We start from the raw sequence: 72,089 nt of genomic DNA, 5'->3' as shown, positions 1-72,089 counted from the left end.
CTTAAATCTTGTGATTACTTTAATTTTATTAAAAATTATTTTGATTTAGTGATCCTCAGTGATATTGGAGTTATAATCTATGAAATGCAGTAGTGGGCTGCTACCTGTATGAAGTGCAGGAAGTGTTTGTGTCATTTGTTATATGACTTCCAAAATGTAAAATAGCTAATGGAATATGAAATAATCGACAGAGCCAGGAGACTATCTAGGAAAGATATATGTGATTCCCTTCCAACCTGAATTATCCTATGAACCTATGAGTCTAAGAATCATACCTCTTCTCCTTATATTTGTTTTAGCCAAGTTGAGTGATTTATTTTTATACATAAACTTGTCAGAAATAAAAAATAAAACCCAAAATGGCTCAAAGGGAGAAGCCATTAGATGAACCATTTTAATACAAGACATGGATTAAGGAAGTACATCAAAAACAGAGAAAAAAACACAATGTCTTGGATTAGAAGTGGTGAAACAGTATAAAAAAAGTTAAAAAACATTTCAAACTAATTAGATGCCGGGTGTGGCTTCAGCCTGTGCAGAGTTTTATTGTTCAGTAACATTTGTGAATAATCTGAGAAAACTTTTTGTGCTATGAATGTTTTCAGACAGCAGATTCCAGATCTGTAAGTCATGGTTTGGTCTCAAAATGTGTTCCAATAAACAGGGAACCAAAATTTGCTGTGGGTGGAGCAGCTGTGGAGCTTGGCTCTTCCAGTCAGGGAGCAGAACCAAAATCCTGTGGCATGGCACTTGGAGAGCAAATATCAAGGGCCTTACTCAAAGGATGTGTATGTGTACATAATGAAGTCCTAAGTTCAAACAGACCAGTAAAAGGACAACAATTGCTCCTTAATTTTGATTATATAACTTGTTTGTAATAATAATTTCTGGTTATTAATAAATTAATGTTAAATGCAGACAACATCGTTCTTATTTTTCTTTTCCCTTAACGCCCAGTCAATTCAACCCTGCCAAAAGCATAATGTAATCATTGACTAGAACTAGACTGGCTATCCTGTATACTAAAATCCATATGCCTGCACTTAGAAACGTATCTATTCTATTTCCCTTTAGAGGCTTTTGGGAACATCATCACAATACAGTTAACAATAACTGGAAAATTTAAACAAATTTGTTATTTAAACAAAACAGAACTGAAAAGCAATGTCAATGCATGTATGCAGGCATAAATGGATAAAACCATCTAAAATTTATAGAGTTAAATCTAAATTTAGATATTTAAATATATAACCTGTAACGCTGATCACACAATGCCTTTTGTAGCCCTGTAAACTAATGACTATCAAACAATTTCCTTAAATGGAAATATCACTTGGGAGATCTAGCACAATATTAGAACAATAATGTTCATATTAAAAGCAAACAAAGAACATGACCAAAAAAAAAAAATCCACTACATGTGGCACTTCAACTTGCAGGTAATTTAATCAATAGGGATTTTTAATCTCTCCTTCACCCTCAAGGTTGAAATTCTCTTGCAGTATACAGCAGAACTGCGGGGGGATGAAATGTGTGCCACAGTACTGGTCCCTAATGGGACTCAGGGCCAAAATTAAGATTGTCTGAGGAACTTAAATTGAGGATCTCTGTTTTGTAAATGCTCTATTAAACACAGGATTTTTCAATTCAAACCATTCAGCTGGCATGGGGAGGAGGGTTTCCTGCTCACTCTCCCTTTTGAAGTGCTTTCTGTTCCAATGTTTGTTCTTTTTTTGTTGCTTTTGATGTCTAGATTTGTGGCTCCCTCCATTTCTGAAAAAACAGACAGTATTTTTCTCCTGCTGGAGAACTTGGTGATTCAACTGGTCTGGCCAGGAAAATAGGTCTACCTCTATTCTGTCTTTCAGTGTGCTTGACCATGTCTGAAAAATCTATACTTTTAGACAAAAAAGCCACAATTTTGAAGACAAATCATGTGTAATTTGCAATATCATTGGCATCCATTATAGAAATATTTGAAAAACTAAAAAAAAAAAAAAAAGTCTTTTTTTGGCATTTATGGACATCAGTGTTCCTTTTCATAAAAGTCAACTTCCTGGACAAGACCCAATAAAATAATGGAACATCTGTTTCCAGGAAGAGAGGAACTTTCCTTTGTTAAGTGTGATTTAAAAACATCTTGAATTCTAAGTGGTCAGTGATTTGGTTCTTGAACTATGCCCCCCCCAAGAAAAAGGAAGTGGGAGTCAAACCAGAGAGAAGAAACAGACATGTGGTAATTGTCAAGAGACGTAAACCTACTAGGCAGCCTAACAACACCAGCTAACGCTCTGTGTTCAACGTCTGCACCAGGCATTCACTCTCCATAAATTATGAGATGTCAGAAATATTTCCCTGTAATTTATTTCTTCTTTTGGTAAGATTTATTCTGAACAGTACACAGGTATCTTCCTGAGTTATGTGGGATGATAAGATCTGTGTTTGAAGATGTGTGTAAGAGATGATTCAAAAAAGAATACCTTTAATTTCTAAAACCTGAGTTTTATGAAACATTGACTAGTCTAACTTGTGAAATGCACTTTTTCTGCCCTTCCCCCCCCCCCCCCCCAAATAGCAATTCAAGGGGTAAGGGGCAATGGAGACATGGTCATGATATCCATAGTCATGCTGTCATATAGATAGTTTGATGATAATTAGAGCAACAGAAGGAATTTTAGAAATGAGGGTGAAATGTGTGTATAAACCCAAATCTAGATGCAGTAATATGTGTTTTGGTGTCATATCACTGATGTGGCAAGTGACTCTATTAACAGAATAGAACTTTATAATAGGAGAAAACTCTTTGTTCAGATAGTGAGGTTCATAATAAGCCCCTTAATAAATAGAAGGATGTTGCAACACTAAATGAGAATATCTCATATATTTTACTTCTTTATCAATGTCATTCTGTAAATGTAAAGGTCACATTTTAGAACTCTGACTTACTGTGTAAATTGCTTCTTTAGGAAAAAGTAGAAGCAAGAAATACTTCATACAAATAATGGAAGATAAACATGGTGATGATTTAAAATTCATGTTGCAGTGTTTACATCTGTTGAGACTTTATTTGCTAAAACCGAGCCTGTGGCAACTTTTTCTGAGACAGAGTTATTAAGCCCTGAAAACAGGGCTGGAAATGCAGAACAGCTGGAAGCAAAAGGATCATAGCTTTAATAATGGAGGACAATGCACCAATGGAATATATTGTAAGTATGTAAAACCCATTGGGAACGACACCGTGTGTCATGGCTACACATGTAAAGCAACGATAGCGCCGTGGCAAGTGTGCAGCAGGCAGCTGCTGTAGGTGGTGGGTGCATACTCTGCAGCTTGTCTAAGGTGGAAGGGCTGTTGTTCACCTGAAAATAGGAGGAGGACTGTGTGCTTGGGGTCTTGTGACAAAGAAACTTCCAAGGATTGTAAAGTTTGCTTTGCATGACTATGTGTAGTATCCAGATGTCTTTTTTTTTTTTTTCTGCTGAAACTTGCCACCAGTAAAGTTTCTTTGAAAGACATCCATGCTTCCTGCCAGACCTGATTACTGCTAGAACAGCCTCTCCTACGATGTTTAATTCCCTGCCTCTTCATTTCACGCTTTAGTCCATCTATCAAAACACATCTTGCTTCAGACATCCTTGTATTGACTCTGGCTGACACTGCTGTGGTTGATATTGCCTCCTACAGATGGCAATACTTGGGTATGGCCCCAGCTAATTTTGGAACGAGAGAAAGGTTTTCTTAACCATTAGGCACAGAATTACAAAAGTTTCTTTTTCTGCTTACACAAAAAGGTGCAACAAGCCAAAGAAAAGATTAACAGGTAATTTATCTTAAACATATTACAAAAGTGTTCCTTTACATAGTACAGCTTCAAGGAGAGCCTACGTTCATATGTTTACCATACAGCTCTGCAGAAGACAAAGAAAGACCCTTGATAGACAACAGGAAAATTGTTCATACGAGATTAACCGATCTCATTTGATTAATAAAGTAGGTCTCTTTGCAGAGAGAGAGCTCTTAATACATAGCTATGAAAGTTTCGTGGTTAGGCTAGATTAACTAAGATTTCTCAGTTTCCTGTCTGAAGGGAGAAGGGAGGCACAGCTGGAGCCTTATCTTGGGTCGGATCCAACCTAATTCCCACAGGGAGCCTGGAAAAGGGGTTTTGATCTACTGCCTCGAACCATAGCTTCATTTTGGAATTCATTGTAGCTCACAAAAAGGCAAGGTCAGTTGAGCTAACTTGATTGGCATACCACACGCTCAAGATTTGCACCATGTCAGTTCAATGAACTGCTCATTCCTATATAAAACACACCCCCCCACCAAAAAAAAAAAAAAGGTCTCTCTTCTGTATTTCAGAGGAATATCATTTAATTGCTTTTTTCCATCCAGCTTGCAGAATTAGTCAATAGGTTGTAAAACGTTAGTACCTGACTTACAGAAAGAAAATGAGGTAATATTTCTGAGTATCAGGATTGCATGTGCACAGCTGAGACCAGAATTTGACTTACACCATATAAAGCTTTTCAAATCTTTAGCAGAGCATGGATGTCAACAAAGGAAATAATCAAGTATGAATCTACAATGCTTTTGGAGACAGGAATGGATAAAGTTGGTAAAAAATTATACAGACATTAAAACCAAATGTGCTTCCACAGGAAAGGAAAGAAATTAAAGTCTTTAAGCCCCAGGAGGTGTTAATCTAAATTTTGGTGGGATCGCCTTTGAGAGGCTTTTCTATCTCTCTCTCTTGCTCTCTCTCTTCTGTCTAACCCCAAACTGACAAATGTTTTTCTGCTACTCTTGGTTGGGAGGGAAGAGGCCTATTTTACATTTGGGTAAAATCTTCTCCTGCTCTGGGTGGCTCACCGAGCGCTAAAACTTTGCCAGCTGAAATCCACCAACCTATGGCCCTATAAAAGCGGTGGCAAGCCGGCTGGCTTGTTCTATGACAGCCAGTCCCCTGGTGAAGGCCAGAATATGGGGTGACTTCATTAGGTCTTGTGAGGGAAGCAGGGAATTGCCTGATTTACTGTACATACCAAACCTGTTACTCATGTCAAATGAAATTGTGTAATCACTGCATGATTTTTAAGGTAACCTATCAAATTCAAATATGTAAGGTGCTAATTAAATACACCTAGTAGAAAAGATACACATGCAGTAAGAAATTGATCCAATATATGCTGGAAACCGAGATCTGTAAAACATTTTGTCCAAAAGGTATAAATTATAAAAAAAGAGAGAGATTTATTTTTCTGTGTCCCAAAGCAAAACAAGGCTTCCATGACAGGAAAACCTGCAAAGCAATGTTGAGGGAAAAGTGGTTTATTTTATTGTCATCCTTCTATGATTTCTGATGATTGTTGAGTAGTTGGGTAAGTCAAATACTTTTTTAGATGCATAAATAAGGGCAGACGAGTTCACTTTTCTTTGTTTCACTATTTGAGACATGCAGACCTCCATGCACAAATGGATTTTATCCTGAACAGCAGAATTAAAGCCCTGTATGAGGTGACTAGGAACTCTGTATAATACAGAAATTTAAAGAACTCCCAAAGCCAGTAAGATAATCTTCCTAAAGTAACCAACAGATGCTGATGAAGGCAGCTGGGCTTTCTGAGTCTCACTCTAAATACGACACTTGGTTTTTTCCCTTATCTTCCCTCCCTCTGGGATTCATCATTTGCAGTCAGAGGCTTAAGCAGCGGAGGGGTATAACCTGCTGTCCCTCCTTACAAAACGCATAGAGGAAGGTATGAAATACTTCATCCAGTTCTCCCTCATTGCATTTCTACCCATACGTACCTTCTTCTGAGAAAGTGCACCAGCTCTGAAATAGAGCAGGGTCAAAACCAAAGGCACTGGGGCCAAAGACAGAGCAGCTTTTGAACAACATTCAGCAGAGCCGGCAGCTGGTAAATCACTGAGAGATGTTTGTGAGAGCCAGCTGTTTCCAGCTGCTGACTGCTGCTGTCTTACTTCTTGGGAGACATCTTCTGGTTCCCACAAGCACTGAGAGACAAAAATGAAAACCACTCTGGGAAGATTGTTGAATCAAGCCGGTATGTTTGAGGGGTAGGGAGAATATTCCTCTTCCCTTACAGTGAAGCCGGCCCTCCTTGCATGAATAGGCTTGGGCTTCCCAGTCTGTGCCCCCCTGCATCACCCACGGGTACAAACAGGATCCAGATCATGCTGTAAGCACATGCCAACATTTCTGTCCTGTCAAGTTAGGTAGAGTGCACGATACGGAGCTCAGGCTGGCCGTGTTCTTTTAGCCCAGCTTGGGTCTGGGTGTGCATGACCAGATGGTGCCTGATACAGCTTAAAGCCTCTTGAGTGAAAAGTTAGCCTGAACAAATCCAAACCTCCTGGACATCCTCACCATGATGTTAGCATAGAAGTTAGGATGTTTACTTCAGGGGACAGGGAAGGCAAAGCAAGATGGAAGTACTGTTGTGCAGTTCAAGCATCAGTCTGGCAAATATTTGCATAAGCAATATTCATAGGTATTTCTCTCCTGCACACAGAGTAGAGAGAATAGTAGAAGTTCATGTAATATCTGCTTTTGAAGTGGAAAGATGACAGTGTTTGTTGTGGTAAATGAATTGTCCATCCAAAGATGTTTTGTATGATGCAGTTTACAAGGTATACAGTTTGCAAGCAGTTTATTAGTTTGCTCTCTGCTTGGGGGCTGTGTACTACCTAGATGACAGAGATCCTGCAGCTCAGCACGTGGGTGAAGCCCTCTGGTTTCACTACAGCTATGTAATTAATTCCAAAACTATTGAGACAGCAGGACTGTCCAAAGGTAAAGGCTCAAATAACCAAATGGCCAGCATCCTGAGAGCAGGAAACATTGTCTTATATGTTCTTTTCCCAGTCTTCAAAGGTGACAACCAAGAGCAGCAGTGAGAGATTCTGAAGAATAAAGAGACAGCAAAAGGGACGGGATGCTGGTGCCGAGCATGTGTGAAAACCTTGTGAGCGACACTTGCATGTTTTGCCTCATTGGCAGAGCATATGGAATAAAGACATTTGAAAAACAAGACAGAATTGAAAGAAGTCTGGTGAACGAGATGGCCAGGAGGATTTGCAGACATCTTGTGAATGAGATGAGCAGGAGATTATGTTATCTGAACAAGCACATTGACATATGTAAGCATGGAACCATCAGGGCACAGGAACTCATGGTGGGGAACTGAGTGGCAGAAAAGATCTGGTACACTGGAGGATATAGAAAGGAAATTGAAGATGCAGAGGTGGAGCAGAAAAAAGGGCATCTACTGCCATGAGAAAGCAGGAAGGGCTCTGCATGAAGATACTAGAGACTGGACCCCAAGAGGAGAGAGGCTGGTATTTAGGATATCTTGAGCAAGAACAAGAGAAAGCATAATCTACAACTAGAAGCAAGAAGTGGAAGAGAGAAAGGATGTGAAATTTATGCCAAAGCCAGGAAAAGATTACTCACTTTATGGGAGCTACCTCCTTTTAAATAAAAAATTTCTGGGCTTTTGATGAAAGGATATTTATAGAAGAATCAAAGAGTAGATACTGTCTGAGATGCTTCAGGATATAAAACTAAAACCAGCAAAAGTAATAGTGTATGTTCAGTCTTTATTGAACATAAGTCCCAAGAGCTTCTCAAAAAAGACAAAAATGTAAAAAATTAAATTTATGTCATGACAGTCTCAAATGGGGATATTAAGAGATAACATGGAAAACTGAACTAATTAGCTGAAAGCTGTGTAAAAACAAAGCTTGATATGGGAATTTGCTTTGCATCCCCTGGGCCGGAAGTCAATGTAATTGTCAACGATAATTAGAGAAGTACTATTGAGAATTATGCAATTATGGAAAACACTCAGAAGCAAATGATACTAGTAATGGTAGGATATTTGTGAAGGAAATAATAAATATCTTCATCAGTTATACAGCTGGGAAGAAATGAAGCTATTTAAGGTTTATTGGAAAGTAGTGAAGACACTATATAGAAACGGTATATACAATGTAATTTTGGATGTGCCCTAGCAAGCCAATTGAATTTAAATAGAAAGAAAAAGCAGAAATAATTAAACAACCCAACCCCCTCCCCTCCAAATAAAAAAAAAAATCTAAGAGTCAATAGTCAATATTTAAATATTTACCATTCAATATTTAAAATAATTTAGTATAAATAATTTAACATTCAATGGTTTTTAAAAAAATACACCTTGGTAAACTGTGAGAACTAGTTAATGGAATCAACTAGAACATAAAGATCAAAGAGCTGTATGGGATAAGTCACAGCTTGTGTACCAGTGAATTAAAAAAGAAATAAACCCCAAGCTGTTCTATTTAAAGTTATATTTAAATAATAGCAAAACTTTGGTAGGGAAGAGCTCTTGACAGAACTGGCTTAAAAGCTAATGGAGAAAAGAATTTAGGAAAAAGAGAGGATCCTATTAAACTAAGAGGGGGGGACACCTATACTGCTCAGGAAAGAAAGCTTCTTTTTAGGGAAATAAAAGTTCAAGAAAAGAAAGCTGTGAAAAGTCAAGTTTAATTGTCCATTTGAAAGCCTCTTTCAGAGGAAAGATTTGGAGATGAACAAAGCTGCATTTTGTAATCATCCCTAAGAGGACTTGCCTAAAGGATAATCTTGTGAAGAGAAAATGATGTATAAACTGATGAAGAATACATATTAGGATAGATGTTAGCAGCCATCTAACCATCAGAGGATTGAGATGCTGAAACAACGTCCCCATAGGACAACAGGAGCAAAATCCAGTTGAAAACAGAGAGTGGTACAGGTTATAGGATATAGCACTTGGACCTGCTCTATCTGTGAGTCCATAAATAATTTGCTTGATTTGAAGTAGAGCAGCTAAAAGAGGGGCACAAAAAGTCATCTTTCCCTAGAAGACCTAGATTAGAGCACTTCCCTAGAAGACCTAAATTAGAGCACTTCTATAGTTTTAATCCCTTTCTGGAAGAGAGGGCAACTGAACCAAGCATCATATTTGAGAGATGGAGAAGTCCTTCCATGAAAATATTAATTACAGATGCTTTGATTGGGGAGTAGAAGGGAAAGGAGGGAAGACAGATGCACATATACCATGGTTATCCATCTTTCTCTTTTTCTTAAACTTTGTGTAGACATCAATGAATGAATATCAGTCCTCAGAGCAAGCATACTGAGCTTTATTTTGGGACTAGGATTTGGAGAGACTGTAACTGCACAGCATTGCTCAGGTTGAGTTTTCTCTGGCAGAATTTCAGTCAGCTAGGGAAAACTAGTTTCTCAAACATAAATCAGATATGGATTTTTGTATCAATTTTTTCATCCTCTCAGTTGCAGCCTAGCCCTGAAATAATGTAAAATATGAATCAGGACTTTGTGCTAATTCCTCATAGGTCTAGTTTTCAGTTTTGAGAATGTTTGCCTTTATAGTTAAAGCTATATCAGTTCATTAGGAATTAAGCTGCCTCTGATTTTGCCTGAGTTTACTTTAGATTTTTTTTTAATAAAAAATGTCTGATTTCCTTCACAAAAATCTGCTTTTTATTTTGGAGTGATAGGAAAGAAAGCTCAAAGAGATATTGCAGGCTTGTTAAAACTATTGGACTGATTGGTTGGTAAAATGGTAACAAAACCTGACACGAACCAAGCAAAAAAGTTCTGGGGAGTGCATTAGTTTTCCTGTGAGAGATTCACAGAGCTAAGCACCAAACAATTTGACTCTCTGCCAAGAAAAGATGGAAAGGGAAGGATTTTTTCCAAGTCAAGAAAGGATAGCTCAGGCTAGGAAGGCTATTGCATCTCAGTGTACTAAACACAGTCCTGGCAGATGACTTCAAAAATGCCTAAGGCCCAAATCCAGCAAAGCACTTAAGCGAGTGGGTATCTTCTTTGACAACGGTTGACTAGTCACCTACTTAAATTTATGAGTCAATAACTGGATTGTATATCCCAAGGACAATAACCTGAAGATTTTGCCCAGAATTAGACTGAAGGCAAAAGCACAGACAACTGTAGAAAGTGGCTGAAAAACATGTGTTCTAGTTATCATACTTTGTGGTAGCATTTTAAACCCTAGTATGTTTTTATATAATCCATTCTTGTTCTTAGCAGAGGAAAACATATCAATGACTATACTCATTAAAAAAATTTCCTATATTGTGAAAGGACTGTCGTGATTTAACCCCACCCAGCAACTAGGCACCACAAAGCTGCTCACTCGCTTCCCCCCGGCCGGAAGCGGGAGAGAATCGAAGAGTAAGAGCGAGAAAATTCATGTGTTGAGATAAAGACAGTTTAACAGGCAAAGCAAAAGCTGCGCACACAAGCAAAGCAAGACAAGGAATTCATTCACCACTTCCCATGGGCAGGCAGGTGTTCAGCCATCCCCAGGAAAGCAGGGCTGCATCATGCGTAACGGGTACCTGGGAAGACAAATGCCATCACTCCAAACGTCCCCCCCTTCCTCCTTCTTCCCCAAGCCCCTTATAGGCTGAGCATGACATCATATGGTATGGGATATCCCTTTGCTCAGTTGAGCTCAGCTGTCCTGGCTGTGTCCCTTCCCAACTCCTTGTGCACCCCCAGCCCACTCGCTGGTGGGGTGGTGTGAGAAGCAGCAAAGGCCTTGGCTCTGTGTGAGCACTGCTCAGCAGTAACGAAAACATCCCTGTGTTAGCAATGCTGTGTCCAGCACAAATCCAAACCATAGCCCCATACTAGCTACTATGAAGAAAATGAATTCTACATCTCAGCCAAAACCAGGACAAAGGAGAAAAAAGTTTTGTAAAAAATACATCAATCCCCTTGACATATAATGTCAGGGATATTTTCATAGCAGTAAACAAAAACACTGGCTACTGAATGTGACACCAGTTTCAGCAGATACAGTAGAAGAAATCAAAACAAGTTTAAATGCAAGCTGCAAAGATTCTTTCAACTGAAAATAAATGGAGGATGAGCACAGATTAGTCCACAGTGTATAAAATAACAAATACTTCAAAACTGCTGACAGCAGGGCTGGACTGCTAAGGTGAAGAATGCTCAGGAAGCTATACCGTATAAACAAACACATGTTTTAAGTATCCAAGTGACACCACACTTTGAGAGCAATGTCATGTCATTTCAACCTCTGACTCCCTGTGTCTGGTGTCATCTCAGTGGTGGCAATCTGGTTGATTACATTCAAATCCCAAAAAACCTAAGACCTCAAAGGAAAATACAAGTGGCCTGTGTTAAGACCTTGTTCAGCAATATTTATTTTATTGAGTATTCTTTTAAAATCAACTGGTGAGAATGCAAGCCCAAATTCAGTAATTACTAGCCCCATTTAGAAGATTATTACTGTGTGGCTAAGATATCAAACTGAAGATCTACATTAGAAATATTTCATAGAATTCCAGCAAGAGCATAACTTGACTGCCTGGGGAGACAGGAAATCCTAACTCCTAGAAATGCAAAGATTGAAGAAAGTAAGATTAGAAAGAGTCTCGTGTTGCAAGAAATATGTTAACACATTTTAAAAGTCACAGTAATTTTAAGAACTACTTAGGTTAACGTGATGAAGCATGGTAAAAATATCCCAAAGTGAAAAGAGAGAATAAACAACGAGGAGACACATGTAGGCACTCAGATTTCGACTGCATCAGTTGAAGAAAGAGTCCCTACAAGGTGAACACTAAGCAGCTCCATAGTGCTTGAGGTTATTTTTGTTTAAAAGAGGTAGCAAAATACCTTCCTAGCCATAAACAATAGTAATACAGAACTGAAAGAAATTCTGGTAATCAGGTCTTTAATTATTTACAATAGAGTCTGAAAAAGCCATACAGATTGAATCCAGTACGTAGTGAGTGGAATACAAGCTATCCCTAACATTTCTAATTCCTTCCAGTAATATACCACAAAAAGTATATTTCTTATGATCCTCATAAAGAGAGCATAAGGGAATCTTATCAGTCTTTCTCCCCCGCCTCCCCTTATATAGCGCATACTTTGAATTCAGGGGACTTCTTAGGCAAGTACAAATCCAGAGCCAAGACTGGCAACAGCAATGGTGGGACCAATGTGAATGATTGTCCTTAAACTGATGCCCTCTAGAGGAGTCTCAAATTGAGAAAAAGAGGGGGGTACTCAATGTCATTAATACAACTTCAAATCCTCTGTCCTGTGGAATTTAAAAAGAATATGACAGATTTACTGAGGTGAGTTTAATTTTTCCAATTTCTCCAGTTCTCCTCATATTAACTCAAAGTGCTTAAGGGAATGGTGTTGTAGGCATAAAGGCCTGTTGACAGACACAAGACAAGGTTAGGAGAAAGAGACAATACATTTTATAAGACCAACTAATATAGTCAGAACTACTAAAAGATACATTAAGCTCAAAAGCCTTTCCTGAGGTCATGATACATACCTTATATCCTGTATTCACTTTTGGGTACCCACATTCCTGAAGTAGAGTTTTGGAAATAGACAGCAAGCTGATCTAATGCCAGTCTTATGTCAGTATAAATCAGTGTAACATCTTGCCCATAATTACCACCTTGCAGAAGCAGATTTTGAAACATAAGGAAATGCAGTGTGGTGAGAAATAATAAACAGGAAGCACTAACAATACCACAACTAAATAAAAAGTCTGAATTAGAAAAAAAAAAAAAAAGGTAATCAAAGCAGTGATTACCTATGTATGCTGCTAATACACTCGTGAGTTATTTTCCAGCTTTATTCTCATTGATGGCAAATGCTAGTTTAGGGCTGCTTTATTTTGGTAAATAAATGTAATACATCTCTTATTCCAAAGAATCTTCAAAGTGAAATATGAAATCTTTTTTTGACATACAGAAGCATTTGCACTGACATCTCATTTCATTTTGATTCAATGCCACTTGGTAAAACACCAAAAGAATAAGGACACGATTATGTAATTATATTATTTTCAGTTTTTGTTCTCTGATGTGTCCACCTGCTTATTTAGATACTGATCTGGGCATACAATGCGCACCCATCTTTTACACTTTAGGTAAATGGTAGCTAAATTCCAGCTGGGTTTTATTGCAGACAATCCTGAAAGAAAGGAAATCAAATGTATAGCTACTGTTGTAGTCATCACCTAGTAAACTTAATCTTTCGAAGCAGATATCCTTCCTGCCCTATTGTGTTTGCCTGTCAGCCAAGCAGGCCCTATCTTCAATCAAGAAAGAGAAAAAAAAGAACCCGGAAAGTTTCTAAAGCAACAATATTTTCTTCTTAGTCTGACAATGAGCACATTTATTTATATTATTGAGCCCAGGAAGGGTTCCAAATTCCCAGTATCCTGTACTCATATCGAGGCAAGATATTGTCATGTCAGCCACCTTTGTGCTCCATATTAACGTTTTTTTTATAGAAAGGAGGCCTGGGCATGTGAGATTGCAGGGATCCCTGACGTGCTCCAACAGATGTCCGAACTGGGAGACTGGGAGACCAGGACCTTGTTTTTCACTGCAGTGAATCCCAGTAGGTAAGTCTAGACAATGTGCTTCTTTTTTAATTGCACGTTGTATTATAAAGCAGGAGGGATTTAATCACTCTAGCAGTTCTACTTCATTGCCAAACCCTCAGTCTCACTGGAAATCAAACTGGGCAGAGTGGGAAGATCTTGATTGCCATATATGTGGTTGCATTTTCCTGAAAGGAGACATAATGTAATTGAAAAGAGCTATTCTGCCAAGATAATTATTTCTCAAAAAAATTAGTAAGCTCTCTAGGCATATCATGCTTACTCAGAATTTTACAACATGGTAATATGAGTTTATGATTAATTAGCACACTATTTGGGGACCCAAGGCCTCTATTTCATCTTCTTGCTGTCCCAGGTTGAGATTCCCAGAAAAATTGTAAATAAAATTATTGAATGACATGTATCTTCATTCCCATGTAGACGTGGGACACTTTTTGGAAGGTTATGGTCCTCTGATATTTGCCTATCTTTATGTTTTATTTAGATATTTGATTTTTTTACATGGTGACCTCTTAACCAGCAATGTACTAGATGTTGATTTCAATATAACTATGTTCATCAAGGTCAAGTAATTTAAAAACTACATTCTTGTGGTATCGTGGATTCATCTTGATTTCCCATGTGGATTTTTTTGTTGTTGGTGGTTTTTATTTTCCTTTCCCTGTAATCTAGTTCAGCATTTTCAAAGTTTGCCATACTTTGTAAGCAGATCAAATCATTATTCAATTTAACTTGAGGTTTATTTGGGCACAGTGAAGAGGCCCAGCCTATTCTGAAAGATGCTGAACATCTGTACATGTGGCAACTTAATTTTAGGTTCTTGTTCCCCGAGTTGGAATCTGGAATCCTTACAGGATGTGGAGGCACCACTGAGAATTCAGTTCACAGCATTTTCTTACTGGGAGTCATATTAGCCAATGTGTTGTTCTTCCCTTATACACATCACTTGGGGTAAGAAGGAGCCAGCTGAGATTGGGATGTAAAACAGCACACACACACTCCCCTCTTTGATCCTAGAATTATGTTCTTGCAAACATCATAGTCTTCACCAAACGCTTCAATGAAATAGCTGGAAAATGTTTACAATATTGGCAAAATTTTTTTCCCTTAACTTCATTTTTGGAAACAACTGAGCCGTTTTCAGCAATATGCTTTAAGAATTACAAAGAAACAAAATAAAAACAAATCCTGAATCAGAAGCAAAGGACAAGCACGGAAAATTTAAATCCAAGCCATTAGTTTAGCAAAGTTCTAAATACCTGCAAACTGAGGCCTTCAGTGTTTCCATTGAATTAGTCAATCTTAATTTAGACATTACTGCTTGCTATGCCTATAACACAATCTCCCACCCCTGCCCCCCAAAAATGCAAAGGCTGCAGTTACTGGATTACTTAGTTGATGATTTCATACTTAAACTCTTTCAGAGTCTTTATGCAGCTAATGTAGAAATAAGACTCAGTGTCCGAGTGTTGTTCTAACCTAATGAACACATGGAATAAAATAATCAGACACTCGCAAGTTCAGGCAGTTTAGGCAGTTCACTTTTGAACTACTGTGCAAATAAATCTTTTAAAGTTTAACTTGACTTAAACAATCCAGTGGTTTCTGGTGCTATTGTTTGCCTTGTATGTTCAGTTCTCTTTTTCTTATAATTCTTTCCAACATTTTCAGTGCTTGTTTTTAATGTACTATTCTTACACAAAGATCTGCCAGCTACTGTCCTGTGATTTGAAAATGGGTGCCAAACATAATGACTGTTTTATATGTTTCCTGAACTGAAAACTAGGAGGATAGTCTCGATGCTATAATAATCATAATAAAAAATAACCTTAAAAAAAAAAAAAGTATCTTTCTACTTTAAATCTGAGAGTCCTTAGGTTTCTGCATCCTCTTCCTTTTTCTTCACTGAGGAGTCATTGTCAAAGTTTAAATGTGCCATGTTTATGCATCAGCTGAGACCACAGGCTGAAATCTTTCCTAATTTTCAACCATCTAATCTCATCAAAATCAATAGGATTACACCAACACAAAACAAAGCAATATTTATACACTCGCCTCTATTCTCTATCAGCCTGTTATAACAGCAATAATTCTTGTCATGACTTCTGCGTGTCTTGCCTGTTGTATCTTGTAATCTTGCTTATTATCTTTCTCAGCATGTCTGGCAGATTAGTACAAAAGTAGAGTGAAAGGTTAAATAGGAAGTGCTGTATAAATATCCACCATCAGCCAAGCATGCTTGAGTTCAACATAGGCTGTTTCTCCCTTGCTGTGCTAGATATAGATTTTGGCAGTCTTAAAAATGAGGGGCTTTGCATTTTTAAGAGAAATGTAGCAAGACACAGAAAACAATAAATTTAAAAAAATAATTTTAAAAATATTTATTTTTAAATGTACAGTGTGATCCTTCCCAGCTCATTTGTATTATTATTAGGCCAAGGAAAATCAATGTGGATTTTTAAAAAAATCTCTTTTTGTAGATTGTAAATCTCATTCAAGTAACATTAGCAGATGCTAGTTACTGCTAGCTACTGCTAGTGTCTTCTCTGGATCATGCTGGCAGAATATAAGATAAAAGACTTCCAGAGCTGAGAGTTTTCCTGAGCTGATCAAAGCATTGCAAAATTTGCTGTTTCACTGTTGCATCTGCAGCTGGGTCATCAATTTCTCAAGCATCTCATGCTGGCTGAGAAGAATAAAGAGAGGCTATTCAAAGATGTGCTGGAAGATATTCCTTTGCCAGGAAAAGCAATAACTGAGCCCCTGAGTGAGGTGGAATATCGAGGTACATCCAAAATAATCAGAAATGGTCCCTCAACTAGCCTGAGGCAAGTGGAGTATTCCAGCATGTCGGAGCACTGGCTGGTCTTCCTCAAATCTGAGATTTCATTCTGCAGGACTGCACAGTACTTCTTGCTTTGCAGTCAAGGAAAAGGACGTGGTTTTTCCTATCAGGCCAAATAAGTTTGGACAAACTTTATTTTAATTTCTTCACTGTATCTCTACAATTTATCTTCCTCATTTATCCATACAGAAAGGGCAGAGTGTACATAAACAAAAATGTTTGTATGCACAACTCTATATACATATATATGCAAAGAAAATGTATTTATAAAACCATATAAAATATACACATTCACAAAGACATACACGCATATCTATCTAAAGAAAGAGAGAGGGTCATACAAACACATGTACACGTACCAGGATCTGCACCTTTGGAGAAAATGGATATAAGTGCAGAATGTTACCCTTAATTTATAATTAGCCTGATACAATGGCTTAAACCTGGGGTTTCTATCCGGGTGTTTGGTCTGGGTGAAGACTGAAAGCAGATTACAATCCAGGCAGCCATGCTGAATAGCATGACATAGGATTACTTTGGGAGAAAGTCACTATGACCCAGGTTACTAGAAACCGGCCATAACCAACAGCTTCTCACCTCCTCCTTTTTTTTGCAAGGACACTTGGACTCACAGAACATCTATAACCATGGGGATGGCACAATCCATTTGGGTCTTGCTGAATGGGAGACAGACCTTAGCCACTTTGCTTTCCCATACCCAGGACCACATTTTCACATTTCAGTCTATACTCAGTAATACCATGCTGCATTTGCAAGTTTATCAACTTCAATTGAATTTTACAGAAAGGTCATAGCAAGGGTGGCAAAAGCTAGGATGTCGTCAGTACAACGCAGAATAATAAATTACTCTGAGCTACATTTTGCTCTCAGGGATGGTCTGACATCTCTAATTACTGCTAATTTCTGTTTTCCTCAGTTTGGTGGAAACCCATACAGTGTCAGGAAGCACAAGTCTAGTCTTCAGTAATTGAATTTGGCTGATGGGCTATGTCATCCCGTATGAAGAATTCTCTAATGAGGAAGGGCTCCAGCAAATCTTTGCTGAGTAAGTGTCCCATGATCAAGTAGTTTTGCTTCTTATATTTTTGTATGTTATGCATGCATGTGTTACCCTGTTTTACGTGAGGTTAATTAGAGAGAAAGAAAAGAAGTCTTCTGATCCCCTTAACTAACAAATATTAAATCTTTCAGCATTTGCTGTGTGTGATTATGCAAAAAGAGCCTGTTGTTCATTTGTTTTGGTTTTTTATGAGCTGGGAATCTCCCTCAGATTCACTGACATGTTGCATGAATCACCAAGACTGTTTTTATTCTAATAATAGTTCTTTTCAAAGTTGGACTGGATAAGCTGAAAACTCTTAAATGTTGTCCAGCAGTTTAAGAATGGAACTGAAGGATATAAGAGGAAACCATAACAGGATACATTTTGTTTTAAAGGCTTGGCACCACATAGCCCAAATGCATTCAAAATGAAGTCTGAAATACCAACAAAAGGTCACAATGAAGAAAACTCAAAACTCAGTCTCCCAAACCTTTAATTTCAGATAATTTTGATGCTGTGGGGTCATGTATCCAGAGTCTCACTTTGTGTCTCCTCTCCATTTAACCCTTTACATGCCTTTCTTTTCATACAGCAAGACACCATTTATATGTCAAAACACTATGACCGATGGAACAGTATGACATACAGCATAAGTTCATGGGGTCAAGCAGACCTTTGTTGTATGTGTGTGTCTTACAGTGCTTCCCAGGGTATGCCAAATGTTCATTAATGAGGGGAAAAGGAATTTTCCTGAGACACTTGCTTTTCTCATTATTGTTAGCTTCGTGGCTGTTGTTAAGCATAATTGTGTGTTCAGTGTGCCGAGGTGACTAGGGTATAGATTAATGTTTCTTTTGTTGTGCAAGGTTATGAGAAATGCTAGGGTATGGTCTGTTCGAGGGCAAGTCTTCAAGTCATCCAGAATACAGAGAAAAATCTGTGTAAATTCCTCTGGCCTTATAAAGCTGCCACAAATTCAGTTCAAAGAGTTCCTCCTTTACAGTTTAGAGAAAGTGCAATTAAGTCGCATGTTGTGAAAAACAATGAAAACTGTTTTAAAAGATAATTTGCCTGAGTATTCTCTTTCTTACCAACTCTGCCTTTTAAAGAGATAACACTTCTTCACAAGAATGATTGTTAGACTGTACAGCTTTCATGCTATCAACAGGAATGAATACAATGTGCCTTGCTCCAGGTGGTACTGGTTCATTATGATCCCAGTAAGAAGGGCACTCTGTAAAGTATTGCTTAAAATGGCATTTATTAGAGCTAGCGCTATAAAGAAAGAGAGGGTGGTATAGATAACCTTGCCTCCCTCCCTTCGGGTGCTGGAAACCCTGAGCCATGCAATACCAAAAGGGCTTCTAATCAGGGCGCAGCACGCTGTGCAGAGCCCATCTGTGGTAGGGTTGCCTCAATTTGATCATTCCAGTTCTTTTTTAACAGAAAACAACTCTATTCATCATTTTTACTGTCAAACAAAGAAGAAATTCACAGGCGAACTTGTTGCCGCACCGTTAGATAAAGGCGAGGCCGCGCAGGTGGTGCAACGGCCGGTGCCGAGTGGGAGCTGCCCGCAGGCTGCTCTGTTAGAATTGCCGCCCAAGTTTATCCGACAGCCGAGGGATGCGAGCGGCACGAGGTGGGTCTGAAGGCCACGCTGTACGTGCAGCACAGCGCTGCACGGGCCTGCACCCGCTCAGGTTAGCTGTGATGTGGGTCACTGGCTCCTCCATCAACAGTGGTCTTCTGGCCAGGGTCACCACGTACGGTTATAAATGTACACTTACGTGTGCTGCAGGAAAGCATTCACAAGACTATACGAAAGCATGTATGTTGAACAGTTTAGGTATAATACAAAAATCTCATTATATTCTAAGAGATTTGGGGTTTTTTTCCATTTATTCACGAGGCAAAGTCAGATGAAATGTTAGGGCAAGCTTAAGAGTTTGCTGCTGTTGGAAGAGGTGCTCCTGCTTCCCCTCACTGCATTCCAGATCACCGCGTCTTTCCTCTCTCGGTCGTGGGCCTTTCACTTGGTACCTGGATGAGCCAGTCAGCTCACTAACCAGGCAGAAAGCTACACACTCCCCCCAACTGCCCAAACTCCGATTAATTTTTTAGCAAATTAATGAGTTGAACTGTCTGAGAGGGAGCCCACATTAACGAAAGAGCGGTGTAAGGATCTAGGGGAAATTTACTCCAGGTATAGAGAAAGCAGAGGGGTTTTTTGTTGGTTTGTTGGGGTTTTTGTTTGTTTGTTTGTTTGGGTTTTGTTGGGTTTTTTTGTAGCAGCAACCTAATAGATCAGCTCACCTCACCTTGCCTGACTGCATTGTAAGCAATCTTCTCATCCACACACACACCATATTGCGTTATGCATGTGAGACCTACAGATGATTAGAAAGACACTTTAATTATATCAGTGTTGCAGGTTACAATACCTTACTAAGAATGTATTATGATAACATGCCTGTTATATTTTTTTAATAACTATGTACATTTATGTACACACACCTTCCATGGATATTGTAATAACAGCACAGTAATACTGTCCCTATGACTGCCTAGTAAGACTTTTATTCAGATTTTAAGAAAAATATCAGCAGGATTTTTAAAACCAACCGAACAGGCTAGCATCTGTCCTGCACAGTGTAAAGAAACTTCAACAAGGTGTTAGCTTTTTAAAAGAATACAATTAAATGTTAACCTCCATTTTATGTAAGAAAGGTGCCTTGTATCAAATATCCAATTCCCAATTCTCATATTTTTCTTTTGCTTTTAAAATACTCAGATTTTCAATTTCCCTAAGAGTTCCCAGGCCCACTTTATTGAAAACAATTTACTTTTAGTTAAGAAACTGTGAAGAATTTCTTTCCATAGACAATTTGAAGTCCAAGTAATTTGCTGTTGATTTCAGCGGGATGTTTTGCTTGCTAGCTCTATGAGAGCTACATGCATTTGTCATTCTACCAGCCCTCTTTCCTCAGGTTAGTAAATAAGGGTTTATGAAAATGTTGCTCATGTGATCTGTTATCGTAATATTCCAGAGAAGCTCATAAAAGCACAGAGCAGTTCTTAGTAGGGGAGTGTAGTGGCTTAGTCCATTGACGATTTGTGGTAGAAACAAAGAAAAAAAAATCTCATTTTGAGTCAGAGTCTTAATGATTTTTTAACTAACACTGAGAGCAAAGGTAAACATGAAGCCCATGCGTGTATTGTTAATTCAGGGGTTATGGAATATGCATATGATGTCAGGTGTGCTTTGAGGGATGCAGAGCACCACAGGAGGTAATTAGGTGTGTCAGCACCACTTAATCTTTTAATTTTATAATCTGACTATCCATCTCATATTATTGCACCCCGACACCTGTCAAGACTCACATTTCTGGCTGCCATCTCCAGTCCCTGGCAGCTGGGAGACATCACGTATTTAGGCCTCTTTCCCACTCAGTGATCTGGCACACCAGACGTGGCCAGTCTGTGAATTCTTTGATGTTATGGCCAGCTGTGCTTGACGAATGGGGTCACGGAGCAGGGAAGAAGCCATACTGCAGTACTGCTGCCAGCATGCATTTCCCTTTATGGAGGCCCCACACTCAAAGAAGTGCTTAGTAGGTGGTACACAGCTGCAATACAATGTCATAGCATCTGCAGTCCAATGTCATAGTATGTCCCCTGTCACATCACCCCAGGTGTCAGATGCATCACTCTCACCATATGAAGAGTAACAGTGGATCTTGCCTATAGGAAGGAAAGAAAAATGAGAGGTCTACCTCCCAGGCAAAACACAATTTGCTTATTCAAAAGAAAGAATAAGTAGAGGGTCAGAACTTCCCATGTGCAAAAGACTGTTGAACAATAGGAAAGTCCTCAATTACTGCCACACTGTCTCTCTGTTGATTGCACACTCTCTCTCTCTCTTATATCACCTACGACACTCACCTTCTTTCCAAAGAGATGAGGATGCCTAAGGAATGGATGAATATTTTGAGTGGTTCTTCAGCCACACTCAGTCAATTTATGGCAGATGAGATTCTAACCCAGACCTTTACCAAAGTTAGTAATGTTTATGCTAACCAATTGTTCAGTGCTGGTGTTACTGGATTGAACCAGCAAGAAAACATTTGCAGGGAAAAAGAATACATTTTGTCAGGCCAACAGAAATAGCTGCAAAACCCCCCACGTCTTTAGAGCACACAAACCAATCTTCAACTTTATACATCAAGAAATGGCAACAGCTCTAACAAGCCACTACTTCTAGCACAAGATGATATTCCTTCATGATCTACTTCACGTGTTTCCCCACTCTGTGCAATCGCTTCTGTCTTATTGTTTATCTTTTCCAGGAAACATGTTTGAGGGATGATTAATGGAGGGAGAATTAATGTTAATTGTTCTCTGCAAGGACTTGCACTGCATTTCATCATTCAAAACACACTATAGTAAATTGCAAACAATAAAAGATAGGGAATGAGAGTACGAGCTATACATACGCTTGTACAGGTTTTAGGATATTTTCATCTCAGCTGGCTACATTGAAAGATGGTGAATACTTATCCGAAAACATATGGATAAATAAAACCCAGGTTGGGTAAAATAAATACCTAAAGTCCTTGCAGTTCTTTATTTCTGCTCTGTGCAACTCTGTGAATGGTCTGGTGTGAGATGCCTTTGTAAACTAAGCTCTTCGAATGATAAAGACATCCTGCGATATAGCTCCTTCTAGAAATCCCTCCATGAGATTTCCACCATAAGGATGTGGTCCAAATGGACACATTTGTCAGGTGTCCATACCTCTCACGTACTAAACAGTTAAGAATCTCTCATAGATTATCATGAAGATTATGTAGATAAAAATCACAAGCATAGACAGAATCACAAGCATTGACTAAAATTAACAAACAAATCTTTCTTTTATGGGTATATAGAATTAGTATCTACCATAGTCCTAGGAAAATCCAGGAAAGATAGGAATGTAGATGTTGAAAGAGCCCCAAGATTTCTCAGTTTCTTGGACAAGGATCTTGACGATCTGTGACAGATATTAGACTAAATTATTTTTAACTGTCTCCAAAGATGGGAATTTCAAAATGTTCTCAAGAAAAATAATATGTTGTTCAACTGTTCTTACAAAGTTTTCTTAGTATCTAGACTACAGCTTGCTTGGAGTAAGTTACCATTACTATTTCTCATGCTAACCTCAGTGAACCTGAAAAACAACTGACCACTGTATCTATAAGGACTTCCTATTCATTTGATTAACTGCTGTATTTAATACTTAGCCTTTTTTTCTTAGGCAGAACAAACTCAACCTATTTCAACTTATTCTTATAGGTTATCTTTCCTAAAACACTTTCTTGGATTCTTTCCAATTTCTTTGTGTTTGGGCCTGGCTGCAAAGAGAATAATTATCTCCATTATCTCCATTATGTTGCTTCACACAACCGTCATGTGACTAGATTTCAAAGTGACAATGTTTTTTTGAAATGGCATCATGCAGTTAACTCGTACAACTCCTACTCCTTCTTTGCCAATTTTTTGCTATACACGTATTCATTTTCTTCTTTTTGAATATAATTCTTGTATTTGTATTTAGTGATTTTTTTTTTTATTTCACCAATCTAGAAAGATCACTCTGAATTGCAGTTTAGTCCTGTGTGCTTTAATCTCTTTCAGTTTCATATTATTCACATATTTTCAAAGTGTCCTCTCTATACCTGATAGCCATTAATGAAAATGTGGAAAGGTACCAGACCTAAGCTGGATTCAGCTGGCATGTCTCTAACAACCAGTTGCTCATGACTTCTCTTTAAATGTTTTGAAAACATCTATTCTCCCACTTTGTAGTAGATAAATCATATTTCTTTAGTTTGGACATGAGAATATCCGGCGTGACTGTGTAAAATATTCCGGTAAAGTGAGATACCATACCAATTCTTTCCTCCCATACTCAGGACTAAGTACTTTTGTGAGAAGGTAACTAGTTTGCTATTACACAATTTGTTGGTGGAAACTTCCAGAGCAGCTGCTTCTTATCACTGTGTTATTCTACAGATGCTCTTAGATTGATTGTTTAGTAATGAATTAAACAAAGTACCTCTCTTGATACCAGGGCTTGGCTGTTTTATGTCTCCTCAACTACAGCTTTAGCATTTCTTCAGTCTTCATGTACCTCAATTTGCCCTCATGAGCTTTTGAAGATAATCACTAAAACATGTAAGTGAACTGGCTAGTGTTTTAGGAATTTATCAGATCTTGATGACATGAATACCCTGTTTAATTCCCTGATTTTTGCTTTTCTGGCCTATATTCCTACCTCTATTTTTGTTATTAGTTATTAGTTGTGTTAGGGATATGGTTACAGTGAACTTCTTTTTGTGAAGGCCAAAGCAAAAAGTGTATATACAATTCCAGTCATTTGCAATCTACGCAGTTGTAATGAGACATCTTGTTACTCTGCTTCTCCAAAATAGACAGCAAACAAATCTTTTTTCTCCATTTTCAAAGCAACAAGCAAGGAACGGCAAGTTTTCCTTTCCATGGAAACTATCCAGGACATGCTTTGATTGATGAAGTAAAAATTGTGAAACAACCTCAAACCAAGAGCAAGCACTTCATTTCCCAGCACCTCTCAAAATCAGAAAAGGAACAAGCTCCATTGTCTTTGAATGCACGGCTCCTGCTTCGTCTGAAAAATGAATGAAGACTTCTGAAAAAAAAAAAAATTAATGAAGTGTTGTGTCCTTGAAGTAAGGCAAATTTGTCATTGATTTATTTAACATAACTTGCAAATAATTGCATGGAAATAAAGGAAGAAGTCACTATGACTGCCTTCATTTGATGGATGATTCAGCACATGGAGTGACATGTAGATTCAGGCCTAAGAATAGAAGTCCTGGGACAGACTACTTTATTTACACAGAAGGTACTCAGGATGGATATCCCGGACAACTGGTATCTCAGCAGAGAAAGAATGTAAGGTAGACAGGACATATGGCCAAACACTGCTTGAGTGCAAAAAGTGTTCATCTGATATTTGCTGAGCTGTAGTTAAATTTATTTTGGAAGAGAATTGTATTTTATAGTCCTCTCATTGGGGCTATGTTTTCATAAAAGAGGTAAAGGCAAATGTTATGGAAATTATAGTTAAGTCCAATTTTGAGGGAATTTTGCAAGCATGCAAGTTTTGACTTGAATTAAGAAAAGGTCCTGAGCCAAATCTTTCTTTTCTTGTGCCTCCAAAACTTCCATTGGCAGCAGTGGAGATTCTGGATTGATGAATACAGCATTATCAATTGCTTTGTTGGATCCCAACAGATCAAATTTTCGATTTTGGATTCTATTTTCTTCCCGTAACATTAAAAAAATCTGCCTAGTGGAAATATATAGAAGTCATTCAGCATCCAAAAATATCTCTAAATTCACGTCAGTGTTAACGGAAGATTGGACAGGCAAATGAATAAAGGTGCTTGACTCCTACTCCAATACTAAAATGCTGACTTCAGACTATTTTAAAAGATGTATTATTATTAAAAATTGCATTACCATTTTCCAGGAGCTACTATAATACAAAAAAAGTACTAAAATTAAGTAAAGAAACTAAAGACATACCTAATCTGTCACTTGTTAAAGGAAAATGGCCAGATTAGAAAAAAGACACGAACAATCTAGTTAAAAATCTTGAACACTTGTCCCTTCATTAACTACTCTCACAAGCAGATGCCTGCCAGATATTTAAGCACATGCTTCACCTTGAGCACTGATTTGCTGATTTAGGGCCCAAGGGTTTAAACCATAAAAGTGAAACTAAGACATAATTAAGTGCTATTTAATTAGGCCAGTAACATAACTGAAACTTTAACAAAATGCTTGTGTGTAAACCACAACTATTTAGCCACAATGACTTTTTAAAAATTAAGTTTTATAAGATATTCTGTTACATAAATTATGCCCCTTGTATCTTCAGCAAAGTCCTTGTCCTTGTCATTTAATTCAACATCCTTGTTCTAATCAAATGCTTTTTACTTCAAGTACTTCAGTTCTGTTTACCATGATAATAAATACGCATTTTGCAACAGCTTACAATTTTCCTAAACTGGATAAATTTGTCAGGTGAGGAAACATTTGTTTACAGTTTTACAACATGCAAATATTAGAATAACACTTTATATTACTTTCTGCCATGTTTTAATCAATAGAGAAAATAAAAATAAAACTTTTATTCTCATCATATTCTAAAACATAAGTTTTATGAACAATCAGAACTTTAAGAATTCAGGAATATCTCCGCGATTCCATATGGTTTATAGGTGAGTTAACATTTGCAAAATTCTGATCAGAGTTGTTTGTTGAAACACGGGCATATTCAGCATTTTGTAGCAATTATTTCAATAGCATAATTGATAATTCTTACTAAAATTATGTACAGTATCCAATAAACCATCCTTGATTGCAGAAAAAGTAGTGAATTTGTAAATGTATCCTGAAATATAAGTAACAGGAGTTTTAAATTTTTATTAGGAAATCATGTTTAGAAAGATAAAGAGTATGTGTAACACTACATGACTTCTGTTTTTTGACTTTATACTCTCAGTGTTTGGAGTTCCCTATTTTCTCAAAACAAGACCACAGTGAATACATTTTTTGGAAAATATTTTTTATTATAAAATGTACAGTATATTGACCTTAATATTATAAAACACTGTAATGTATCAGAGTCTTGTAAAGACCAATAATTTATAAAATGAGACCAAGTTCATTGTTACTCTTTCTAGTCTCATAGTCTGATTTAAAAATATATATAAAATATATAATGAATGATTTGACTGTAGCATCCTTAGTAGCTGGAAAAGGTTTGTTCATATGTTAAGGTAACTAATGTCTGCATGTATTTTTATTAAAATAGATCACTCTTATTTGCTAAGTTAGTCTTTGATTTCGAAGAGCTGATAAAAGAATGAGCAGAAAGGTTAGTAATCATATTCTATAAGGCTAGATTATGTAAAAGCGCTGCAGGGTATAAAGAAAATTATGTTTTACTAAAGCACTTCTATCACTGCAGCTCATTTATGAACAGTTAATACTTCTTTGGTACTTTTAAGGTGCTTGTTAAAACAAGGAATAGCTTTGGACTATTGACAGGAATAGAGTACTTTAGGTCTCAGACGCTATTGGATAGCATGAAAAACCACACTACACTGTCTTAACAATTTAAAGACCTTTTCCAATGTGTGATAGTCTCCTCAGTTTCAGTATGTCTACTGCCTCCCTTTATTGCAGGGACATATAATCATATTGAGTACAAAAGCAATGCACTTTGCATGAAAATAGGGGTTTTTTTCTGCCCTCAGCCTTCCTGGCTTTGTTGCAAGCAGTACTTTCCTCGTTGCACTCGCTTGGCAGTGACTCGAACACTACTATCCAGCCAAAGGCATTTGTTTTAGTGTTAGAATATGTGTATGTATGTTGTTTTCGAATCGCTGCCTAGTATATTTTTAGCAGTGCATTTATAGAAGCCCGCATCCCTTTGAGTAGACTGCTGGATGACTAATGACCCCTGAGGGTGGAGGAATTTGTTTCCATACAGACGGGATTGAGCTCCTGTTGTCAGATGTGATTTGTCTGGAAGCTCCCATGTTATTTCTGCTTTAGGAATCCCAATGGCCATACAGTTCAGTTTCACTGAATTTCCAGGCCTGGCGTAGATGACGGGTGCTGGCTCACTCGTGATCCGGGGAGGATAGGCTATCACGATGACAGGCACATTCATAACAGAAGTGCCATACTCTGTGGACACCTTGCACAGGTAAGTGCCCCTGTCAAATACAGAAGCCTCGCGCACTGTCAGTGAGCCATTCTCCAGCAGAGAGAAGCGACCCATAGCCTGGGGAGCATCCAGGACCATCCCATTGGGCAGTGTCCAGGAGATCTGCGTCCGCTGGTTTGGCTGGGTGATGCAATGGAGCTGCAGAGTTTCTCCATTGATGATGCTCACCAGGTTGTTGTACTGGTTGCTGATTTCTGGCCTGAGTCCCACCTTCAGGAAGACTACCCGTTCCACATAACCTCCTGGGTTTCTGGCTGTACAGCGGTAAGTCCCAGCATCCCCAGCGGACAGGTTGCTGATGTGTAAGATCCCATCCCTTTTATGGTAAAATCTGTGCAGACGGCTGCCACTCAGCACTTCAGTGCCATTGGGCAGGATCCAGCTTGTGCTGGGCTTGGGATTCCCCTGGACTGAGCAGTTCAGATTGATGCTGTGCCCAGCAATGGCAGTGATCCTTTCATTGACAGGGTCTCTGAAGGAGGGTTTCTCCAAATGGTCTGTGATGAGGAGATGCACAATCAGTCTCGCTTCCCCTCCTTCATTCCGTCCGATGCATATGAGCTGCACCGCATCTGTCTGCCTCACCTCTCTGATGTCCAAAGTACCGTTGCGATGCACAGTGATCCTGTTCCCATAGTAGGGAGCTGGCAGGATTACTCCTTCTGGAAAAGCCCATAGGACCCGTGGAGTAGGGATGCCTTCAGCTTTGCAGTCAATAAGTTTCCGGCTATCCCTGATGGCTGTCTCCCTCACAGACGTTATTGCACTGAGATGACCATTGATTCTGGGAGGCTGAACATTAACGTGGATCCAAACGATTTTTCGATCTTCTCCAGCGCTGTTCCGCACTACACAAGTATAGTTACCACTGTCAGATCTTTGGGCCTTTTGGATGAGGAGGGTGCCATCCCTATACACCTGGTATTTGTCAGATAGGGCAGGAATGGGCCTGTTGGTTGGGGAGAGCCAAGTCACTTTGGGAGTGGGTTCCCCTTTGGCTTCACATGCTACTGTCACAACATCACCATAGGGTACATTAATAACGACATATGTTTTGTTCCTGATAGTTGCAGGCTCAGCCACTACTTTGACTCGCACTTTCATCTCATCCTTCCCAATCTGGTTCTCGGCATAGCAGGTGTAGTCACCTTCCTCTCTCAGTCCAACGTCATTGAAATACAGGGTTCCATTATTAAAGACCACGTATCGCTTTGTCCGGCTGCCGCTGTCATCTGACTGCATGAAGGTATTGATCATGCTGCCGTCTGGGAGACCCCAGGAGATCTCAGGATTTGGCAGACCTGTGGCTACACAGTCAACTTTCAGGTCCCCTCCGTACTTGACCTTGTGGTTATTCTCATTCTTATGTTCTATTTTTGCTGGTTTCATCATCACATTCACTTTGAGGACCACGTAGTCATCACCGATCTTATTGCGGGCCACACACAAATAGTCTCCTGCATCTTTATCTGTAACTGAATGGACAACCAAAGTCCCATTGCTGAATACTTTGATTCTAGTCTCCAAGCTACTGTAAAGAAAGAAAAAAGAACAGAACATGAGCTGAAAATCACATTTTAGGTATTGAGTGAAACCTTGGGAAAAACCCCAACTACTCAACAATACTGAAAAAAAAAGGAGAGGAGCATTGCTAATGTTAGATAATTAGATGGTCTGAAATGTCCAAGATATTCTCCACCAAAAAGCAAATGGAAAAAAATAATTCTATTTGCTTGTAACCAAGCAATCCTACTCTGTTACATTCAATGAGTTTAATGGTGGTTTTGAACATTAAGCAACCATCAAATACCAAATGGTGGTTTTTTTTACTTTTCTGACTGCAGGTACAGTATTCTGTGTCGTTCAACTACAGGATCTCTGAATGATATACACCACACAAACCTATATGGATCATAATTATGGAGACTGGCACTTGGGTCCTCAGCTAAAAACAAATCAAGACGAGCAACTTTCTCGGGCCTCAGGTAATCTTTAGAACAATCACAAAGAACCAAAATATTGCTAAGCTTTGAAATATGGAAAAAAAATATTTTCAGTGTGCTAAAAAGCTATTATTCCTTTCCACTTCACTATGGAATTGGTGCACTGTGGTCAAAACTAATATTCTCAGTAGCCCCAGCTCTCCCCAAAGAAGATCTGCTGTATTTGAAAAACAGCCCACACAAAGATCATGAGGGAAAATGAAAAATACCAGTATTCTGTTGCTATCACTATGAAGCATAAAATAAATTCTGAATTTTGTGCTATCTACAGGCTACCTATATTTTTTGTCAGTATGAAAAAAATGATGAATACATTCAGCTATCAAGAAAGTTGTTGATAAGTGTACATTTTAATTTCAGTACATTTCTCATCTGCCTATAGTGTTCAAGGAGTGAGTAATGAATAATTCATAGAGCAGAAATTATGTTTTCAGCAAAGTCTTAGAACAGTCATTGTAGTTCTGGAGAAGTGATATTTTACTTGACGTTATGAACACTGGAGAAGGTATTGTTTTAAGCATTTATATACAACTGGGTTTGTACAGACCTTATTGCAAGGTGACATTTATTTATACAATGATGTTAAAATGATCGTGCTTACTTAAATCATTATAAGACGATTTCTTTGCCCCATATTTACAGTGTATTATCATTTGTACATCAGAGAAACAAAATTCAGTGATCCCATTTTTCCTGGGGAAAAACAGGCACCTATGCAACTCTATGCAAACTAGGCACAATGGAACAAGCACTACATGAGTTGTGTATCTTAACTTTTGTCATTGGACTTTATAGTACTTTTACAAGTGACTGTAAAAGACAAATAGTGGCAGCTTATCCTAAACACCTGAAAGCTGACCTTTCAAAAGTACTATTGTTTTCAAGAAAATTACACTAAGTTATGACTTGGCTGTCTTTTAATATAATTTCACATTCTTCCTTAAGGATTGGGGGCCTCATTCAAAACTCACAGAAGTCAAGAATGAAACTTGCACAAATATGAATGGTCTTTTCTCTAAGTTCATCTGAGCTGTAATTTAGTTGTGACACCTCAAATAGTAATTTACCTGTGTAGGGAATCAATCATCCTTTTGGAAGGCAACCTCCATAATATCCGAGGCCAGGGGTCACCAGAAGCACTACAGTCCAAATGCAGGATGCTGCCGTATGTTACATCTGTCCTCTGAGGAGAGCTCCCGGTGATCTTAGCATTAGATGCATGCTTCTTCACGTGGAGTTGTACCGTTCTCCTGGCAGCTCCCACCATGTTAGCAGCAACGCACTCGTAGGTCCCACTGTCCTTGGGGGAGACGTTGCGAATATAAAGAGTTCCATTGGGAAAAACAAATAAATTCCCGTTGACAAACTGAGAAGGTCGGATTTGCGTGCCATCAAAGACCACCCAGCGGATGCTGGGAGAAGGTGCTGCTTTGGCAGTGCAGTGGATGTTAATACTGCTACCAAGGGGCAAGGAAATGTTCTCTTGCTTGTCCTGCTGGATGATAGGGGGTAAGGCTGCAATGTGCAGCCTCACTGCAATGCTGTCAGCTCCTGCAGCATTGCTTGCTACGCATTTGTAAACTCCTCGGTCTGAAAAAGTTGCTTGCTTGATAGACAAGGTTCGATTTTCATGAAGCATTATCCTGCTTTCTGTGGTGGTGACCGTCTGCAAAATCTTCCTATCTGGGAAAATCCATGAAATATGTGGGCTTGGAGTCCCACTAGCCTGACATTCCATTGCTATGGTCTCTCCAAAATAGACCGTGACGTCTCGATAGCGGGAAAGTAAAATTTTGGGCTGGTGGGCTACAACTGTGAGCACAATGATCATTTTATCTATGCCATGCAAGTTCTGAGCTGTGCACAAATACTGTCCACGATCCTGAAGTTGGACATTGCGGATAAGGAGGGTACCATTTTTCCAGACTTCAAACCTTTGTAACCTGGTATTGGCTGTCATCAGAGCTCCTGGGAAGGTGAGAGAAAAGAAAGAAACAGAAATTCAAAGGGTTTAAGACTTATGTCGTTGCATTGAAAAAGTCTTATTTAAGATTCTGGATTTACTTAATACCAACTAAAACTTCAAATGGATCACATGACATCTTCTGACACTCTCCATAGCTCAAATTAGTCTTTGTTTCTATTGCAGAACTAACCATGCCAGCTTGCAAGCCTGTACAGCGTGGGAACTTTTAAGGGCTTTATGCTTTAAGATTCCTCTTAAATCTTTACAAAATATCTCTTTTCCTTTTGCTCATGGAGATCACACACACGTCAATATTTAAGGCAGCAATGTTAACAAACCCATACTCACAAGTGTTGTCATCATAAATTCTAACTGCTGTGAATAATCAGAGTTGGCTGCTATTCCCCCTTCAAAAAATAAACTCATTAAATAGTGGAGGTTTTCTTTTACTACAAGAAATACTGTGAAGTTATTTTTACCTGTAACGATTAGTTGCAATTAGTCACATTTTATCTATAATGATTAAAAGAGATAGAAAATATGTCTTTAAACTAAAAGATGGTAGACTTAGATATAAGGAAAAAATTCTGTACTGTGAGTGTGGTGAGGCACTGGAACAGGTTGCCCAGAGAAGCTGTGGATGCCCCATCCCTGGAAGTGTTCAAGGCCAGGTTGGATGGGGCTTTGGGGAACGTGGTCTGGTGGAGGGGAGTTGGAACCAGATGATCTTTAAGGTACCTTCCAACTGAAACACTTCTGTGATCTATGAAAATATTGGTCAGTGTTTTGGACTATTCCTGCAATCATGTTGCATTTCTATGCAACAACACAAGTATTTGTACCCCTAAAAATGTGTAGAAGAACACATTTTTCTCTGTCTTACCTGTAGAGACTTTTGTCCAAGTAATAAAAGGCTTGGGTTCCCCTATTGCATCACAAGGGATAAAAGCATCTGTTTCAGCAAGGATGGATATGCTCTGAGACCCTTTTGTGATAATTTTAGGTCTTTCTCCATGTATCCTGAAATTAGTGGAAGACTGAATTACAGTCAAATTGTGTGGCATAATGCCTCCCACATAAGGCACAGATGGAACTTTTTGATGACGATGATGGACATTTTTAAAAGGATGAACAGTAGTGGGTATCTGCGGTTTTGTGTGTTGAGAGAGAAAGGCTGCAGGGGTAGTCTTCAAAATCGCTGCTGGTGGTGATGTGCTGGTAGTGGCATGTGGCATTGGAGGCACTGGAATAGCTGTAGCTTTCTGCAGTGTAATCCTAGTAGGGGAGACCTGGGCAACCTTCTTCTCATTTGTGTCTTTTGGGACTAGTTGACTAGGGACCACTGGTTTAGGATGCATACTTAAGTGAGGGAATATCCTTGTTCTGTTGAAAAGGAATGGCATTCTGGAACTGGGATAATAGGGGATCCCTTGACTTGGTAGTCTCCCTGCTGTGCCTCTGTTATCCGGAACATAGTTATTTCCAAAAAATCTTGAATTAATATTGTATCTGTTCTGACCTTGATTACCAAACTTGCCTGCAGTGAACGGATTTGTTTTGTGAAATGGAGAAGCTTGTGTTGGGGGAGTTGTTTCTCTCTGAGAGGCAAAAGATTTTTTGTCCTGGATGGTATGTGCTGCATATGCTGTTATCTCTGGTTTGTTTGTGTAGTGAAGAGGCTGATGTGTTATAAAATAGCGAAATGAACCTTGTGTTACAATATATGGAGGCTTCACTGTGCCTCTTACTGGAACATGCTTTGGAGGCACAACAGGCAGTCTTTGGTTTAGGCTTGGTATCATTCCAGCGGGTGGATGGGGAAGGTCTGGGTTCAGCAGTAAACTGTTGTTTGACTTGCTACTATACACCTCTTTGAATTGCTCCTCTTTTGACTGTATGCTAATCCTGTTTTGGCTAGAGGAAGGAGTAGGGGGTATGTTCCATCTTGAGCTCACCACCATTTTGTCACCATCTGCTTCAACTTGTTTTACTTCTGGGAACCTTTCTTGATTGAAGGCACTACTTTCCTCGGTGGTATAATGAAGGGAAGGATGTGAAGTGCTTGAAATGGAAGGGGGAAGACTGGCAAGTTTTATAAATGGAATGAAGGCAGTGGATGCAGTCGGAGGCTTTTCAGTTGCCTGCAAAGTGGGATCATGATGAAATACATGTGACACAGCTTCCTTTTCATCCAAGGAAGATGTCTTTGTTCCAGTCTGAGAAGCAACAGATTTCTTTATTTCTCTAAGTGGAAAAGTCTGAGTTTGTGTCGTGCTGAAGGAGGAGGACAAAGTAATCACCTCATATTGCTGAGGTGGCTCAGTTATTGCTGGTGTTTCTAAAGATACTGTGGGCTTCCATGGCTCCTTTGAAACTGAGAGGTCCTTAAAAACTTCCACTGTGCCAATAGGAATACTTAAGTCAGTCACAGTGGGATATATCAGCTGGAACGTTCCAGTGGTTGTTTCATTAACCACAACTACTGAGTCAAATAGGATATGCTCTTCTTGAGATTCTGGTTTTGTAGACAGTATCAGGCTGTTTGTATGCTCAGAAGTTGTTGTGCTTAATTGTTCTGCCTTACTATCCATAATTTTAGAGTCTGCTTTAATGCCCTTCTCCTCAGATATATTGTCTAACGAGTGGTATGTTGGCCCTTCACTTTGCTCTGGTTTCAGAGGTACACTTGACTCTTTTGTGGGAACTGAATCATGTACAACATATGATGATAAAATCTTGATAGGTGCAGTCACTGGAAGTGCCAAGGTTTCAGGAGCAGTAGAGACTATCACATGTTTTACTTCAGGTGGAGAAGCAGTAGGCCTAAAGAAGGAGGTTGTGACCACCTCTCTGATTTTGGTAATTTTCTCTAAGACAACCGGATCAGTAACTAATGAAGGAGTGTATTCCATATGCTCCTCTTCCTTAGCCTGTATTTTGACATTGCTTTTAAGATCAGGACTTTCAAGAGTCGCAGAAGTTTTGGTCACAGCTTCAACTTCAGGTGTCCTTGGAACGATAGGCATTCCCTCCGTGGTTAAAACAACACGGGGGAAAGGCTTTGGTCTTTGTCGGATTCTGTTTGGCCTCAATCTCCTTCTCCCATAAGGCCTTTTTCTAGCATGCTGAGTAACAAGTGAAGGCATGGTCTTTCTATACGGAGTTGTTGCTGTGGCGACAGTGGTCAATCTACTGATGAAAGAAGCAGCTTTTATCCCTCCTGCTGTTTTATGAAGAGCACTAGTACTTGGCAAAGTGAATCTGAGATCTGGTTTTGGAGTAGCCATGTTTCTATGTTCTTCTCCCTGAAAATTGTCTGCATAACTGCTGGACATGCCTTCTTGTGTCACTGCATTCCTGTGGGTCTCAGGTTCTTCCTTGCTCTGAACCCTAATGGATGTGACAGCTGGAAAACTTGTACTTAAGTCTGCCATTTTTGTCTGACCTGTGGATACTTCGTTGTGCTGGTGTATCAAGTCATTGCTCATTTCAGTAACAAATGGAGAAACAGATGAAGAAATGGTAGTAGTGCCTACAGAATCTGTTGGGATGAACTCATCCAACTGAGAAGGTGTTAAAATTATGGTGTCAACACGCATTGGGTCCACTTCATTTAACTTTACACTTGTCTCCATGACGCTATGAAGATCCACAGTCTGAGATTCAGCTAGGACAGTAGCATCAAGTGGTAGCTCAGCAAAAGCAGAATTTTCCTCTGGTGTAGAAGATATAGTTCTATCTACATTTTCCACTGTGAATGAACTGCTCTGAATATTAGGAAGGTTTGTTACAATTTGTCTGGCTACAGGTTCTTCAGTGAGATCATGGATATTTTCTTTGACTACAACTGAATCACCAGTCCTGACATCAAGATGCTGCTGGCCTTGGGGTTGCACAGTTGCAGAGACAGGAGTCAAATATGGATCTGACACAGGGATTTCTGCAGAGTATATACTTGCAGGTGTTTCTAAAGCCCTGTGGTTGGAGAAGGGTTCAGTTTCTGACCTTGTTAATATGGATTGGACTGAAAATGCTTTAGTGTTTTGGGAAACAGTGACTGAGAATGGCTCATCTTCACCCACAGGTGATGCATCAGCAGAGGAATCTACCCCCTCAGCTGCTGTCTCTGAAGGTGGAGGGCTAGCTACTGGATGAGGGACTGGAGTAGTTTTCTGCATGACTGATGGCAGTGCAGTTGTTAAAGAAATGGCTGTAGCTATTGTTGTTCTAGGAAGATTCTTCCCACGGACCTTTGCCAAAATGTCAGCCCAATGCTGTGGATTAATCTGCTTGCTGGCCATATTAATTCTCCTTCGAGATTCAAATACTCTCCGGCCTTCTGCAACATTGCTGTCTTGGGTTCTATCAGTACTTTTCCAGATTTTCATTTTCCTTCTGCCTTTCTTCCCCTTTTTAATTTGAGCCTCTGGCACCTGGTCATTTTTTTGTTTAAAGGATATTTCGCGGTCTTTCAGGTGGTTCTTTCTTCGTGGGAACTCCTCCACCCCTCCTGCCCCTGATCCCTCTCCATCCTCTAGTACCTGCCCTCTTGTTTTTGATGAACTTCTTGAGCCTGGGCGCTTTTTTAGTTTTATCCTTTTAAATGACCTGTCAGACACCATTTTATTTACTGTGACCCTTACAACAAACTGATCTGATCCCTGCTGATTGACAGCCACACAGCTGTAATGGCCACTATCACTGACATGGCTTTTTGGAATAAGCAAAGTACCATTGTCCAACATATATGCTTTTGAGGAGTTTGATAAATCATTAAGGACCTGGCTGTTTGGAAGAATCCAGCTCAACTGTGGCTCTGGGATGGCAACTGCATTGCACGGCAAAACTATTGGATCTCCAACATTTTTTTCAACTCTCACTACGTCTGAATCAGCTGCCTGAATAGCTGGAGGCTGCACTAGAAGTCTGTAAGCCATTATGTCCACATCATCTCTCACCTGGGCAACGCAGTGGTACAAACCACCATCACTGTAACTCACTGCTTTGATTATTAGCTGGCCACTACTGAGAACGGAAAACCTGCTGTCTTTCTGATTAAATGGTGCCTGCAGTTTAGTCCCATCTGGAAAGAGCCACTGAACAGAGGGGCTCTCAGAGGCTTTCACGTTGCAGCTCAGCTGACACTCTGACCCTTCCACCACACTCTGCGCTGTCCTCGTGCTCTGGTTTTGCTCTATCATTACCCAGCTTCTCTGCTGCCCGGTGTCTTTGGTACGAATTGTCTGAGAAAACACAGTAAAAAAAGATAGCACCACTTTTTTCCCTGTACTCTGACGCCTGTTTAATTGGATATTTACAAGAGGTTGCATCACCCAGGAAGGCTCAGCCAGTATTTGAGCTTTTACACCTGTGTAGTAAAGAGCATCATAATCTGAGCCTTGCCTATACCGATAGCTTACTTTAGGCTCTTTGCTGAGCATAAGTTCCCTCTCTAATTTGACAGGTACTTCACTGTAATAAGCTATAAGCTTCCATAATTTTTCATAGTTTTCTCGATTCATTGGACATTCAAAATCCAGTGAAATTGTAGCATTTATATCAATCTCCTGAGTCTGGATTTGATTCCACTGAATTTTGGTAGAGCCTGTTGGTTTTTTGATTTCACAGTTCAGGTGGACTACGTTGCCATGCTCATCAGTCATATTTAGAGTAATGTTCCATGGAGAGGACTGAAGCTCTTCCAGAGGGATTTCATAACTGTCACCATCTTCTTCATCTTGAGTGCTGCTATTCTGCCTCAGTGAGGACTGAATGACAGGTTTCCTACAGGAAATATCTTTCAAGTTTTGAATATCTTCTTTTTGCAGATGTTTTGGGCTGTTGCACTTAGGACAGAGCTGTCCCCCTTCATACGCTTTGTCCTTTTTGCACTTTAAAACACCTGCACAGAAAAAAAAAAGAAAGAAAAAAGGGAAAATAAAAGATAGGTAAGCTGAAGAACTCTGTTGTAGAGTTAGAGAACTCTCAAAAATGTGAAATGGACTGCATGAGGAGCACATTATGGCATGTGACACATAAGGCAAGGCTTTTAAAATGGCACCTCTTTGTTTTCACAGTCAAATGGGCACCTGATTCTCAAGCCAACCACAATTTCTTCTGACTTTAATGAGAGGATTGAATACTCCATCCTTCTGAAAATTAGATTCTGTGCCTCTGAATAAAATGCCTAGAAATTGAAGTGTTCGGAGCAACATTTTAAAAGAGTAAAAAGCTATGCTGTTTCAAAAAGTCTGCATCTGTACAGTGGCAGCCTACGCATCTAACTTGTGGGTCTAACATGAAGAGGACTGGGCCCTCTCAGCTTTCAGAAATGCAGCATTTACCTGAGAAATGCTGGACTTTCTCATTAAATAATCCAGGAAGCTTTTAATTTTTCTTATTCATTAACAACAGTACTGGCAATACACGAAACATTCTACTGTAGTTACCAAAATCTGCTGACTAGTTCTGCATTTACAAGCTATTTGTCAGCAGCAAAAAAAAAAAAAAAAAAGTTCCACATCTTCCTTGACCTCTGAAATAACTGTAAACTCTGTAATGATAAAATAAAAACCAATACAGAGAAGGAGCACTAAACCAGGAAATAATAGCCTTGACTCCTCTCTTCTATCAATGCCAGGAAGATTCTTGTCTGCAGCATAACAATCATATTTATTACATTGTTCTGCTCATTAGAATGTCAAATGTCACCTTACATATTTAGTTGGGAAACATGTTGTAAATAAAATGTATTCCAGTTATTATAGGAATAAGTGTCATGCTGAACACTCCTGAAGAACAAGGGATCTTTGAACAAATGAACAATATACATGTGGGTTATAAGGCAAAATGCTAGGAGAAGAGGAAAAGAGTGGCAAAATTTCATACCATTTTTTAATTGAAAAATATGTGCTTTGCCAGTCTGATAAATCAACTTTCTTGAGAAGTTCTTACAAATGGACTATTTAACTGAACCAGTCTATCACTTGCAGATTCAAATATGATGTTTCAAAGATAAGGAAAGCATGCTTCATGACAGAACTGGCCCACAATCAACTTGGCAGCAGACACATTGGTGACCAACTGGTGATCAACTTTGGCAGTAGCCACACTGGTGATTTATGAAACAGCACTTTTATAAATCTGTGTGGACAGAATACCCAAGGAAGTTAATGTTATAGTTATATAAAGATACAAAATCTGTCATACATGAAAATGACATGGATAAATTCTTTTCTCTTTCAAAAAATCACTACTGTTGTAGTGTAAAAAGGTGTCATGGTTTAACCCAGCAGGCAGCTATAACAACCATACAGCCGTTCACTCACTCCCTACCCCACAGCGGGATGGAGGAGAGAATCGAAAAAAAATAAAACTCATGGGTTGATATAAAATCAGTTTAATAGCATGGAAAACAATAATAATAATAAAAAATAATAATGATAAAAGAATATACAAAACAAGTGAGGCACAGCACAATTGCTCACCAACTGCTGACTGACGCACAGCTAGTTCCAAAGCCATGGCCCTCCCCAGCCAACTTCCCCCAGCTTATATATTGAGCACAACATCATATGGTATGGAATATCCCTTTGGCCAGTTTGGGTCAGCTGTCCTGGCCGTGCCCCCTCCCACCTTCTTGGTCACCTCCTGTGGAAGGCTTATGCCTCCTTGCTGGCAGGGCCTGGGAAGCTGAAAAGTCCTTGTCTTAATTGTAAACACTCCTTAGTGACAACTAAAACATCAGTGTGTTATCAACATTATTCTCATCCTAAATCCAAAACACAGCACTGTACCAGCTACTAGGAAGAAAATTAACTCTATCCCAGCTGAAACAAGGACAAAAGGGAATTTAATTGAATAAAAATGGTAACAAGCCAACACTGTGCAAGGAAAGAAAATTCACCTAACAGTTCATTGTTATAACTTATAGTGCAACTTAAGTACGCTTAATAGACATTTGGATCAAGGAGAGTATATAAAAATATTAAAGTTTAAGTTAGATGCCTCAAGTACCAGTTCAGTCAGGAACACTTACACTACACATTCAGGTATCACACACTCTTAAAAGTGTTGTCCTATAGCTAAGGGCAAAACTGCAATGAATTACACATTCTAAGATTACAAGATCCACCATCATCTGCCACACATGCTCCAAATCATTATACAAACCTTGTGACTCCTGACTCATCTGAGACATCTTTAGTTGCAATTAAATGACTATTCCCTCTTAATATTTTAGCAGCAGCTCTGGTGTAACACCACTCCCTCTGGCCTACTATAGTAAGCACTTAACTACCTGAGATGGGGCATTGGTGACCTGAGATTCCCAAATCGAAAACTGACATTCAGAAAGCCCCTCATTCAGTGTATTCCTGATATAGAGGCATTATAAAACTGGTTTGTTCAATGGTTTGTGGTTTTTATTGCTTCTAGTATATTGCTTCTGCACATGACCAGAAGTGTTCCAGCCAAAGCAGAGTGATACTTATCTCACACCTAAGCCTGAATGAAGATAGATCAGTTATTCTAGGAAAAAAAAATGCAAGAGTGTAGGTGTTCTCTGAAAATACTTAAAATAGATTTGCTCCATCACAAAAGAAAGTTGCGGTCAATGAATAAACACAGATAGACATGAAGGATGCATGAATATTACATAACAGCCTTAAAGTAATAGCATCAGAGTTAAAGGACTCAACAAGGAATTCTGAAACCTGACTTCCATTCCTTCCTTACCCAAACAAGTGCAAACCCAATCTTCCCACCTTCCATGAGAACACATAGTTACTAGCTTTGTTGGTTGAGGATAATTGCCAGCCTTTTGTCAAAGGCGTACCGCTGTGCAAAAGAACACACAAACTATAACCTATCTATCTCCTCCTTCCAATTAAAAACTTTACTATCACTTTTTCCATCTTGAATGTAATGGCTAATTTCTTTGTTGTCAAATACAGATTTTTAGCTAGTGACACACAGCTGCTCCCTCTTTACATTGTTTTTTTAAATACTTATTGACTATTGCATTTATTGAATGGTAATAGAACACAATAGTGTGCATAGACATAATGCAAGTAATAATATTTAGGAAATAACAAAACCATCCATATGCAGAACAAGAAAAAAAAATCTAACATTATGAGTTGAAGAAGCATTGGTATTTTTGCTCTTACCTCCAGAAACTTCATTCCATTCAAGGAGCCACTTTAAGCTGCAGTCACAGGCCCATGGATTCCCATGAAGGTAAAGATTCTCCAGCAGCGGCATGCCTTGAAACATCCCTGCAGGCAAGGTCCTAAGAGCATTTTCAGACAGGTAGAGATGTCTTACTGTTGACAGTTTGAAATAATCAAGGACCATAAATGTTGAAAAGGTGTTGGGGTGAAGTTGCTGGAGCAAATTTCCTTCTAAGTGGACCAGTCTCAGAGAAGTTAATCCATTAAAAGCATTTGGATGAATAAACTCAATTCTGTTGTGGTCCATGTGCAGTCTCATTAAGCTTGAAAGTCCTTGGAGAGTTTGGCCAGTTATGACTTTCAATTTATTGTAACTAATTTTGAAAACCTGAAGAAAAAAAAAAAAAAAAGAATAAAAGAGATTAATTTTGGGTTTAGATCTAAATCCAAATAGAATACCAAGCATGCAGAAGTTTTCCCCCCACACTCAAATGTCCTTTGCACCACTGAAAAATTATATGCTAGTCAAAGAGAGAGAATGCAGCTGAATATTAGTTGGCATTATCAAGTATGACATAGGAATAGTTAACAGATCTCTCATGTATTTGGAGGGAAAACGGTATCTTAATCCTAAGAAAGACGCTACAAAACCCACTTATTTTTCTCTTCTGTTATTCATTGAAGTTAGAATTTATGAAATTTAGGAAGATCTGAGCATTACCTGTAGAGACACGAGATCTTTCAAAGCACCATTAGGTATATTCTGAATGTCATTTCCATGTATCATGAGCAATTCCAGTTTCGTAAGTCCTGCAAAGGAGTTTTCGTATATAGACTGTATACTGTTAAACCTGGGGAAAAAAATCACACGTGCAGTTACATTTTATGCACTGACTGTCATGGACTGCAAATGCAAAATTAGTAAACCTAACATTCAGGAAAAATTGGAGAGATCTTAATGCATTGTCAAAGGGCCAGAAGTTACTGAAACATTTTTATAAGGCCAAGTATACTTAGTCCATGTTTACATTAAGATTTCTTTTAACTCAATTTGTGGCACTTCAGCCATAATTTAGGAGTGAGAGTAATAAATAGGCATTTAATTTCTAATAGTTGTCAGTATGTTTTTCCATGCAGCTCAGTTTATGGAATGGTAATAAATTAATGGCCTGTGGCCAACCAATGATGCTATGGAGCCTGGCAAACTAGACGGGCTGCAACGTTGCCAAAACAGCATCTAATAATAAATTAATAAAGATTTGGAGAGGACATTAAAAATAGATATCTCCCAAACAGCACAAGAAGCAGGAAGTCACATCCTGCTTCACTTACTGTTACAACATGTAATTGGTTACATCAACTAATTACATAAAATCTAGGAATTGACCTTCCAATTATGTAATTTGAGCCTAGAAACTCCTTCTAGGGAAGGAATACAGAAAATCTCCTTTTGAAAATAATTCAATTTCACTTTGGACAAATAAATCAGGTTTTATGTGCCAATATGGAAGCCTTAAGTTTGGCGGCCTAGCTCTGCATTTGGGTTTTCCATATGTAGACATGAAATTAAACATATGAGCTAATCTGGGCATGAAGTCTCTAAGCATCACATTTTAAAGATTTTTCCTATTTTTTAACACTTTCTAGAAAGGAAGGGAAGAGACAAAGAGAAATTAAAGTACTTTTAACATGGAGAAAATAGTTTTAGATCCTCACCATGCTTTCCATCTGAAGATTCTGAATTTTTTAAAAATTTAGACTACTGTTTCACTATTTTTAGTCCTACCACAGATCTACTAGGCTTACAGCAATCATCCTATTTTTTTTATTTTATTTTAACATGAGGTCCTCTAAAAATACAAACTTCTCTAAATAAGGCATTTTCCTAAATTATTGCCAGTTAGGAAAATAATCTTTACCTCCTAAATATATAGCATCTTAAAATAGAAATATGGTAAAAGCTCTTTTTCAAAATGAAGGAACAACAGATAGTTAAGACTGTTTCTTCCTGGGAAAGGACACAACTCAGATGATGTCATTCGTAGTGATGAAATACAAAGATAGGAAAGGGCTTCCATGCTAGCAGTATCAAATAATGTACTTTTATTAAAAAACAGCCAAAATGCCTAAATAACTTAGAAGCCTACATCCCATTTTCAAAAGCACTTTAGGGATAGAATTTGCCATGGAATGTTGATGTATGGGGGAGAGATCACTGTGAATATGCATGGGTTTGAATATGGGAGGACAGGGAGACATTTTTTCACTCCAAAATGGCATGACAGATCACTTTAACACAGATTTACTGAGTACAAGGGTATTTTGAGACTAAAATTTAGGTGGATAAAGTGCTGGTGGACAGGTATTTTAACTACAGAGAAGTAAAAAAAAAAAAAAAATCAAGGTCTCTACTGTCAGTTCTTGCATGACCAATGGCAGCTTACAGGCCTTGGGGCAGTTGGGGCAAATTCATTTCAGGTAGTGAGGCAGCTCTGATATCAAGCAGAAGAGGACTGTGACTCTTGCACCATGCCATGTCACATGATGACCCTATGCAGCACTTTTGGGATATGCAGCCTACCAACTGTCCCTGCCTTATCTCACAATCTGACAGATAGATGTGAGTTGGCAATAGCCTGGCAGAAGAAAGCGAGTTGGAGCCTGAGCAATCTCTCCCCAAAACATTGATGTCTGCTTATATTGCATTTAAGTTCCCTGAAAAAAAACCCAGAACTCCAAAGGCAATAGAATAACTTTGATTTTACTGTATTGCTTTAAGATATGCTATATCTCATTTTTCTCCAACATGCTAGCTGGCTACGTTTTTTACATCAGGTATAAAATTCAACATTTAGTAGAAATACCATAGTAGGTTTAATTCAATATAGGTTTTTATACACTACAAAAGACTGCATGTACTCTTTGCCAAGAAGAACTGACACCATGATATAAATATTTATTTGAAAAAAATAGTAACTTTTCTTTGAAACGCAAGGGATAGACTAAAACTTTCTCCATGCCAGTAACTGTAGTGTTTGAAATACAGCACCTTGCGAGTAACCACCCACCTCCGCAACCCTATTTAAAAAGTAGACACAGAGATGCCGGTACGCCGCACGTGTGCGAAGCATCCCAGGATTCCTCGGCAAGAACGTAAAACTGTTTGCTAAAAACTGCCATACAAACCCAAAATTGATTCTTTCCACGTGTTTCGAAATCCTTGCCGGCACGGCTGCTAAGGACCGAAAGGTGCAGTGGACTTCGGTGGGGAGGTAGCAGGCGCAGGGCTGGGGGCAGGCCAGGGCGGCCGGCGGCAGCCCCAGCCCCAGGATCAGCACCACGGAGAGTGCCCCCGCCGCCGCCCGCTCACCCATCGTGGCGCCTCCCCTCGCCTCGCTCCTCCTGGGTCGTCCGGGGCGGGGGGGGGGGGGGGGGGGGGGACGGGGGAAAGAAAGAGAGAAGAAACGATGACGTTTGAATCCTTTCAAACAGCTTTATATAGCTAGCGATGCTCTGCAGCGTCCCAGAAGGTCTGTAGACAATCAAGGCAAAGTTCAGTCGGAAAGAGGTTTTATTTCTTCCGAGTCATTTGCTACTTCAAAGTTAAGTTTCCCCCCCATAATTCACTTCCGCTATTCTACTAAATACCTAATGGACTAAAGTTATGCTGTCTCCCTACGGTAATAGATTTTGTAGATTTGTTCTATAGGCCAAGGGTAGTACTTTAGTCTCAACTAAAGATTGCAAAACTTCAGGGGAAGCGTCTAGTTCAAGCAAATTGCCATGGCTCCCTCTACAGTCAGTGAAAGAAAAAAACCCCACCACCCAACCCATATTCACTTGAAGGTGAATAATATCAGGTATCTATCTACCTGATTAGATACCTAGAAACAGTACAAATCAGCCTCATTAGGTCTCTAATTAGCAAACTCGCCTAGCTTGGCTGTCTAATTTTTAGACAGGCTACTAACTTCCAGGAGGGTAAAATTTGGCCGAATCCTACTCATAACGTTTATGGGAATTGGCATCACTGAGAAAGAAAGGGAGTAAAAGAAAGAATTGCTTTGCCAAAGAACTGGACTCTGTCATCCTTTGTCATGCATTGCTGTGTGATGTCACATGTGCTCTTACGTTGCAATCTTAACCAAACAGGAGCTATGAATGATCAGAATGGATAAAACTTGGCAATTTATTTAGAAGCACAAGCACAGACCTCAGAGGACATGTAAGCAAAAAATTTTCTATTCATAATCTTGCCATGTCCATCAACACTCAAGTTCAGATTTTCAGAACTGCATGTATAAATCTGGATGGCTAGACCCGTGGAGAGTCATTTAAAGATGCATACTGTGCTAGAACAGACAAGAAAACACAAGTTATTAACTCTGAGCACTAATCATTCCTGAAAATAAAATAACTTATGGAGATGTCTAATTAATGATTAAGCAGCCTAACTCTGGAGAAATTAATTTGAAAACCCCCTATTCTTATCCCTACCATCAGAAGAATTTGGACTCTTCAGATTAAAGCCACACAAGAATGCAGGCTACTATTAGTAGCAGAAATTTAGCATTGCTGTTCTTGTACAACAGTGTGACCACGACGGAAAGGCATTCAGTTCTCCTAGATATTGTGAGTTCCATTAGTTATTGCCTTTAGTATAAAAGTCAGATTTTCTCAGATCTGCTAGCAACGAGACACACATTTTTTTCCCTAAGCCCATCACGTGCAAACCATTACGGTTCAAAGGAGAGGCTCATCGGGATGAAGAGGTTCCTCAAATATCTGTGGTCAAGTTAATGAGACGTTTAGCATTCTTTACGAGACAAATAGCTTTTTCATTTGCTTAAGAATATTCAGGTGCTGTTTTCCTTAACGTCCTCTTTAATGAAAACCCCCTTTAAAAACCATCCCACCCGCCTCTATCCCTTTTGGGACGGGGCACCGCATTTCCTTACAGGAGCTGCTCGCCGAGGTTCAGAGGGAACTGCAGTGACTTGTGAGGGGCTGGGGAAGAGCTGGCCGCGGGGACTTAGCCGTGCTTCGCCCGGGTGAGGAACACCGACGGCCGAGCGCAGGGCCCCGACCCCCAGCCGCAGCCGCTCTCCCAGAGGCCTGGCCGGAGAAACCCCGCGGCCCGCAGGGCCCTGGCCAGGCCGGACCGGCTCCGGCCGCCCCGGGGCGCCCTCGAGTCACCCGCCCGCCATTGGCTGCCTCCACCGCCGCCGCGCAGCGCGTCAGCCAATGGGCTGCGGCTCCGCCACCGCCTCCGCCGCTGGGGCGCGGCTGCGGAGGGGCGGCGGGGGCGGTGGCAGCCTGCCGGGAGGCGGGGCGCGGGGCGGGGCCTGGGGCTGCGGCGCTGCCCCCACGGCTCCTCGCGTGGACCGCGCCCGCCCCGCGGGGAGGTTTGCGTGGGGCGGGGGGGGCGGCGGGTCCCGAGCGGCGCTGCCCCTCCTGCTGCCCCGCGGCCATGGTGCAGGGGGCCGGGAAGGAAGCGCGGTTGCCCCCCGTCCCTGGGTTGTTTCTTTTACCGTACCGGGGGGCAGATGCTTCCCATTAGGGAAGAATGTCCCCGCCGGGCTGAGCAACGCGACCGGGAGGGCTGACGGCGGGCGCCGGCACACGGCGGCACGACCCGCAGGGCGCCCGACCGACGCCAGCCAGGCAGCCGCGCCGCTCCCCTCCTCCTCCCGCACAGACCCGCCAGGGAGCCCCCACCCCAAACCACCCCCACCCCCCAACCGGGCCCCGGCAGCCGCGACCGGCCGTGCGTGGGCTCCTTACCTGCAGCCGGGCGCGGCGGGCTCAGCAGGCGCTGCCCGCCGCTCCCATGCCCCCGGGGGGCTGCGGGCGACCGGCGGCACGGGGCGGCGCGGCGGACGGCCGGCGGCTACCTCGCTCCCGGCCTCCCCTCCGGCACCGGCTCGCCGAGGCTCATCGCAGCCCGCGGCGGCCCGCCTCGACGCCGCCTTAGGACTCCTCATCGCCCGTCATCCTGCGGGATTCGCCGCCCTGGATGGGTCCCCCCGAATAAGCATAAGCGATGCGCGGCAGCCGGGCAGGACACCCTCTGGGGTGTTGGTTTTTTAATTACTATTATTTTCTCTGAGCGCTCGCTTTCTCCGGGTGCCCCACGTCCCCGCGGGAAAGTCGGGGCGCCGGCAATCCCTCAGCCCCGGCGGGAGCCGAGCGCGTCGCTCCGGGCGCTGCGGGAACTCCGTGGGCGAGCAAACGGGCGGGCGATGCCGGCGGTTCCCCGCCGCTTGCCGGGCTGCCTGGGCGCGCAGCTCCCGCGGCGGCAGCCTCCCGCCGCCCGCCGCGGCATGGGGACGAGGGGCGCGGGGTGCCGGGGCTCCGCGCTCCGCCGCTCCGCCCGCCTCCCCGCGCCGGGCGCTGTGCAGGGGGAGGGCTCGGCAGAGCGGCTCCTCTTGCGGGATGGGCGGCCCCTCCGCGGGGGTGGGGGGGGTGGGGGCTGCGGGCGGGCCCGCGCCGGGGGGGCGGGAGGGGGGTGGGAGGTGGGCGCCGGAGCCGGCGGGGGGGCCGCGGGAGCTGCGGCCGCAGCGGGGGAAGTGGAGCCCACGCCTGGGTCCGGGACCTGAAGCGCAAGGAAAGTTTGTTTCTGGGACCTGGGAGGATCCAGCGCTCTTGAAACGCTGCGATGTGCAGCTATCCGCGTTGTGCACTCGCACATGCACACACGCATGCACACCCACACACTCCAGCATATAACCCCCAAACCGGACCAGCCAGTCTGGATTTCTTATTCTTCTTATAGTGATATAGGTGTCCTGTCACTACACGACGAACTAACCTCAACACCATCCCTGGCGCACTCTGGCACCATACTGCTGAAGAGACCTGTATCCAGTCTGCGTGTGAAAATTTGATCTCCTGCATCATACTCGAGGAGAGACACACAAATAAATCATAGAATCATAGAATCTCAAGGTTGGAAAAGACCTCTAAGATCAAGTCCAACTGTCAACCCAACACAACCATGTCCCAAAGTGCCACAATCTACATGTTTTTTGAACACCTCCAGGGATGGTGACTCCACCACTTCCCTGGGCAGCCTGTTCCAATGCCTGATCACTCTTTTGGTGGAGAAATTTTTTGTAATATCTAACCTAAACCTCCCCTGATGCAACTTGAGGCCATTTCCTCTTGTCCTTTTGCTAGTTACTTGGGAGAAGAGACCAACACCCACCTGGCTACAACCTGCTTTCAGGTAGCTGTAGAGACCAGTAAGGTCTCCCCTCAGCCTCCTTTTCTCCAGACTAAACAATCCCAGTTCCCACAGCTGCTCCTCATCAGACTTGTGCTCCAGCCCCTTCACCAGCTTCGTTGCCCTTCTCTGGACACGCTCCAGCACCTCAATGTCTTTCTTGTAGTGAGGGGCCCAAAACTGAACACAGCACTCGAGGTGTGACCTCACCAGTGCTGACTACAGGGGGACGATCACTTCCCTAGTCCTGCTGGCCACACCATTTCTGACACAAACCAGGATGCTGTCGGCCTTGGCCACCTGGGAATGCATGTGAACCGAAAAAAATCTCAAAACTGGAATGGAGAGACAATGACAACAATGCAGGAAAAGGCAGCAACCAGTAACAAAATGAACCAGACTGAAGGTAGACTCAGTCATGAACTGCCTTTTACCTTTAAAATCCACCAGAGAAGCAAACTTCAATTTAGAATCATTAAATCATTAACAACCCTCTCCTCAATTTCCCTCCTGTACTAGCAATTTTTTCGGTAGACTAAGGTAAGCCTACTTCTGGTCCAGTGAAAAATGCATCTTTCAGATGGACCACAGAAGACCAGGCACTATCATCTACTTGGTTCCACTGTGTGGTTTTTGGATACACACAATTTTCTGTTCTCTAGATAGCCAATGTGGCACTTACCCTCATCTGTTCTAGAACTTAGTCTTTCAATACACAAAAGAGTTGCAGAAATCAGTACAGATGCATCTTAAACTGCAAGAAACCCTACGAGTTTTGGCATGGAGCTTTCAAATTCTGTCTCCAAGGTAAGTAAATACAGCAAATGTCATTACATTCTAGACTATAAAGCTGTGACAAGTGTATCATCACCAAATTAATAGAAAGAATCAGAATCAGAGTTAATGAACTGTTTTTGGCTATGAAACCTGTAAGAGGTGTGATTATCAAAAAAGTTAGGGGAGGAGAAACTTCTTCAACTGTTGGTGATAAGCTGTTGTCAGCATCAGAATCTGGACAAGTCATATCTTCCAAACGCACTAGTAAAGATTCACTTTCAGAAAAAACTCATATCCATGCTTTTAGCTGTGGAATTTCTTGTGTGTCATGGTTTAACCCTGGTGGGCAGCTCGGCCCCCACCCAGCTGCTCGCTCACTGTCCCACAGTGGGATGGGGAAGAGAATCGGAAGGGTAAAGGTGAGAAAACTCGTGGGTTGAGATAAAGACAGTTTAATGGGTAAAGCAAAAGCCGTGCACACAAGCAAAGCAAGACAAGGAATTCATTCACCACTTCCCACGGGCAGGCAGGTGTTCAGCCATCCCCAGGAAAGCAGGGCTCCATCATGTGTAACGGTGACTTGGGAAGACAAATGCCATCACTCTGAATGTGTCCCCCCCCCCTTCTTCCCCAAGCCCCTTATAAGCTGAGCATGACATCATATGGTATGGGATATCCCTTTGGTCAGTTGGGGTCAGCTGTCCCGGCCGTGTCCCCTCCCAACTCCTTGTGCACCCCCAGCCCACTCACTGGTGGGGTGGTGTGAGAAGCAGCAAAGGCCTTGGCTCTGTGTGAGCACTGCTCAGCAGTAACAAAAACATCCCTCTGTTAGCAACGCTGTTTGCAGCACAAACCCAAAACACAGCCCCATATAGGTTGCTATGCATAAAGTTGACTCCACCCCTGCCAAACCCAGTACATTTTGGAAAAAAAAAGTCATTTAGTTTGATGATGACTGGATTATTATTTTTTTAATTACCTCAAAGACTAGAACTCTCTGAGTTTTTCTGCACCACAGAGAACATTTCCACCATGCATCTTTGCTCAATGTGCAATTATTTGGTCTCTAGCAGTGTATCATCTGATCCTCCTGACCTATCTCAGTAAAATTACAGTGTGTAGAGCTGGTTTAAATGCAGCCAAGAAGAATCTGACTTCACTAAGGCCTGATTGAAGACAGCAGTAGTCAGTGGTCTCATATTTATTTGAAGGCAACATTTCATCCCCACACATAAATTGATAGCCTGTAATGACAGTAGGAAGAAAATATTTTGCCCGATTCCAAGTAATTTTTTGAAGATGTGTCACATAATATAGAAAAGCTTTTGCAGATGGTCTATTATAGGATTCAAAACTTTGGAAAATGAAGAAAACATACTTTTTAATTAATTCATCTCTAATAATACTTTACTCAGATATTTTATCAAGCTTAAACTAGTGTGTGAAGAGTGTATTTCTATTGCCATTACTTTTATTATTATTCAGGGTGAATTCATTTAAGCAATCCCTAAAATGGTCCTTTATACTCCGTGCAGTTAAAATAATACCATTATGATTTTTACTTTCTCATTAGGACACTACTGCCTTTGGCAGGCACCAGTTTGCTCTAATATCTCCTCATCACAGCTCATACCTACAGAAGTATTATTACTAAGTACATAGTTTCTCTGTTACTGGAAGGCGAGCTATTTAAATACTCCAGAGATACATAGAGGAAGTTACAGCTGACTTTTAGTTGTGGTAGCCCTTTACATTTAAGGTACATAATAGTAGGTTCATTCTGAAAATTAGTGAAATTAAGATAAATCACATAGTAGGACCAAGCAGAAGTAGAAATCTGCACAACTAGAACTGGGGGGGGGGGGGGGAAGCGAAAAAAAAGCTGCAGGAGCCCAGATTACTAGGTCTATGCAGTAAATGCTTCATTACTTGGAGTCTGAAATTTGAGAAGAGATTTCATTCAAAAAGATGTGCTAAAGTTTGAGATCAAGTTTTTAAACTATGTTGTAAATAAATATGAGAATAAAATATTACAGTGACATTTTAAAATGACATCACTAACATGATGTTCACTATCTTTAATGTAAATAATTTTTCAGACAAGCAAATGTCAATACCAACACATTGTTATATCAACTATGTATTAACAGTAAATACATCAACAGTTCACAAGCTAAAACCACACTACTTTGACAACAAATTACATCCAGCTCTATTATATAAGTTTACCTTATTGCAAAGTTTTACTTTTTTTTTTTTAATGGAATTCATTTGAATCCAGTTAGAAAATTATGGGAAAGAAAAGTATTAAGGACAGGGTTGGGTTTTTTTTTTTGTTTTGTTTTGTTTTTTAAATGATATGTAGCAGATACAATTAGGGAGTTCACAGTAAAAGACTGCCCGTGGTAGGGAAGTTGTAGATGCTACATAGGCCTGGGCAGCCCTGTGGTCACAGTATTTTTTGTAGTTTGAGATTTCAGTTATATTTCAACAAGAAACTTTTACTAAATTGACAGCTGTTGTACATCAGTATAATTTCTCTGATGTCAACCAAGTGATGCTAGGTTGTCTGTTGCAGTAAATGGTTGGAAAACCTCTTTATAACCTCAAGTTATGTGGGTTAAAGTTTTTAAACAGTCGGTAGGGACAGGCAGAGTGAATAAATGGTGAAGGTAATCATCCATGTCACTGATATGTGTCATTCCAGCTGCGGTACTTGCTGCTTACACAGTGTTTACAAAGTGGTAGGAAAATGCCTCAAAGGAACAAGGGAAGCAAAGTAGAAATATCAGAGGACTGTAGGGAGCACCAGGTGAGTTTCTGATACAGCCATTTCTGAAAGAAAGCCTGATGGCAAAAGGCTATTCACGTGAACAAGAACCTGTGTGTTGTAACAGGGGGATGGCAGCAACTAATGGCGTGCTTTTGGACAAGACCGGGAAGCAGTGAAGGGGAAATCAAGGATGACAGTTTGAGAAAAGGAAAAGGTATTATTAGAGAGAGCTGTCTTTCTTATTTCCACTGTCCTTCACTTACTGTGAAATGCCTTGACTTTGTTCAGATCAGCAGTGCTTGAGGGAAACTTCCATCAGTGTCACTAGCCTCCCATCAGTATCACAGCCTCGGAAGTTTCCTCCTCCTCTCAGTAAGAGCCAACGTCAAATAGGGTGTTGGCAACCTATCGTAGCACTGCTGCTCCTCAGGAATGCAGTTCTGGGTTTTCTAGGAACCAGTTATCTTGCCTAAGTTCTCTTGCCCGAGTATTTTTGACAGTTTGGATCAAGGAGCCGAAATCAAAGACTGAAACAAAACTTAGCAAGACATGCAATAGTAGTTTGTAGGAAGCGCATATATACTGTGAGGCAATGGTGGCCTGCAGATGTCAGGTCTGAACATCTGGAGTGGGGGGGGAGTATCTTGAAGACATTCTGAAGAATAGTTTCTCTGTTAAAAAAAAAAGGAATTCTGTATTTACATTTTAATAAAGTCACCAACTACATTTGTAATAGCTGAGCATAGGGAAATGCAGTATTATTCAAATTTTACAGATTTCAATATAACCTAATTTTCAGAATAATGAGCTTTTACTCAAGTCATAGTCTTACAAATCTTATAAGTCAAATATTGTGATTTACAAGGTAGTGTAGTATTAAAAGCCCACAACTAATATGGAAATGGGAGCACATGAAATGATAACTGTAAAGGAGTAAAAATCTGTAGGTTTTCATAGTCTGAAATCTGAGCATCATAGTAAATTAGTACTGCAGATAACAAGCAATTGTAAGGAAAGCTTGTTCTCTTCTAGACTGGCATAGATCAGTACAGCCAAATGAAAAAAAAAAAAAGTCAAGGGAATTTTCAAGGCTTTTTGCTTGAGTTGAGAGATAAATAGTACTGGTTCCTGAGAGCCCCCATCGTTACTGATTTATGCTGTTTAAAACATGTGAGTGAGAGTGTCAAAGGAGGGAGATGGTGCCCGCACATCCATGTGGTTATGCTTGCAGAGGAAGGCTTGTGTCTCTTTCCTGCTATGACCTCATGGTTCACCTACTGATCTTTATTCTCTGAACCTCCCAGGAGAGGATCCTTTCTTCCTCCTTGCAGCTGCAGTGCCAGTATATCACTGCCCTCAGCAAGTGCTCTTCTTTATGCCCTCCTTCAGACAACTTATCTCCTCCTTGACTTTAGACTTTTTTTCTTGTTTGGGGTCATTTTTCCATCGCTTAGCTACTGTTCTTCTTCCCTGGGCTTCTGCTTCCTCACACATCAAAGTGTACTGCTCTACCCCATGGTCCTTGCTTAAAGAGTAGCTGCACGGGGCATTAAACTTTCAACCTCCCCTCCTTCCCTGCTAGCTCCGTCCAGTGCTGTCCTTCTCACAGCGACGAGCTGGGCTTCTCTCTCGGCTTTCCTTGTCAAGCAGCCTCATGGAGGAAGGAAGGAGAGCACTGAGCTTCTGTTTATTAAACAGGACAGACTTTCTGAAGCTGAAACTGAATTATTTTATTTGCTGTGGGTCAACAAAGAGAGGAATAGGTGATCACCGTCCCACTGATGAATATACCTGATGGACAGATTTACTTTCCCAGCTGTTTCCTAAAGAGCAGAAGAATGGAGCCCAAAAGACTGAAATCCAATGAGTGGCACATGTGAAAAAGCAGCAGTTTTTAAATGACTTCTGTTGGAGATGGTAATAAATTAACTCTTGCTTTTACCACTTGGCAGAGAATTGGGAATAAATTTCTGCAGATGAATGAGGACCTTGTTTAACTTCCAGCAGAAAAATGAGGAGTTCTAGAAAAGTTGATGGACTGCATTCAATTTTAAGATGCAGAAAAACAAACTGTTAACTTGCAGAAATAATCCCTGTGTGCTGTTGTGACTTGTTCTCTACTTGTCTTCAGGCACCGGGTATTTGTATTGGGAGAGCACGCTGACTCTAGTGCCAGTGTCAGTGTTTCCTTTATTTGCTTTTGACGTTTCACGTGTTTGTACTGTAGTGCCTGACAAGTTATATCACAAACTAATTGGATTAAATGCTGATTAACAACAAATGAAGAAAAATGAGGTTCAGCAGTGTGGGAGAGAAAGCAATGGTAGGCCAAGACTCACCGAGGTATGCAGAAAACCCAGGCAACAAGGGAAGGCAGGGAATTAGCAACAGATCGTATCACAGGTCCACCGCAGCCTTGGTGGGCTCTCAGCTGGCATCTGCAAACCAGAACCGTTTCTTGTGCCAGTGCAAACAAAGATGTCACACGACTGTCCTTGCTTCCAGTGCCTTTGGGTATGTCTGGTGGGTGGCTGGAGCCCACTGGCTGGGGATGCAGGCCAGCTCCAGACAGGGATTGTGTAGCTGATCCCATGTCTGCCTTTCCGCGGAGTTTGTTTGCTTGAGCGCAGTGCTGCACTAACACTTCTGCCCGTCCGGGCTGACTCACATCCGGAGGTGTTTGAGCACAGGACAGACAAGTGTTATCTACACTGCTGCGGCTACGCAGGGCTTTTTGGCTTCCCCCAAACCAGTGCAGCCCATTTGTACCTGGCTTATCTGAGGGGCGATCTGGATGAAAGCCCGGGGCGGCGGGGGGGGGGAATTTCATTCCTCTTGTTACCATGAGAGATGCAGTGCTGCTTTACCTTTGTGCTCCAAATGACAAAGCAAAAAGGCAGTAAATGATGTGGCACCTGGAAGTACTAACACGTGAGGGTATTTAAAGATGCACTGTGATGAGAAGGATGAATGAAAGAATCTCCTGCAATCTGTGATGAGAGATACTACCAGAGGAAGTAGGTTTAGCTTCCTCTGACTGTATGCCCTTATCTCTTTTTCCTCTTATTCTATTTCTATTTTCCCAGTGAAATGGTCTGAAGAGGAAGTTTTTCTTTCAACTGCATAGGACACTTCTATCAGACTGTTAATAACCCGGGAGTAATAACATAACATGGAAACAGTTGTTGGGCATTTTCTATGCTACTTCCACATCTATAAAATGATGTTGTGAGCTAAAGAATTAACCAAGGAAAGAAAAATACTTCCCTCTTATCAAAAGAAAAGCTGAAATAAAAGAGGTGATGAGAACTTTACTTCATTTGCTTTCCTTCCTTAGCCAAGAATTCAAGTTTATTAAGGTATTTTAAAAAAAAAAAAACCCAAACAAAAAAACGCAAGAAGGACCTGTATCAGTATGCAGTAAACATTCTCCACATAAGTCTCCTTCACTTTATTGAGGTGACTGTGGTTTGCATTGTATTATTTGGCATTGCAAATTCTGAAATGTTTCTCCACTTCCTCAGTTTTAACATTCTCAGGCACTGTTCTTCATTTTATACTGAAGAACAACATTTCAAATTGAAGGACAAATTCTGTCCTTGCAAGTGTGCTGCCAATCCACTGCTCAATTGTGCGAGTTCCTCCTGCCAATGAAACCTAGAGCCAAATACTCAGCTCTTAGCGGTGGGCTTCCCTTTAAGAGCCAAGTCTTGCTGCCCCTGTTCCTGATGTATGCTTGAAACACATTGCAATCTGCAGTCATTTCTCATTACTGCACTAACAAGCTCCTACGGCCCTTAGGCCAATGAACTTAGCCTCCTATTAACACAGGTTGTCCTGATGTACAACCTTTTTCAGAAACTTAACAATGTTCTTTGCAAAACTAATCAGAGATCTTTCCCCTCTTACTTTCACTGTACAGCTATTCCAGCATATTAAGTTAGAAACCATTTTCCAGCTCCCAATTTTTAGCCATCTCTGCTTTTGCAAACACTCCCTTGATTTAAACAAGTGCCTCTCCTACCTCTGTTGGTATTCTCACACATGTATTTCTGCATCAGGGCTAACAGAGGAACACTTCAGAGTCATTGGATTTCACATGCCTGAAGGCAAACCTGAAATCCTGAAGTGGATGCCCAGCAGCATTGTCACTGAAGGTATTTATTGCAGCACTAAGAGTAGCCATACTGAAATAAGCTTTGAATAATTGGTGCTGGGTAATTAATGACATTTTGGTGAGCACAAACCCTGGAAAAGGGATTTTCTGAGATATATGCCTGCTCCATCAGAATTCCTACGGAATGGAAGTTTCCTATGGGCCACAAATGCCTTAATGTCCTCTGTAAGAGCTGAACTGAAGGCAGCAAACCCAGCGTTTAGTTTAAGAGGCAAGAGGATTTTAGCAATTAACAGGTTTTTGGATTTACTTACATATAGTCTTACAGAATGAATAATTCTAGTTGTTTGGTATGGGAGCTGTGTTAATAGCATAACAGAATGTGAACAAAGAGAAAAGATGTTTTCCCAATGCTCAGCAGGTCAAGGCAGATAAATGCAGATTTAGATTATGTTTTGCTGTATCTTACTCAGTTTTAAGATGTTTGCAATAGTGCAGCATTAGACAAATATGTATGATATGAATGGCTAAATGACCATGGACCAGACTGTTAGAAATCAGAGTTTCTATAGGATGTGTGATTTGTGTATTTTTGTAGCACGCATCACAAGCATGTATTTAGTACTACCAGATGCAAGCAAATTATTTCTATAAATACGGGACAAAGAGCAAAGTGAATGGCCACTTTGCTACCTGACTCCACTTTACCTATCTACATCTTTAGTTGTAAGATGTTGTTGTTATAAGAGCAGTCCAAGTTCAAACAACGTACAGATCCCATTCCACACCAATCTCATGCAGTATACAACCTAGGGGTCCTTCTAGGAAATTCCCAAGGTTTGATTTGTCTTCCCACTGGTACAAGAGAAGCATACAAAGTATACAGCTGTTCTAATAAGCAGGTATAGCAAAAGTCCAGACTTTCTCCTACATTATACCCCAAATGACCCTTAGAGGCCATATTTAGGAGTGGGGTTAAATCTATCTGTAGATGTAGAGTTGAGTTTAAAGGGCTATGTCACTGTATTTAGAAAAAATATTTTGAAAAATAAAAGATAAATTTTTTTCTACACAAAAGAGAAATATATTTTAAAATATTTATTGCTTATTACTACCTCTTTCTTATTTTCCTCAAGAAAAAACTGTATACCTCCATAGACTTTTACATTACTCTATCTACACTACTGAGGTTTTTTAATGTTTATTTGTATAGACTTACATGTAGAACATCCAGGCCTTACGGTGCTCCCATTGAATCCAGATGCAGGGATTTGGCCTTACTTTTGTAATTGCTTCCGTTATAAACCCCTATTTCAGAGTTCAGAATTTGGTTATAAAAAAATGCTTCCAGAATACAATTTGGCATAGAAGATATCAGTCAAGGAGCATTTATTACTAGTTTGATTTCACTGTGGCTTTTTGAACTTACAGATGTGTCCTGAGAGTTTTATCCATGCTTTCAGATATTTCGAAGATGTAAAATACCTTTGACTAGCAAATGGAAAACATCACACTGTGATGTGGAATGATAGCATCATCTTTAGCTAAAAATGCCATAAAAACCCTAAGTGGTCACTTGAGTTTTTTCTAAATACTAGGAGTATAGTTACTTCATAACAGGCTTGCACTAAGGGTAAATGCTCAAGTGAACGTGTTTTCCCCTAATGAAAGGGAAGATAATCCAGCTTCCTCAAGCATACCAGCTACACCATAAATAGTTAATCAGATAAGCTGCTGATTCCAGCTATAGGGTGGAATATTGGCTTCTGTCTTTTTGGGCTCACTAAAGGTAAACTGAGCCAACCTCTGCAGGCTACTCTTGTGTGAGCTTGTTTGAAGACTGCATGGAAGAACAACTTCCCCGCACTTTGGGGAATGTGAAAATTTTGTCAAAAACTCTGCCCAAGATCTTTTATGTGCTCTAGAGCCTAAGTAACCCAGGGGCATTGCACTGGCTCTTTGACAAGGGTACAGAATTATCCCTACAGGCAATGAAGACAGGTCTTTTTGACCAGAATCACTCCTCTTTACAGTGGTAGTTAAGGTGGGTCAGGCAGATGATGAAGCCCTCTTGGCATGCTGAATTGCTTCCTCCTGGCACACATAAAGCTGCAGCTGGATCAAAGAAGGAGTTTTCTGGTATGCTGCATTTCATCACCTACAGCAGCTGACACAATAACAGAAAAAAGCTTTTAAACCATCTTCCTGAGAGTGACTGACCAATAAACCCCTAAAATGAAAGAAGGCTCAGAGGAGATGGGAAAGGACCATGTGCCCATGAAGCTCAGGGAGTAATGCAGGGTGTGACTGACCACAGCAGTTGCAAAGAAGATGACTTTATCTCAACACAAAATAGGGCTGGAGGGTGGCCTTTGATTTAGATAAACAGCCATTGACAGTTGAGTGGATCAAGCTCTTTGAGTTCATTAAAAGAGTGTGATTGTCTCCCTGAGTTAGACCAGCATGGGGGGGACTGCATACCTGGTGCAGCCCAACATAGAGTATAAAAACTAGACAACCAGCAAAAGAATTTTGAAGTGAGGAATGGGCTTGAGCTGGCTTCAACCCATGTATTCCTTCACGGCAATTAGGGACGCCCAGTGTCGTGATGGTGAGCATATTACAGAGAGTGGTAATAGGAATCACATTGATATTGTGGTTGAACTATATTGTGTTTTCAGTACATTTTGTATCACACTGCTAAATCAGAAATCCCGTGTAACATCAACTGTCTTCAAATAAGTAAATGTGAGATCAAACTTTATACCCTCCATGCGTAGAATATCTAAAAGAACCTGGGCAGCAAGTATTGGACTCTGATACTGAGGCTTAAGCTGACAAGATTTTTCTGGCCTTGAATTTGCATCTAGAAGAAAGTATTTCCTGGTCTCAACTAGTAGGTGAATCAGTTAAGAGTGCTATGCATTTAAAGAGCATCGTTGTTATGTCGGAATGGGCAAGCAAAATCATCCAAAAAGCCAGTACCGTTAAGAGCACAGACCAGGGAGATGTATAAGCAGATTTAAGATTCTCCACGTCAAAAGTTAACAAAAGAAACAAATCAAGAACAAGATCAAACTTCCATCTTCTGAAAATCCAAACTTCCTAACAGCAGCAAGAGATAAAGGATTTTAACTCTTCCTACTTTGCAGAACAACACTGCTCTGGTACTGAAAGGATATTGAACATCAGAGGAATACATAAATGCTGTGCATAACTACGCTAATGACAAAGTAATTTCATTTACAAAAAGCTGGTACACATGACTATATCTTGAATTTCTTATGCCCCAGGTACCCCTCAAACTCAGTAGGAATCAAGAGTAAAATTGCAAAATCCAGATTAAGCCACTTATAGCACTGGTGTCTGTATACAAACAAGCTAATTATCCAGACTCCCTTTATAGCCAGTACAGAGAGGTTGAGGTATCTAGAGGCTAAGTGTCCCTTAAAATGAGATGAATCACATCCTCAGGGTGCCTATTTCTCTCCATTTCTTGCAAAGGAAGCTAGATGACTCTTAGCTGTAAATGACAGAGAATAGCATCCTTCGTTAAATGAGACAAACTCCATTTTACACATTAAATGTCCTCTGTCAATCTGGGCAAAATGATTGGGTTCTGGGTACCTCAGTCAGGCACATCTTGTAGACCCAGTCCCGTCCTACGCGGTATTACTCTGGTTTTCTCACTGTAGGGAGTGCTGAACCATTTGCTTAGACCTAGATGCCTAACTACCTCTGAGTCTCCCTGAGACACCACCCAGGAGACCGCTAGACTTCTGGAGTGATGGCTGGAGACTACTGGCTTATACCTTGGTATCTCAGATGTTTAAGTTTAGGAAATTGAACCCAGTGTGTAAGAAATACAACCAATATGGGTGGTTGTATCTGTTCGGCATTAGTTGCCCTACTTGCTTTTGCCTTGATTGTTTCTTGTTGACATGGTCATCTATGCCAGGGAGAAATTAACTCCATAGTTTGCTTGTGGAACGAATGAGTTTTTGCTGTGAAGAAAGATGACTTCATGCATTATGGCTACCAAGTATGGAAGTCAGTTATAAAGAGTGCCTGTTGCTAAATGGGTTCATAGCATTTTAAGATTTTCATAAGAACCACTTCTTTCTAATTAATGCCATCTTTAAGGAAGAACTGATAAAGAATCAACGGGTTTTGTCCTGATATCAAAGATTCTTGCTTGGGGTAGGGGTGGCTAGCAGTAGTGGTGTCCAATTTGTGTGACTGAAAGAAGTATCATGCTGTGTCCCAGGAATCAAATAGTCTCTGGCAAATTAAAATATATGATGATAAGTTAGATGTGCTGTGGTTTCTCCACAGGGGAAAAGAATTTGGCCAGAGCTTTAGAGTCGCATTTAGGTGTTCAGATAAATGTTAAACCCAGTTTTCTAATGTTCATTTCCACTTAGAACTATGGTCCTCAGCCCTTCTGAAAACTGGGTACACAACATTCTAAATTAGGAGTTTTACCCCACCAACATTTGAACGTGTGGATTTTCTTTCTTAAGTGATTTTACAGAGTTTTAGGTGCATAGCTGTCTTTGATTCTAAGAGGAATGCAATTTCTAAGATGTAGGTATTAAACGATCTTCTCTAAGTTGGTGAACTACTTGAGACTGTTTGAATAAAACTATCTGTGAATTAATTAACACATTATTGTTCCTTCTCCTGTTCAGAGATTTTAAATGTTTTCCTGTTCTCAAATTTTGACAAGTTTCTCATGGAGGTTCTGAGAGCTGGAAAGCAATTTTGGCCAACCAGCAATAGATTTGCTGTTCATAAATAGCTGTCACAGGAGTAATTCAGATACTTCCATAATTTCATGAAGCACAGGATGGAAACCTATAGTGTAGTTATTATGAAAAAAATGAAATGACATTTTAAAACTATTACTTTTCATCCACAAATACAAATTATATACTACTTTTTATCCATAAATCTCAAAGCTTTTTATAAAGTCTTTGGTATTTCCATTTTACAGATGTCCAATGTCCAAGGTACATGCCAGGCCAGTAACAGTAAAAAGAAATGAACATGGTCTCTTGAATGCGAGCTTAGTTGAATATCCATTAGACTATCATCTCACAAGTCTGCTTAATACAGCAGGTACTTTTATACAGTACACTGAGTGTAAAGAAAATACTGTAAGGAGGTAGTGTACTACAGGGATAATGAAACTGAGAACTTTACTAGAACACGCCCCAAATTCCAAGTTTGTAGAATTTGTTCAGGCAGTACATTGGATTAAACAGGTCAGTAAAAGAGACAGTGAAGAGCCAAACACAGAATAAACAGAGTATAAAACTTGAGTACATTTTGCTATGATTTTAAACTCAGCAAACTGAGAAAAGAACTTAGTAAGGCAGAAGAAAGAGATGCAGAGAGGCAGGACACTGAGTGTCTGTATGCTTTTGCACTGTAGGATGAGGGCAGCATTCAAAATGAATGCAATTTTTTTAATGGAATATTGCTTCACTGGAAAATGTTTATTTGCTGAAACTGTTTGCAGGAATGTAGACATGTCTGATGGATGAAAATCTCCCTCCCTGGCTCCTTAGCAGAACCTCCTCTCCAAGCTTCAGGTTCATCAGCAGACCACCTGGAGGGATATTTCTGAGCCAAGAACATGGAAGCCTCGAGAGGTCTGATCCCCCCAACCTTCTTGGCTTCTTGCAGCTCACTTGATAATGTGCCAGGTTTTTTGATTCTGGGACTTGTCAGAGCAATTAAGGCTGCAAGGTTCCCCAGGCCTATGAGACTCCATCTGCAATATAAAGCTTTTGGCTACTATAAGTTGGGACAGAAAAAGTTATGAAAAAACTCAGTATTTTTCTTGGACTTGGAAGTCCATTTCCCTGCCACGTCAAGTACCGTTTTTTTTTTTTCATTCAACAGATATGGTTCAACTGTTATAAACCCAGTGTTTTCAGGTTGTGGCAGTGCTAGGTTAAACTTCTCTGTAGAGTCCCTGTTGCTTGACTCTTTATTCTGAAATAAGGCTAAAACCTTCAGTTTAGGAGAACAAGTTTAATGCTGTTAAGTGAATTATAAAACACAACTGAGAACGCATGCTCTGTCATATTTAGAACACTCAAAATATTTTTGTGATATGGATATTTCCAGGTCCTCATTCTGTGAGAGCTGTCTGCACCCAGTACTACTGCAGCTGAGTCTGCACTGACAGTCTTGAGAAAAAAGCCAAAATCAGAACCAAACCCCAAGTAATTAAGAGCATCATAACAGTCTTTTAGATTAAACAGTCTCCATTGTGGATTCCAACAAACACTGGATTTTAGAAAGACAAACCTGATTAGCATAAAGGCTTGCTCTTATTTATTACTCAGAGTGTAAGAAGCTTGAGTGTCTCGATTTTTTTTTTTAAACTCTCACAGATTTCTGAACATTTGCTGGTGAAATCTTGTCCCCATTAAAGTCAACAAAAATTTCATGATGACTTCAGTACATCCAGAATTGCCTCATCTTCAGTAGGGGTTTGTGGCTGTTATGACAGAATAGCTCCCATCTTCTGTTTTTGTTGTGTTTTCTTCTTTCAAAAAAGGAACATGGTTCAGATCTAATTGGCAAGATTAAACTTGTCAACAAACCCATGCTTGTGATATATCTGTTCAATGATCTTCTCCCTGTGGATCTTTTCTATTGCTTAATGCTGCAGTGTTCCCATATGGGTAATGTTCTCAGTGATTAAATTCAACATTTAATACAGGTCTGTACAATATGAGTGATCAGATGAATCCACTCCAGCCCACCCCTTTTACCTTTTTCTCTCTAGTTAGGTACAGATTCATGTTTTTAGGAACTGTATGTTATCTGAGAGGAACTCGGGCAATGAGGAAGCATAGGGGAGGAAGCTGCTTTCATATACATACACAGGAAAAAGACAGATGACGGGAGGTGCAGCTGTAATTTTTTAACATTGAATGCTTTTTGTCAAAGGAATGGCAGCACAGGAAAGATGAATAGTCCGTAAATTTAATGGAAACCAAATATAAGCCGAGCATCATGAATCGTGAAGTTTAAGAATGTCAATGTATTTATTGAACATTGCTGAAATCTGTGGAAGAACTGAATCAGCTTTTGACATATATCAAGTAGTTACTTTCTCATGGCTTCCTGTTGGATGATGTGACACTGGAATTTTGCATTCTTTCTTCCATGCTTTCCACTTCTGCCAGCACTTGGAAAATGCTGTAAAATCTGTAAATTTCTTTTCCAATCTAGACTCATCTTCCCTGCAATATGTACATGCAAGCACATGTTCCTTCCCTTAGCTTAGACTGTGCTCCAGTGCGCTGCTGAGCTGCGGTGGTGACAGCCTTTGGTGTGGCCTGTGCATACTTGGCACCTTAGGTGGTGGATCAAACTTTTGTTTTTGTATTGCAAGCGCACTGGATCTGGGAACGGTGGACCATGCAACAGTGCATTATGCTAACAGGTTTCCAAGGCTCAACTTTTCCTGTGTATAATCTGCGTGCCCTGAGCCCTTACTCTGGTGGAGCATCACCTAGACAAGTGTTTGGAAATGAATGGGTCCCAGGTCTTGTCATAGTTATCCTTAGGCTTAACTTTTTTTTTTTTTTTTTTTTTTTTTTGTCTAACCATGTAGATAAAGCTTTGGGGTCCCATTGCAATGGGATACTAGCTGTTGCAAACTATGCAAAACAAGATACTCCATTTTGATTTAAACAAATGATCCACCTCTCTGTCTGACCTGTTTTAGATCAAGGATCTAAACAATTACACAGAACTGCATGGAAGATAAAGAAAAAATAATTATCCCACAGAAAGGATCAGGGGAAGGTAATGGAATAATTGGGGGAATGGCTTAAAATCTAATTTCAGTAAAATAATTTTTTTCACCCAAATATTAAGAGGTAATACATGAGAAATTAACTACTTACAAAGCAAACAACCATCTTAGTGATTTATGATGTCATTTCTTGATCATTAGATGGAGAGTTAAATTATCTGGATGGGATACACAGGGTTGTGGAATTACACATTGCTTTCTTCCAAGATATATGATCTCCATGTGTTATAACTTCCTTGAGGACTGCATTGTGGTTAGGCCACTTTGTGTTTTTTTCAGTTTTCTTGTAAGGAAAGACTAATCTCACAAAGAAAAAGCAGTTCCCCAGAATACAGTCTGGATTTTATTAGGCACACATTACTACTGTTTCCTGATGTTGTTACTCTTGCAGTATAACTTTTGCATCAATTTATAAGCAATAGTATGACACTACAAAATGCCCTCAGAACAACTTTATGGATGGCATTTACAGACACTTACAATTTAAATGCAGTCAGTACATAAGGAAGCACGTGTAAACAAGGACTTGGCCCTGTATCCACTCAAGTTAGTGGCACAATTATCAGCCACTTAAGTAAGTCAGATTCATAGCCATGAACTTGCCAACTCTTTTTTTTTTTTTTCAATAAAAATGCATTTCATATGAAGGAAACTAACCAAACAATTTAGGGTTTACAGCAAATGGAGGGTAGACGGTTTTATCACGATCATGTTTGAAAGAGACATTTAATGTAGCTAACATTAAAGAACAGAGTATGCCCTGCCTTGCCCTGCCTTGCCTTGCCCTGCCTTGCCTTGCCTTCCCTTCCCTACCCTGTTCTGTCCTGTCCTGTCCTGTCCTACCCTGTCCTACACTGCCCTTCCCTTCTTCACGTGTAGACTTTGAAGTTTACTTTACCTCTCAGTTTGGCCGCTGCTGTCAGTGGCATGTCTTTTCTAGCTGATGTTTAGGAACACGGAGCACCACAAAACAGTGATAGTGATTATCTGCAAAGCTAGATGCCGTCAAAATCAAAATGTGAAAATAAAATGAAAACCAGAAACAATAATTTTTTTCTAATCTCCTAAATTATATTAAGAACACAGTGATGACTTTTCTGCCAAATGTCTTCTTAGAAGGAGGAGTGAGACTGAGATGAAAGTCCAGAGTGGGTGCACCCAGATCAAACATTAAGCCTTATCTATTCCAGGATACAGTTTTTTGGAAGACAGGGATGTTTTAAAAATATTAATCTGTTTGCCTAAGAATGGTAGAAACAGGCAGCACACAATATTGCGTGGCCTTAATGAGAAGCAGGTTTTGGTGGCATCACCTCCCTGGGGCTCGGGCCCGTGGCAACACTGGCTCCCTTGAGGCCTCTGGTCTCAGCTTGGTGTCCAAATTTTTATTGGCCAGACTGATGGCCTGGCTAGGTAGCTGTTTTGAAACAGGGGTCTGCCAACCAAAGCAAATTGCTTACCGCCACATTTTGCTGCAAAGAGTACATTCTCCTTCTTTTTCCCCTCCTTCACTGAAATGTATTTATTCACATAGAAGATACATATGTGAGCAGCTGGAGGCAGTCATGCATCTGTTTGGTCCATGCTCTAGGACAGCCAGATGCAAACAACCCGGATTTAAAAGCCTGTGTACATGTTACCTCATGCCCGGCACTATGCTAACACAGTTAGAGTTTCCAAACTTATACGACCACGTTAAAGACTGGGTGGTCTGGGCACATGTCCTCCAGGTAGGCAAACTTGTGGCCTTCACGACATAAATTACCTTTATGCTGCGGGGATCTCCTCAAACAGAATTACTTTGCCAGAGAGGGGCATTCATGTTAACGTTGGTCTATTTTCCGGGCATAAGAGGCAGGTCTACAAATGCTGTTTTCCTCTTTGCTTTTCCCATTTTTACTTACGCTTCTTTCTAAGCTGTGACCTTAAGTCCCTTTGGGACAGTTTTCATCAAGCAAGAGGACATGTTGCAGAGATGGTCTATAGCTTTTTGACCCAGCTAGAAGGAAAGGGACCATGTGCCCCCCACAAAAAAAAGCAGGCTGAGATACTTTGGCATGCAGATTGTACAAATATTATTACTTAATTAAGTTAATGGTCATGTCCTATAGAAGATTTTGTGCCATTTAAAATGATCCAAATGTATACTAACTTGGAAATTTTTGCTACTTTATTTACAGTGTCTTAGACTAATCCTACCGCTTGCCCTGAAGATTATTAAATTTAAGAAAACAAATAACTGCAGTGTAATTTGTAAACAGAATTATAACTTTATTATACACTTGCTATAAACTCCTGAAAACAGGCTGTATAACGGAAACTATGACACAACCTTTCCAATCTTTTCATAACTCAGGAAAGCTCTTTTTGAACTAGCCAGAAATGGCATAGAACAAATAAGCCTAATAAAAATGCCGTTAGAAATATTTGCGTTATATGCCGTTCACTTACAAATGTATTACAACTACCAGGCCGAAACGTTCTTTGTTCCTAATACAGATGCTGAAATGGACTAGATGACTCAGTCTAAAATTTATAAAGAAAAGTATCATTTTCAGTTAGAGATTGAACAGGGACAGGATAAAGGCTAAGTAGCCGTGTAAATGAGATCTCTGTCTCTCAGATCACAGCAGTATTGTGTGTCACTCACAGCTCAGTTACATTTTTTAGATATATGGACAGTTTCTGCAGTTTCTGGAATTTACCTGCTAAAAGCAGCAGTGATTCAGCATTTTAAATGTTTTTGGTTTTGGCTTTTTTTTCTAAATAATGGTTTCTCAGGTGGTATAGATTCTAGAACTAACCACCTCTGGATTTCCCCCTTGATGGTTTACTAACAGGGAATCTAGCCCTGTACATCACCAGCGGCAAAGAAACCTCCAGTGTTGCATGCGAAACTGTAATATTGTGTTAAAATCTTGACTTCTGTATGTCTGTTTGCATTAATTTAGAGCAAAAACCAAAGGAAAAATGGCTTTCATGGGAGACACAGTAAAGAGATGAGCTGTAAATAAAATATAAGCATTTGAAAAGAAACAAAATCGTTGCAAAATGGATGCTGTAAGATAGGCATGAACCATAACATCGTAGTCAAGTTGAATCTTCCACCCATATATAATCTGAACTATTTTTACACATGATGGTTTATAATAGCTGTTTGAATTTCCTATGGTTCTGCCTGGTTTAGGCATTCATTCACAGAAAACAGCCAGCTGGGACATTAATAACTGAAAGAAGATATTTTTTCAGACCTCAGTATAAAACATGTTTCTATTTTTTCCATTGCATTAGCCAGAAAAGCTGATTATCTTTGCTTTGGTAACACACATTCTCTCTTTTTCTTCCTTTCTCTCTCTGTGTAAATATATGTCTACATCTATATGTAGATATGTATATTTATGTTTCTATATAAAAGTTTCACATATAGTGTAATATATGTGTTTTTCAACAAAATGCAGTAAAAATACAGCATGCGAACCAAGCCTGCAAAACAGGCAATGTAAATATTTTCACAAAGGGCAGAGTGAGTAGGAGCATGAAGACAATATCACTCTTCATATATTTTCCCTAAGGCGACTGTAACTAACAACTCTGCATTTTCTTTAAAATGACTTTCGCAACATAGCAATATTTACTTAAATTAGGTAACTTGTCAAATGAATCATCCCTGCATGATCTGTATCTTGTTTCCCGGCATTCGTAGTTGCATCTCGATTTTCATTTTGCACTCTTGATCAAATTAAGATTATGATTTTCTTATGTGTTTGTGAGTTACACAGGCAGTTGTAGATATACAATTTAGGTGCAAAAAATACCCACAATGGCAGCACTACTTAGAATTTGAAGCACTTGGCAGATATATTCCTGGAAGTTATTTTCATCAGATGGTAATTTAACTTATGCCCTTGACCTCTTCACTTTGATCTGTTATTTTGTGCCCTTATCTGAATTAAATATTTGTCATCTGTCTGTCTGTCTTGGTTCTGTTTTTATTTTGTTCTAGTTAAAGCGTTGAAGGTATTAAATATCCCACATGAGAATTAAGCAAAGACTCAAAATTCAGAAGTTTTTATTTCTAAACCATATGAAGGCAATGAAGAAGATTCAGTTCTTTTCCCTTGAATAAAGTAATATATATAGTAGGATAGATTGCTTCAGGACATGGAATGGGATATCTATCACCAAAAGCTTTTGAGACCAATTCTACAAACCTATTTTTTAAACAATTATTTAAGTGTACTTGGCTTAGATTTGGACTGTGGATTGTATGAAATTCTCTCTGAAGGTCTTTTCTAGCTTTATTTTCTCTGTTCTCTACTTCGGGAAGAGTGTCCCTTCTGTTCTAAGAAAGGTTGAAAGATGTGGATGTTATCACCTCAGCAGCCTTATACCTAGGCACTGGATGCTTATGCACAGTGTCCACTTCGCTTGACAGAGCTGAACGTAAAATTGTATGAATAAATCAACAATTATGATCATTGAAAAAGATAAGCTACTGACACATTTCTGTATCTGGTCATCTCTATACAGAAAGAAGTGGGAAAAGGGCGTTTCTTCATGTTACAGGAAATGGTTGTCCCTTATAACATACCCTACCCAATGCTCTAAGGGGGAATCCAATCAGGCAAAACTGGAAATAAAACAGAAAAATTATTATTCCCAATATTTAATTCATTCTTGAAAATAAATGTGATCAAGTCAGGCTAATTAAAAAAAAAAAAACCCACCACAATGACTAAAAGTATCCTCTGGTGACTGCCTGAGGAGCAGAACTAAGGAAACCTGGTTCCCTGTGGAACCATCCTCTCCTCTCACCAGCCCTTCTCCCTACTTCTCGTAGAGCCTGCAACACAATGCTCCACTTCCTCATGTGATCCCAGTGTGGTGGTTTTGCCCCAGCTGGTAACTAAACACCACACAGCTGCTCACTCACTCCCCGCCAAGGGGATGGGGATGGGGATGGGGAAGAGAATGAAAAAAAACCCCCGTGGGTTGAGATGAAGACAGTTTAATAGGGTAACAAAGGAAGAGAATAATAATAATTATAATAACACCAACAATAAAAATAAAAAAAGAAATTGCTCACCACAATGGAAGGAAAAAACCCAAAACAACCTGATGTCCAATCTGTTTCTGAGCAGCAATCCCACCTCCCGGCTCACTTCCCCAGTTCCACAGGGAGCCTGACGTTCTGTGGCAGGGAATATCCCTGTGACCAGCCTGGGCCAGCTGTCCTGGCTGTGCTCTCCCAGCTTCTGCTGCACCTGGCAGGGCCTGAGAAGCTGAAAAGTCCTTCACTGAGTGTAGGCACCACAGCTACCCAGCAACAACTAAACACATCAGTGGGTTATCAACATCACTCTCATCCTAAATCCAAACCACAGCACTATACTGACTGCTAGAAAGAAAAAGATCTCATCTGAAACCAGAACACCCAGCAACCACTTGCACCATATTTTCAGCTTCATACCATAACCCCTAATGACATTTTTCTGGTCTCTAGCTGAGCAAGAGGCAGCATGCCGAGTCAGTAGTTTAGAGACGCACGTTCCTGACCGGCCTACCAGCCGCTACCTTTTGGCTGCGCCTCCCCTTTTCCCTAAAGGGGGACGTGGAAGGGGATCTCTAATCTTCTTACTATCTTATTTTTGTGGCAAATATAAGAAGGTAATATATCTTGGATTCTCCACCCCTCTCCAAGCTAGGTTTTAAATAGCTTAAGGATTTCATAGGTTACTGGATAAGGGGAGAGGGGAAGAAAAAGGCAAGACAGAACACAGTCAGGTGGACATGCAGATGGGGATTATTTAGATCTTACTTTCTTAGAGAACTAGGTTGAGGAAATCAGTTTTGAACATTTTCATTTCGTTGGATAAGAAAAGATACTATAGAAACCATTCAGCATTTTTCAAGAGGAAAAAAAAATCTATTTTTTTTGTCTTTTGGAAAGATCATTCATCTCATTTTACAATTGAAAAAGAAAGCATTCAGAATAAGTTGTCTGGTCTCTTAATTTATTGTTACGGTTCAAAGGTTTCCTTGGTGTATAAAATTTGTGATCCTTTGTAGCAAGGCCAAGTATGAAAACAAAGGCAGAGAAAGTCCATGGGTAACCAAGCTTAGGCATAATAGAGAAAATCTCTTTAAGGGCTTTGGTATTATACAGAAAATTTGCTCAATAAAAATAACCCAAACCAGAAATGTTTCTGGATTTATTTCCTTCATGCAAAGTAATAGTCTATAAACACCAAACAAATAAGCCAAAAAAAAAACCCCAACAAAAAACCCAAACAAAACAACATCTCAGCCTAGCTCTTCCTCCACCTACAGCAGTTTTTTAGTGTTCAGGCTTTACTAGGCTCAGCTGAACCTGGTGGCATCTGTGTCTGGTGATGCAGCTCTAACTATAAACTCTAAGAATCCTCTGGCATTGGCACTGAAAAGCCATGTCAACCTCTTGCTTCAAAATTTCATCACTTTGTGCCATTGCTAAAGCATAAAGTATTTTTTTAAGAGGGTCTCAGCCATGGGCAACTGTAGGATCTGTGCACAGTATCACACTAAATTAAATATTACTGAAGTGCAACATCTTATTCAGTGGTCAAAATGGAAATATTAACATGGACATTTCAAAATCTCAGGATAATAATGATCTCTCCTTTTTCCATTCTCTAGAAATTGTAATTTGAAATCGCTTTATTTATTGGTGAGTGTTAAGAAATCATTAAAACTAAGTTCTATCCCTTTACTTTATTTAGAAACCCTTTATGAATATTTATGTAGGAGTATTTAAGATCAAAATTGTCATTTCAGGTACTGGGAGAGGTGGGTTTTTTTGGTGGCATCCAACGATTACATGATTTCCTATAACTTTGCCAAACTATTCCAAGTGGCAAATTAGATTCCTTATATGGCTAATTGCTCCGTCTGCTTTTTGAGAAATTCAGTGCTTTCTTGTCCACGGTCCTCCCTTTAGCCATATTTTCTTTTTGGGTTGTCTTTGTTACTGTTACTTTATTCTTCAACTGGAATTAAACTCAAGTTGAATTTACTATTGCCAGGACACCATTAATGCTGCCGTGGAATTTTAAGAAACATAGACATTAAATATAGCTTCGCTTCCCTCAACAAAAGATGTTGCCAATCAATTCACATCTGACGTTCTTGAAAACAGCACAACAGATGACAGCAAGAATGTAGAGAACAAAGAGCTGTTATATTTGCCATATTTTCCCTATGATTAGCTGTGCAATATTTTATGTCTTTTCCAGCAGTGCTGGTTATTGTTGATTCCACTATTCCTGCTTTTACATACAGTTTTAATGAACTGGAGGACATATAGAAATCACCTCACGCTACCAAGTAATGTCATGCATACAACTGGAATAGAGATCACGACCTCTTGATCAAAATAGAAGAAAGGGGAAATAAAAAAAAAAAGAGAGATGTATTCATCATTCAGATGTCTATTAGTGGTTTGTCTCTGCCTCCTCAGACTATTCGAGCACCTGAGTAAACTTATGACCAGTAGAGGGTACTAGTGCACGTACACAGAAGTCAGTCAGTAGCACCAAAGATGGCTGCGTAAGGTGTTTGGGTTAAAATCATAGAGAGACCACTGGTGTCAATGTAATAAGACTTAATAAAATAACTGTCTGCATTATTTTCTCGGATATTGAAAAGTCATTTCAGCATCAACAGAATACATTCTAATTTAAAGTTAGCATGTTGTGACATGCATTTTAGAAGACCAACGTTGACATCATATGAAAGGTAGCCATTCTGCTGCATCAGTATTTTCGAGAAGGATTGTCAGGAAAAAAGGAAGCCTTGGAAACACATATACCACTAATATCTGTACGATAGGATGTGTTGGGGTTTTTGTTTTGTTTTGTTTTTTTTTTCCTTTCTAAAATGAAGGATGTATCTATAACAACAGTGTCATGCAATCAGAATTATTATCATCAAGAATCAATAGTCCAGGTAAGAAGTCAGATTAACACAGCTGTATTATGTTTTCCACAGCTACATAGGTTATCTCTGGATTGTGTACAATCTCTCAAATTTGACCCCTAATTTATATCCAGACATCTAAATAAAGCTTTGCTGATTTTTAGAATTGCTGAGCCATCATCCCTTCCTGACAACAATGGGAGCTGAGTTATCTAAATATTTATTTATAGCTCCCCTTTGACCTTGTCCCCGAATCCTTGCCCAATAATCCCATGCACTGGAGCTTATTCAGCGTTCTACCTTCTAAGCACATTTGAACAGCTGCTATTCATTAAAAGAAAAAGAAAACAAAAAACCCAGAACCTATAACTTCAATCTGAGAGGGATATCTTTCCTTCTTTTCTCTCCAAATGAATGATTTCCCTAAAATATATGTACGTCTGGCCCAGGCCCAGGGCTTGTAATAAGTTCTCTATGCACAGAGATATTATGGCCTTAAGATCCAATATCCTTTGCCCTACAGGGTGAGAAAAGGGAGCTTTAGCCTGTTTGTACAAGGGAATATGCAGAATTCAATCCGTTTGCTGGAAGGGGTGGAATGAACTTTGTTTCCATGTAATAATGTACTTATTAAAAAGTTCCTGTACATAATTTTGTGAAGTCTTTTGCATATAGTAGTTTTGCTTTTCAGCTTTACAGATCTGCAGTGTTAGATTCTAGGTGATCAGTCCAGAGACTATTTATGCAAGGTTAACATAGGTTTAAGCAATTTGGCTCTTATTAAAACAAGAGAATTGTACTCTTTAAGAGCTCGAAAAACTGACTTCTCAAGGAAGAATAAAGGGAAGAAAAAAAGATATGTATTAGAATTACTAAAAAAACCCTCAACCAGCCAACCACTAACTTCCTGCAATATTATATTATGAATTAATGGGGATGGAAGGCAAGATTTTGTTGTGACGGGCTACAGTCATGGTAGCTTTGCAACTGGAGGGCAAAACACTGACATCTGATCAACTG

At 40.1% G+C, this 72,089-nt stretch overlaps 1 protein-coding gene across 2 annotated transcripts; it reads right to left on the bottom strand.

The window, feature by feature from the left end:
- Nucleotides 1–25,140: 25,140 nt before the first annotated feature.
- On the bottom strand, nucleotides 25,141–46,762 carry MXRA5 (matrix remodeling associated 5). 2 transcript variants are annotated; one of them, XM_054809836.1, is made up of 7 exons: nucleotides 46,166–46,762; nucleotides 43,568–43,783; nucleotides 41,103–41,232; nucleotides 40,379–40,769; nucleotides 32,092–37,110; nucleotides 30,310–31,210; nucleotides 25,141–28,767 (listed from the first exon to the last, which is right to left on the bottom strand). In XM_054809836.1, the coding sequence occupies exons 1-7, from the start codon at nucleotides 46,363–46,365 to the stop codon at nucleotides 26,859–26,861; spliced, it is 8,766 nt and encodes a 2,921-aa protein (XP_054665811.1). In that variant the 5' UTR covers nucleotides 46,366–46,762; the 3' UTR covers nucleotides 25,141–26,858. The 2 variants fall into 2 exon arrangements, with proteins under 2 accessions (XP_054665811.1, XP_054665801.1); XM_054809826.1 differs by having other exon boundaries at nucleotides 25,142–28,770.
- Between the last annotated feature and the right edge of the window lie 25,327 nt (nucleotides 46,763–72,089).

This window comes from Grus americana, chromosome 1 (genome assembly GCF_028858705.1).
Source record: "Grus americana isolate bGruAme1 chromosome 1, bGruAme1.mat, whole genome shotgun sequence".
NCBI classification, from domain to species: Eukaryota; Metazoa; Chordata; class Aves; order Gruiformes; family Gruidae; genus Grus; species Grus americana.
Note: the sequence above shows the minus strand (reverse complement) of the source record. Positions and strands in the feature narration are given on the sequence as shown.

Excerpts from the sequence above, each read along its gene's own strand:
- MXRA5 (XM_054809826.1), bottom strand. The coding sequence starts at position 46,365 with ATGAGGAGTCCTAAGGCGGCGTCGAGGCGGGCCGCCGCGGGCTGCGAT. Across the intron at positions 41,233-43,567 it reads GTGGAAAGAATCAATTTTGG|GTTTAACAGTATACAGTCTA; the intron begins GTTTGTATGGCA and ends TTTTTTCCCCAG. Across the intron at positions 40,770-41,102 it reads AAGATCTCGTGTCTCTACAG|GTTTTCAAAATTAGTTACAA; the intron begins GTAATGCTCAGA and ends TTTTTTCTTCAG.